Source organism: Polypterus senegalus, chromosome 9 (assembly GCF_016835505.1).
Source record: "Polypterus senegalus isolate Bchr_013 chromosome 9, ASM1683550v1, whole genome shotgun sequence".
NCBI lineage: Eukaryota > Metazoa > Chordata > Cladistia > Polypteriformes > Polypteridae > Polypterus > Polypterus senegalus.
Genome location: NC_053162.1, coordinates 45,104,588 through 45,176,676, shown reverse-complemented (window position 1 = coordinate 45,176,676; position 72,089 = coordinate 45,104,588). Strand labels below are relative to the sequence as shown.

General features: G+C 39.9%; 2 protein-coding genes and 1 long non-coding RNA gene across 3 annotated transcripts; all 3 read right to left on the bottom strand.

Annotated features, from left to right (window-relative positions):
* Positions 1-12,348: 12,348 nt before the first annotated feature.
* Positions 12,349-33,862, bottom strand: LOC120535299. Its single transcript, XM_039763048.1, has 2 exons — positions 33,775-33,862; positions 12,349-19,054 (listed from the first exon to the last, which is right to left on the bottom strand). The coding sequence occupies exon 2, from the start codon at positions 18,990-18,992 to the stop codon at positions 12,840-12,842; it is 6,153 nt and encodes a 2,050-aa protein (XP_039618982.1). The 5' UTR covers positions 18,993-19,054; positions 33,775-33,862; the 3' UTR covers positions 12,349-12,839.
* Positions 33,863-51,984: 18,122 nt separating this feature from the next.
* On the bottom strand, positions 51,985-58,189 carry LOC120534854. The gene is made up of 2 exons (XM_039762368.1): positions 58,152-58,189; positions 51,985-58,098 (listed from the first exon to the last, which is right to left on the bottom strand). The coding sequence occupies exons 1-2, from the start codon at positions 58,187-58,189 to the stop codon at positions 52,755-52,757; spliced, it is 5,382 nt and encodes a 1,793-aa protein (XP_039618302.1). The 3' UTR covers positions 51,985-52,754.
* Positions 58,190-58,209: 20 nt separating this feature from the next.
* Positions 58,210-69,499, bottom strand: LOC120535300. The gene is made up of 3 exons (XR_005634882.1): positions 69,395-69,499; positions 67,528-67,608; positions 58,210-58,360 (listed from the first exon to the last, which is right to left on the bottom strand). It is a non-coding gene; the product is annotated as an uncharacterized LOC120535300 (long non-coding RNA).
* Positions 69,500-72,089: the final 2,590 nt, after the last annotated feature.

Sequence of the window (72,089 nt, the reverse complement as noted above, 5' to 3'; positions counted from 1 at the left end):
AAGAGCGAAGGCGACGTGAAGAGGAAGAGAAGAAGAGAAGGGAGATAGATGAAAGTTGGAGAAGGGAGGAAGAAGAGAGGCAGAGAAGGGAGGAAGATGAAAGGCAAAGGAGATCAGCAGAGGATCAAATGAGAAGACTGGAAGAGGAAGAGAGGCAGAGAAAAGATGCAGCAGAAAGGGAAAAAAGAGAGGAGGAGGAATGGCAAAGAAGAAACACAAAAACTGGCTGAAGAAGAGAGAAAAAGAAGAGAACAGGAAGACCAGAGAAGGAGAGAGGAGGAGGAAAGACAAAAGAAGGAAGCTGAAGAAAATGGAAAATTGGGAGCTGCAAGAGAGGCTGGATCAAACCTTTAAGGATGCAAAGGCTAAATCTGAAAAAGAGGATACACTACTATTCCAAGAGTGGCCTTCAAAACCCCCAAGCAGACTTACTCTTGTCCATACTCAAGTACTGATAACCGAATTTATACTTGCATATCTCAAGATGGAAGACCGTCTATAGGAGAGCATTACCAACCAAGCTCAGTACCTTGTGGAGATGATTAGCAATGCTGCTGAAAAAGTAACTGACATCTTTTGTTTCACACAAGCTTTGCTTAGAGCATATAAAAGTATGATGGAAAAAGTTGACTGCCATGTTGTAAAGATTACTAAGCTGATGACCAAGATGGAGAATCTTCCAGCAGAGGAAGTCTTTCTCTTGAAATTTCTAGAACTTCTCCAAAAGTGCCTGAGAGAAATCAATGAGCCAAAATATGGACAAGATATCACAAGTGTGAAAAAGAAGTGATATGAGGTCTTGCTAACCACAGCATTCCATTCCTATAATGAAGAAGTTTACTCTGAATTGAACTGTAGGCTTCTGAGGATTGTCCAGTCTGGTCTTTGGAAGCCAAATGAAGCTATGGATTTTATGTATGAATTGGTAAGCTGTTGCAGTGATCCTGTCCTCCTCGCAAAGGTGCTCCATCTGATTGAAATCTACCATGTCCCTCCAACCTGGCAGGATGAAGATGGAAAGAAGATCAGTGACCACCTTGGTACAGAGATTCTGTATGAAGAATTTGAAAAGGACTTCAGAAAAGAATCAGAAAAGTCACCTGATACTGTTCTGGAGGAAATTAAAAAGTCGGGAAGCATTGACATTCAGACTCTTGATAAGGTGCGCTGCATTGTTTCAGGTGTCCAAAAAAAAATTGCTGCCCTCCAAGTGAGTGAACGTGACATACTTGAAAATATACCAAAAGGCTCCCTGAGTGCAAGTAAAAATGTGGAAGATCTTGAAAAGATTTTATTCACTCTCTGCAAGGGAGTTTATAAAATGAACTAGCAAAATACCCGTGCTTCGCTACGGTGAATTACTGCCTTAAAATTTTTATTAAGAAGAAAAGTAAACCTTTTTAAACTGAGGGAAAATATACCAATAATTATTTGTTAAGGATCTCTTTGTATACCACATTGTCAGTTTGGCCCTCCGGTTGTAATATAACCAAGCTGTGCGCTGAGCTTACTCTTGAGCATGCAACGTACAGTTGGCCATGTGAAAAGCAATCTTGCCTCAAATCTCACAGCTTTGATTGCTGCTGTCATAATCGGTTTGAGTTTCATGGTTTGTTTCAATTACGACAGTATTTGCAGGACTTGTGTTGAAGTGACATTTGGCATCTGTCAAGCGTTGTAAGCATACAACCGTTTTCATCGATAACTTCGCAGCCAGCTTTTGAGAGTTTAAACATTCATAAACATCAAAGTGTCCACTACTGAAATCAGTAGTTACCTGTGAATCTAAGATGTTTAAGAGGCGTTGGCGGTTGTCCAAAGGTGTAAAATATTTGGCCATTTTGGTACACTTGAAAGCAACAACCGAACAATTCAGCGGCAGCCATCAACTCACATGCAGAACCATAGGTGAAGGGCTTAAGCATTTCACTCTTATAGTGCTCCTGTGTAGTATAATTATCTCCTGTACTGTCATCAGTCCACACCTTGAACCTGTCCCAGTCATTCAATACATAAGACACAATGTTCCTCCGGATATCAAGAGTGAGCTTGATATGGCCATGTGATACGTAACACAGAGAATGGAAAAGGCAGGAGGAATCTCCGGGCATGGAAACCACTCGGTAGATTACAGTTCTTTGATTGATGGTGATCACCTCGATAGACATGTTAATGGGGGTACGGTTGGAATGATAAAGGAAATAGGTACCTGAAAATGTAAAGTAAGTCTAAAATTCCTACACAATAACTATAATCGTAATAAACGAACAATAAAACAGCGGAGAAGCCGTGGTTTAAATAAAAAGGCTGCAGTTATCAGCAGGGAGATGTGAACCCTGTGGCGAAGCAAGGAAGGGAATGAAGAGACCGGAACGACAGACGGCCTTACATAGGCAGGCAGCCAACAACGTGGGAGGCGTTGGATTCAATTAGTGTTGGGAACCCGTGTACCAAATTTCTTGAAGATGGGCCCATAAGTAACAAAGACCATTGGAAAGTTCAATATGGCGGGCGACAGTGGCATCAAACCACTGAAATAAGTATGTACATCAATTTCGGTTAGTGCAGGGAAGATACCTACCAAATTTCGTGAAGATGGGGCCATAAATAAGAAAGTTTAACATGGCGGAAGTTGTTGACCGTTATGACCGTTACTCTTAGAATTTCGAAATGAAACCTGCTTAACTTTTGAAAGTAAGCTATAAGGAATGAGCCTGCCAAATTTCAGCCTTCTACCTACACGGGAAGTTGGAAAATTACTGATGTTGGAAAGTTCAATATGGCAGCCGACAGTGGCGTCATACCGCTAAAATAAGTACGTACATCGGTTTCGGTTAGCACAAGGAAGCCGCCTACCAAATTTCGTGAAGATGGGGCCATCAATAAGAAAGTTCAACATGGCAGACGTTGTCGACCATTATGACCGTTATGCTTAGAATTTCGAAGTGAAACCTGCTTAATTTTTGTAAGTAAGCTGTAAGGAATGAGCCTGCCAAATTTCAGCCTTCTACTTACACGGGAAGTTACCTACACTGGAAGCTGGAAAATTAGTTATGTTGGAAGTTCAATATGGCGGCCAACAGTGGCGTCATACCAGTGAAATAAGTACGTACATCGGTTTCGGTTAACGCAGGGAAGCTGCCTACCAAATTTCATGAAGATGGGGCCATAAATAAGAAAGTTCAACATGGCGGATGTTGTTGACCATTATGACCGTTTGCGTAGAATTTCGAAATGAAACCTGCTTACCTTTTGTAAGTAAGCTGTAAGGAATGAGCCTGCCAAATTTCAGCCTTCTACCTACATGGGAAGTTGGAGAATTAGTGATGAGTCAGTGAGTTAGTGAGTAAGTCAGTTAGTCAGCCAGTGAGGGCTTTGCCTTTTATTAGTATAGACTAGCAAAATACCTGCACTTCGCAGCAGAGAAGTAGTGTGTTAAAGAAGTTATGAAAAAGAAAAGGAAACATTTTAAAAATAACGTAACATGATTGTCAATGTAATTGTTTTGTCACTGTTGTGAGTGTTGCTGTCATATATATACACATACACACACACACCGATACAACAATCTTCCCTGAAATCAATGGCAACCTTTTGTATGGTCTGTCCCTGAGACTTATTACTTGTCATCGCGAAGCAGAGCCTTACTGGAAACTGGAGGCATTTGAATTGAAATGGTAGATCAGAGGGTATAACGAGGATGTGAAGAATACATTGAGTGTGGAGAAACTCTAGAGACAGCATGTGTATTAAATTAACTTGTGGATTTTTCTGTGAGTATTTGGTGGCAGCGTGACAAAGTTGCTTCCTCAAGACCGTGTCAGCTGTGGAGCTCAGCTCGATGTTACTGGAGGTTGGCACCTAAGACGATAAATCTTGCATTATAGCCATGTTTGCAGCCATGCGAGTGTTGATGGGACAGCAAGTGGATGTTGTTTCTGGTTCTTCTGTGCTCTGTGAACGAGATACAGAAGATTGGATTCCCTTTTATATATTCTTCAACATTACAGTATATACCTGTACAAACACTAACAGAAATAAGGATGAAGAACGAGCAATTTGTTATAAAGCTGATATTGTCTATGGGACTGTGGAGACCTTTGCAGCTGACTATCTATGCCAGATCTTTGAATTGAAACAGGTCAGAGGTAATCATCAGTTCCAATGTATCATTGTGAATGAAGTGGATTCTTTGCTGCTGGATCGAGGAGTACAGCTCACTTACTTGTCAAGTGACATGATAAGCCTTCAGCACCTCAACACAATTTTTGCAATGATCTGGAGTGTGGTGAACCAACACGGTTTGGTTGCTACGGAGTACAAAGTATTTATTCGAGGCCCACCTGTGCCCTTTTACAAAGGCATATTTGATTGTCTAAGTGGAGATGACTTGGGCCTAGAAGAACCAATTGACATTTTGGAAATTGCCGAAGAGAATGGCCTTGTTCCATCTGGCTTTTCAGAGGAGGTTGGAGCCAGTGACAAAGACAAATTGATGGAGTTGCACAGCATGGTGGAGGCACTCAAAAATAAAATTCAAAATGTCGCACAGTGCCCAAAATAAAGAAGTGGCCAGATATCAAAGTTGATGTGAATAGTTGAATTGAAGCCCACCGACTGAGTGTCAATATCACTAGAGGAGGTAATAGATTTCTGGGCTCACACCGTTTCAGCAGCGAACTGCTGCAATTCTTGGTAAGACACTTATAACTAGCATTTTACCTGCGGGTGAAGGAGAGTTTTACACACACCACTGCCTCGGAAACAGCCAGGTGACCATCTGGCTGTGTCTTCTGTTCTGGAGTCACAAAGTACGATAGTGAATACTGCAAGAGATGTAATTTAATATTAACAATGTACTATGATATTGACCACAAATTCAGTAAATTCGTTAAAACGGAAATGCTGCATCTGATTACCTGTTATTAAATTCTGCTAATTCCAAAGTTGCTACGCTGCCTGATTTGGCGGGTCAGGGTCATCATACCGCATCTCTTCAGGTTCGGGCGATTATGTGCCTCATTATGCAGCATTCTGTGGTTAGAGCTGCACTCTAACAGTCATCCAGGTAGCACCAACAGTCCTTAAGCTGCCCTGTAGTACATTCTACCACTGCCTAAGCCCGAGAGTGACGGTCATTATAATGGCGCTTTTGGTCAGTCAGTGGGTTGGTAAGTGGGGTGAGAAGCCACATCTTCAGCAAGTAACCGTTGTCACCTGTGTGTTATATGGTTACATCATACAGATAACTTACAATTTTGATTAAAGAAGTAATATTAAATGTCTTATCTATGGAAGTGTATTAGGGCCACTGAGAAGAAAAAAAAACCTTTTTTTCTCCTTCTCCATGGCCCTAATACGCCTCCGTAGGCCATGTCGTAAACTTCATTTTAAAATCAATGTTTAATTTACTAGATTTTCTCAAACCCCATAATAACTAATGTAGCACATTAAATGCTTTGTATTAAGTGTTCCTCAAACCGTGTTAATCACTACGTGCTTGTTAAACTGACTTCTTCTAGCACTAAGAGCAGGTGATCGCCACACAGAATACATTCCCTTTATGATATTTCTGCTCTCTGAACATTTAGAATGCTAAGATAAATACCTAATATCATTTTCATGATGAAATGTATTAAATCGTGTATTAAACATGGGGTGCACGGTGGCGTGGCAATAGTGCTGATCCATCGCAGTAAGGGGTCCCCAGGTGAAAGTTCAGTGTACAGAACCTTTATGGCAGGTTTGATGAGGCTACAAAAAGCTGGATGATGAATGGGTATCGCACTGGTTTAATTTAAATATTGTGTAAATGTTGGGTTCGTGAGCTGGTGGTCGGAGACATAAACACAGAATTCAATGGATGTTTCTCTGAGGGGGCTTTCTTTATTGCATGCGTGCTGTCTCTGTCTGACATACCAAAAACCCCCGTTCCTATCCTTCCTTTTTCTTTCTCCACACAACCAATCACCGCACGGTAAACGTCTTTGTGAAAGTAAAACAAGCTATAAACTTAGGACAAAGAGTGTTCGGAACTTTGAAAAATCTTCGTTATACATGTTTAACAGTGCCATCCATTCAAGGTTCTGACAATCCCAGCAAGCGTTGTGTGTGAGGAAGGAACAATTTCTGAACGCCAGAACGCTCATCGCAGGGTGAATACGAGTCACACATAGGGTCAATTCACAAAACCCCACATCCTTCATGACTTTGAAAGGAACCTGAAAATCGCCGAGTAAACCCACCAGGAAAAACAAGCAAACTCAAGGCAAGCAAACATCCACGACCTGCTTCCTGTGACGCAGCAGAGCAACCTCCATGCCACAGTGCCCCTGCACATGGTTTAATGCATTTCATCATGAAAATTATATCAAGTATTTTTCTTAGCCTTCTAAATGTCCACAGAGCAGGAATATCATGAAATTAATGTTTTCTGTGTGGCAATTGCTGCCTGAGCCAACTCTCAGTTTAAGAAGCATGTAGTGATTAACATGGTTTGAGGAACACTTAATACAAAGCATTTAATGTGCTACATAATTTATGATGGGGTATGAGAAAATCTAGTAAATTAAACATTGATTTTAAGATGAAGTTTACAACATTCTACTTTAATAACAAAATAAACAACGAGAATAAAGTCAACATGTCGACTTTAATCTCAATATAAACGTCGAGATTAAAGTGGAAATGTTGAGAATAAAGTCAACATATTTTCTTCACTGTGTCCGTATATTTTTTCTTTTCCGTGGCCGAAATACGCTGCCATACTTATTTTACCAAGAAGCCAGCCATCACACACACGAACACCCCAAGTTTGTTTAGAATGAATGAATCATCTCGCCACAACATTAATGAAATTTGTATCACAGATAATTTGCACATTAGAGTGGAAATGCTTTGCATTTACATAAGCAAATTCATTCTTTGTAGCTGTCTTTATAGAAATGTGCGTGCAGTCGACCACTCTGATTACATTTGGAAAAACGTACGTTGCTGCGAATTGTGCCTTGATGTTTGCCTGTTCAATCACAGTGTAAGTAAATCTTATATGTCCGAATGACAATCGGATAATACCATTCTATACAGCTGGCATAGTGTGACTCAGTGATGATGGAGTTTCACACTTCTTACCTTAATTGTTAGTTATGACAGATTCCCCATGGAGAGCAAGCTACCTTTGTGCCTATGCCCATCAGTAATATTCCTTTCTGTGGAATGGGGATATAATAGGGTCACTCAGACTTTCCACTAAGTACCTTTAAGTGTCAGTTGATTATGACACCCAGTATCCAGAAAATCTATTTTCATGCAACAGGCTAATTCAAAATATATTTATCAGCTCAGATCCTTAAAGAAGGTCCTCACAGACCTAAAGACTCTATAAATGTATAAATACACACATATACTATGGTCTGAACACACACCAGAAAAACTACAAAGAACGAAAATTAATAGAAACTTCTGACTTGGCAGTTACAGTCCTAGTGAGACATTATGCAGATGTATTGCTGTTGGTATAAAGGAGCCCCTGTAGCATTTCTTGACATGCTGCTACTAAATGATTTGTTGGCTGTGTTACACTGTGAAACTACTGTAACTTCTCATCAATTCCAAGCCAATATAACCAGTTTTTAATTTGTTTCAATATTTTATCTGAGCCCAAATATATCCCTAAAATGTGGGCATACACCAAGTCAAAGACCTCTTGCTGGTAAATTTAACAGAAGTGTCTGCAGGCAGGAGGAGAGGAGGAAGGTAAAGAGAGTAGAACTGAGGGTAGGAACTTTGAATGTTGGCAGTATGACTGGTAAGGGGAGAGACTTAGGAGATATGATAGAGAAAAGGAAGGCTGATATATTGTGTGTACAAGAGACTAAATGGAAGGGGAGTTAGGCCAGGTGGATTGGAGGTGGATTCTGATTGTTCTATCATGGTGTGGATGGGAGGAGAAATGGGGTAGGGGTTATCCTGAAAGAACAGTATGTCAAGGGTGTTTTGGAGTTGAAAAGAGTGTCAGACAGAATAATGATTATCAAGCTGGAAATTGGAGGTGTGATGATGAATGTTGTTAGTTCCTATGCCCCGCAAGCTGGGTGTGCGATGGAGGAGAAAGAAGACTTTTGGAGTGAGTTGGATGAAGTGGTGAACAGTGTACCCAAGGGATAGAAAGAGGGGATTAGAGCAGATTTCAATGGACATGTTGGTGAAGGGAACAGAGGAGACGAGGAGGTGATGGGTAGATATGATGTCAAGGAGAGGAATGAAGAATGTCAGATGATAGTGGATTTTGCCAAAAGGATGCACATGGCTGTGGTGAATACATATTTTAAGATGTGGGATTGTCCCTAGTGCGTGGTTGGTGTGTGTGTGTGTGTGTGTGTGTGTGCTTCCTGCTCGGGGTTTGTTTTCTGCCTTGCACCCTGTGCTGGCTGGGATTGGCTCCAGCAGACCCCCGTGACCCTCTAGTTAGGATATAGCGGGTTGAATAATGGATGATGGATGGGAGGAACATAGGGTGATGTACAAGAGTGGAAGAAGATGCAAACAAGTGGATTTCATCCTATGCAGAAGAGTCAATCTGAGCTGAGGGAGACTGAAGACTGCTAAGTGGTGGCAGGGGAAAGTGCAGTTAAGCAGCATAGGATGATGGTCTGTAGGATGACTTTGGAGATCAAGAAGAGGAAGAGAGTGAAGTCAGAGCCATGGGTGAAATGGTAGAAATTGAAAAAGGAAGACTGCAAGGTTGAGTTTAGGGAGAAGGTGTGACAGGCACTGGGTGATAGTGAAGAGTTACCAGACAGTTGAGAAACTACAGCAGATGTAGTAAGGGTGACAGCAAGAAGGGTGCTTGGTGTATCATCTAGACAGAGAAAGGAGAAAAAGGAAACCTGGTGGTGGAATGGGGAAGTACAGGAGAGTATACAGAGGAAGAGGATGGCAAAGAAGTAGGATAGTCAGAGAGATACAGAAAGTAGACAAGAGTACAAGGAGATAAGGCGCAAGTTGATGAAAGAGGTGGTGAAGGCTAAAGAAAAGGCATATGATGAGTTGTTTGAGAGGTTGGACACTAAGAAGGGAGAAAAGGGCCTGCGCCAATTGGCTAGACAGAGCTAGACCAAGCTGGGAAAGATGTGCAGCAGGTTAGGGTGATAAAGGATAAAGATGGAAACATACTCACAAGTGAGGAGAATGTGTTGAGCAGATGGAAAGAGTACTTTGAGAGGGTGATGAATGAAGAGAATGAGAGAGAAAAGAGGATGGATGATGTGGAGATAGTGAATCATGAAGTGCAATGGATTAGCAAGGAGGAAGTAAGGACAGCTATGAAGAGGATGAAAAATGGAAAGAGCATTGGTCCAGATGGAAGCATGGAGGTGTTTAGAAGAGATGGCAGTGGAGTTTTTAACCAGATTGTTTAATAGAATCTTGAAAAGTGAGAGGATGCCTGAGGAGTGGAGAAGAAGTGTACTGATGCTGATATTTAAGAAAAAGGGGGATGTTTGTTCTGAGGATGTTGATGGAGAAGTATAGAGAAGGCCATAAGGAGTTGAATTGTGTCTTTTTGGACCTGGAGAAAGCATATGACAGGGTGCCTCAAGAATAGCTGTGGTATTGTATGAAGAAGTCGGGAGTGGCAGAGAAGTATGTAAGAGCTGTACAGGATATGTATGAGGGAAGTGTGATAGTGGTGAGGTCTTCGGTAGGAGTAACGGATGCATTCAATATGGAGGTGGGATTACATCATGGATCAGCGCTGAGCCATTTCTTATTTGTAGTGGTGATGGACAGGTTGACAGACAAGATTAGACAGAAGTCCCCGTGGACTATGATGTTTGCTGATGACATTGTGATCTGTAGCGATAGTAGGGGAAGTTGAGGAGACCCTGGAGTGGTGGAGATATGCTCTAGAAAGGAGAGGAATGAAGGCCTGTAAATGAGAAGGAGATCAGTGGAATGGTGAGGATGTAGTGAGCAGAGCTGGTGAAGGTGGATGAGTTTAAATGCTTGGGATCAACAGTACAGAGTAATGGGGATTATAGAAGACAGGTGAAAAGGAGAGTGCATGCAGGGTGGAATGGGTGGAGAAGAATGTAATTTGTGGCAGATGGGTATCAGCAAGAGTGAAAGGGAAGGTCTACAGGACGGTAGTGTGACCAACTATGTTAAATGGGTTGGAGATGGTGGCACTGACCAGAAAGCAGGAGACAGAGCTGGAGGTAGCAGAGTTAAAAATGCTAAGATTTGCACTGGGTGTGACGAGGATGGATAAGATTAGAGATGAGTACATTAAAGGGTCAGCTCAAGTTGAACGGTTGGGAGACAAAGTCAGAGAGGCAAGATTATGTTGGTTTGGACATGTGCAGAGGATAGATGCTTTGTATTTTGGGAGAAAGATGCTAAGGATAGAGCTGCCAGGGAAGAGGAAAAGAGGAAGGCCTAAGCGAAAGTTTATGGATGTGGTGAGAAAACAGAACAAGATGCAGAGGACAGAAAGATATGGAAGAAGAAGATCCGCTATGGCAACCCCTAACAGGAGCAGCCGAAAGAAGAAGAAGAAGTTGCTACATTTGTTGGAAGTTGACGCCTCCAATTTCAACACTTGGGCTATACTTTCTGAGAAATTTTTGGATATGGTTTAGTTCATCCTAGTGCTTAATGTTTAAAGAAAATCTCTTTTGTAGAAGAGAATTATGAAGTAGGGAGCCAAGAGCTACTTGTAAATAAATTATTTTTAGAAGAATGGACTCAATGAAGTCATTGGTTTAACTGAACAAAATTTCCTTTTCAAATTCTAAGAAACCATGAAAATGTAACCGATATACAGTATAACCTGGTAAGTGGCTAAATGCTTGACTGGCTAGGTGGATTTTATTCCTCCTTCAATTTAATTTCACCACAACCTGCAGTTGGAAGTGAAAACAGCAAACATGATGCTTTGTCAAGAGTTTATGATCTAGGTGAGACTACTTCAGAACCAGAGCATATTCTCCTTGCAGAAAGATTTCTATGTGTCATGGTAACTAACTGAGGTAAAAAGTTAGAAAATTAGCTTAGGGCTCAGTCCCCATGCATTTCCAACTGCTCATTTCAAAATAAATTCCTCCTTTCATGTAACCAATCTAAATCCTATACAATCTATTCCATACTTTCTTTGTCATGCTCTTCCGCCATCTGTTTCTGTGGTCTGTGCTGATGAATTTGCATTATTTTTTCATTTTCAACCATTTCCACTGTTGTTGGGAACATTTTTTATAAATTTGGGAGTTTTAAACCCAGAGGAATGTGACTTTCACATTGTTTATGTAAAATCTGCAACAGTTAATCAGTTGAAGTATGATAAAGTTTTATCAGAATGCTATTTTGTTTGTTTATTGAACATCTGCTTTTTGATGTGTTAAAGACAACTGTTGCCACAGTCATCCATCCCAACAGCCATGTTTTGGTTTTATGTCCTGGACTTTGTTAATTAAATTCTTTTCTCTCTGGATTCAGCTTCTTTTTTCCACCTTCCTCTTCACTATGATCATTCAATTTCAATAATAATAATAAAGTACCACACCTGGTGCAGCCACAGCTACAGTGCCCACGTGACCTTCAAAACACCATGACACTTGACTGGAAAAATATTACCTAGACTGAAAAATCTTATTTTTGCTGTGGCATTTGGATGATTAGGCCAGAATTTGTTATGTAAAGCATGATGCCATCCTGCCTTGGGTTAAAGTTAAAAGCTGGTGGTGTGTGTATAATGTGTTCTTATCCTGTTAATTCCAGATGAGTGTTACTAGAATGTGCCAACATACCTAAGCATTTTTCATTACCGTGTGCGTCCTTTCATGGCATAATTTTTAATAAAAATTCCCAGCAAAATTATGTGCAATGTCACAAAGCATACATTATCTCAAACTGGTTCCATGTACATGACAATGGCATGACAATGCTCAAATTGTCTGTACAGCTCCCAGATGTCAAATCAATACAGCACCTTCGGGATGAGAAGAAATGGGAGGGTTTTCAACATTAATGTGTGGCAGAATAGTCTACACAAATAGCATGTTATCAAGTATGCATTGACCAAAAATCTATAAGGATGTTGTTCAGGTAAAAGGTAACAATCCAACTAGCATCTGATATGGGTACCTAATCATGTGGCTACTACACAGTTTTTTTGTATCTTTTTTCCTTAAATGAGAAGGATTTGAAAGGTGCTTTGACAGAATAATCAATATGAAACTCAGAGTAATTTACCAGTTCATAATATTAATATAAAAATGAGGAGAATAGCTGAATAACAATATCTACATGAACATTGCAGATATTCTTAAAGAAGATACATAAAGCAAATCATTGTGTTTTAAGTTTTATTTGTTAGCTTCATACCATCAAATACCAATAAGAATATAAACCAAATAGCTTTTGCAAAGTAGACAACAAGATTACTGACAAATCAAAATGCATGAATTAACTATAGATGTAAATAAAAACCTTGATTTCAAATAGACTTGCTCAACGCTAACCATATTTATTACATGTATTAGTAGTATAAAATAAAATGTTAAAATCTTTTTATTAAGTAGATTGTAAAAGAAAAACACAACCAATATAGTGCCATGAAACCAGCAAGCAAATTTGCAAGAAACCAAAGATCATAATTGGCCACAAAAATCAAAACTGGTGCATGACTAGTTAAACTATAGTATCATTTCTTTATTGAATTTCATAGCACTCTTGATTCTGGACTATAGGTGATTATAAGTTTAAGCTGCTTAAGTATCAATTAAAAAATTATGACTAAATGCTTCTCAAGTGCATTCAAGTCACACAAATATATTTCAGCTTTAAGGTTTAATGCTTACCCCTCGGAATTCATCTATCCATGTCTTACGCTGAATGACTAAAGCCCACTCAGAAGTGTTTTCCTGTAGAGTTTTGGAGCTCAGTGCTCTTAACTCTCTGGCCTTTTTAGTTACTTTGGCATATGAAGCCTTAGATTCAAGCCCCCGGGCCACTGCTGTATAAATCTTTCCTTTACCATGTACTGGCAAAATCTTGCCTTTAATGTAAACATCATAGCGACCATTGGGATACTGCATATTTTTAGGTTGGTAGACTACTCTTATGGTGCCAGTGATGATTTTCAAATTGGGGTTCAAATCATGAATCTTCCTCATGCTACCCTTATTATCTGCAGCCAAAATAACAATCCTCTTTCCTGTCACTTCAGCTAATACACGGAAGTCAATTATAGTTTCCACTTTCTTGATATTTTGGATATCAGCAGCATAGGCTTTTACTGCCTTCTGCATATTTACTGCAATGGGAGTGAGATCTTTCTTGTAATCTACAGGATTACCAGTGGCCACCTCTTTAGGCTTTATGAAAGTATCAGCATCCACTTTCAACTTACTTTCAATTAATAAATTAATTTTACCATTGACTTTATTTTGAGCAAATTTCACAAGGTGGTTAGAGAGCTTTTGCTGGAAAACCACAGTAAGCACTTCCACTAATGACCCTGCAACTACAACTGCCAACTCTTGTTTAAAAGCATCTAAACGTTCACACTCACTAGTGGTCAGCACCACATTGTCCGCTTTTGCTGTCATATCTTTTTGTTTAACCATCTTCTCAAGATCATCACAATATTTACTATTAAAGCTTTGGCACATAATGGTAACTGAAGCTGCAGCATCTGCAGCCAGGGCACTCATATAGGTTGCTTGGATGATACCCAGGGCAATTTTAAGCTTTCCTTTGGCCTCCTCAGAGGCATTATCTAGGACCTTCAACAGTGAAGAATGCATTTTTTCCTGCCAATCCAGACCCTCTTTATTCGTTTTCAGCAGAGAGTCTGCTGCATCCTTAAAAATCTTTTTCATTTTCTCCTTAATAATGGTATCTGATAAAAGCACATTCACTTGCATACCATCTTTCAGATGAGACAGCACCACAGTGTCTACTAGAGGCTTTAATGGCTCTTGTTTCATATTCTGCTGCACCTTTTCAGTTCCTTTTTTCTTGGCTGCCTTTTTGATCTCTTCTACAATGGCTTCCAGTGCTTTATCTTCTGCTTTACCTAGGAGCTCAACTGCAATCTCTTTGCCAGCATATTTAAGAACATTCTTTAGGTTATCTTTTAGAGCCTGCTGAAGTCCAGTTTTCATCTGTTTGCTGAGTACTTTGGGCAAAAGTTTCAAATTCTTACCAATGGCTTTGAATGCTGTCATTGTTGATTTTGCACCAATGGCAATAACCTTGCCAATTCCAAAGCTGACCAACGAGAGGCTGACAGAAATTGCTTTCTCAATGGCCCATGATGCCCAGCTGAATTCTCCAGTTATCATGGCTTCAGCGCCACTGATGCAGTCTGATATTCCTTCAACAATCAATGCCATACCAATATTGACTAGTGTGCCACAAGAGACAGCCGTAAGAATGATTCCTCCAACAAGCTGTAGGACTCCCAGAAGGAAGATAACCAGACCTTCCCAACAGAAATGGGGTCTCTCTTTTATAGTATAGATGTTGACCAGGCCCAGTTTGTAAAACTCATACAGTTCTTGGTGAACTTCAGACTGTGCATCTGGGACTAGTGCAAAAACAGACGTTTCTTGAACATCAGCATCTCTTCCCCTATCTTTGATCTCTTTCATTTTCTGCATAGCTTCTTCAATATTTTTATTAAAGAAATCTAGCACTTGGCATCTTGTCATAATGTGATTCTGGAATCTGGTGGTTTCTTTACTCTCTTTGGACTTGTAAGCTAGCTTAACCAACTGCAAGGTTACCACACATTGTTCTTTGAAATAGGCCAGAGACTCTTTTGCTTTTTCCAAATCTTTCAGTGCTTGGTTTAAGTAGTTGTCTTTAGACAGCTTTATTGTACAGTAGGCATGGCTGTAGAAGGCAATGGCTGCCCAAGACGGATCAAGAGCCATGCTTTTTTCAAACAACCTGGCACTAACTTCAAATTTCTCATCATAGAGTTCTTTGTTTCCAAATCGGATATATTGATAGATGCTAGAACATGGAGACTCATCAGATTTGGACTGCTGCTTGGCTTTGGTGATATCGGTAGCTAAAGCAGCCAACAGCTCATCTCTCTTCAGTTCCAGTATTGGCTTGGACTTTAGCTGCAGCCATATTCCCCAGTATTCATTTAGAACAGCTACAGTTGCTTTCTCATCATCCACATCCTCAATCTCATTGTAGACAGACAATAGGATTTCACAGTAGCGAGAAAATAACTCCTCCCGTAAGATAATTTCAGGAATATCGTCATTCAAGTAATGTAAAACCCGTGCCCTTGCTACCTGATCTCTGATCCTTTTAACTGCACCAACAGTGTTGGCTTTACGGAGGTGTTCTGGCAAATGCTTAGTGCACAGAATCAGTTGTGCTGAGCCAGGCTTTCCCTTTCGAGCTGTGCGACCAAAAGCCTGAAGTTCCACTCTTGCATTCTGGGAAAGGAAAGTAACAATCACAAAAAGTCCTCCACTGTTATTGACATCCCCTGACACTTTGATGTCTGTTCCTCTGCCGGCCAAGTTAGTGGCAACAATTACATCCCCCGATGCCAACTCTGCATCTAAAATTTTTGCATTGTCATTGTCACTGCGTATATAGAGCTTCAGTTGCCCATGCACATAGGGTTTAAGTGCCTTTTCAATTTCGATGGCTCGGCTGATGCTCTCACAGATCACTAGTGCAGCTCTTCCTTTTCCATTTGAACTGGGAGAGATCTGGTTCTGAACTGTAGAACAGATTTTCTCTTTCCAGTCCTCAGAAGTATTTGTCATTTGTCCTTGAACTTCAAATAACTTTCTTCTGTTAAATGTAGGGATGTGGCAAGCAGTAAGATTTGGGTAGAGTTTGGAAAGAAACTCAATATCTGCTTCGGTACCCAGAGTCCCTGTTGTGCCATAGATCTGATATTGATATTTCTTGAAAAAGGAGACATTGGAGATAAAATTAGTGATTGTGGACATAGTACTGATCTTTGTCTGATGCTTCATTTCTAGAAACTGCTGAAGGCCATCTCCCCATTTCTTGTTGAGTTCAATAATCCCAGTAGATTTGAAGTCCACTGGCAGGATGCAGTCACCTTTGACAACATATTCCCTGTCTGGCTGCAGCTTAATTGCTAAAAATGCATTTTCCACCCAAGTCTGCATTTTTGTTTCTACAAGGTCACGAAGAAAGCCTGGAATGCTATGTTTCTCAGGGTTGTTTGTACAGGGTGTGAACTGAAGATGTTCAGATACATAACTGTGAACTGGTTCCCAGAGCTGCTTGTCAGAATCTGAAAGCAAACAGCAGAGTCCATTTTCCAGAACCAGGAAAGGAAGTCCAGGAGTACTGTCATCAGTAGTCAATTGAAGTACACCATCTGCATCTTGAATGTATGTTGAAAAGTGATATGGAACATAATCTTCAAGGACATGAAAAAATTCCAACATAGTGTTCTGGCTTATGGTTTTGAGGTTTTTGTTCAATTTGTCTTTGTCATTGGTACTAACCTCCTCTGAAAATCCAGATGGAACAAGGCCATTCTCTTCGGCAATTTCCAAAATATCAATTGGTTCTTCTAAGCCCAGGTCATCTCCACTTAGACAATCAAAAATGCCTTTGTAAAAGGGTACAGGGGGGCCTCGAATAAATACTTTGCTCTCTGTAGCAACCAAACCATGCTGATTTACCACACTCCAGATCATTGCTAGGATTGTGTTGAGGTGCTGAAGGCTTATCATATCACTTGATAGGTAAGTGAGCTGCACTCCTCGATCCAGCAGCAACGAATCCACTTCATCCACAATGATACATTGAAACTGGCGATTACCTCGAACCTGTTTTAATTCAAAAGTCTGGCGTAGAAAGTCAGCTGCGAAGGTCTCTACTGTCCCATAGACAATGTCAGCTTTGTAACAGATGGCTCTCTCTTCGTCTTTGGTTTTGTTAGTATTTGTATCTACTGTAATGTTGAAGAATGCATAGAAGTTGCTCCAGTTCTCTGCATCTCGCTCACAGAGAACAGAGGAACTGGAAACAACATCTACTTGCTGTCCCATCAACACTCGCATGGCCGCAAACATGGCTATGATGCATGATTTCCCTTCTCCAGTTCCAACCTCAAGTAACTTACTGTATTCTGACAGGGCCAACAGACACCAAGTGACCATCTGAGTCACCCTTGGAAAGTATTTATTCATTTTATAAACTCCTTTGCAGAGAATGAATAAAATCCTTTGAAGTTCATCCACATTTTTACTTGCACTCAGGGAGCTTCTTGGTATATCAATTTCAAGCAATTCACGTTCACTGATTGGAAGGGCAGCAATCTTTTTTTGAACACCTGCAACAATGCAGTGTACCTTGTCAAGAGTTTGAATGTCGATGCTTCCTGTCTGTTTAATTTCCTCCAGAACAATATCAAGTGGTTTTTGTGGTTCTCTTTTCAAGTCCTTCTCAAGTTTTTGATACAGAATATCTGTTCCAAGGTGGTCACTGATCTTTTTACCATCTTCATCCTGCCAGGTTAGAGGGACACGGTAGATTTCAATCAGATGGAGCACCTTTGTTAGAAGGGCAGGATCATTACAGCTCTTTGCTAATTTATACACAAAATCCATAGCTTCATTTGGCTTCCATAGGCCAGACTGGACAACCCTCAGAAGTCTACAGATCAGGTCCGAATATGCTTCTTCATTATAATTTGGTGTTGCGACTGTTAGTAAGACCTCATAGCACTTTTTCTCTATATTTGTGATCTCTTGTCCATATTCTGGCTCAATGACTTCTCTCAGGCAATTTTGGAGAACTTCTAGAAATTTCAAGAGAAAGACTTCCTCTGCCTGAAGATTCTCCATCTTGGTCATCAGCGTAGTAATCTTTACAACATGGCAATCAACTCTTTCCAGCATTCTTTTATATGCTCTAAGCAAAGCTTGTGTGAAACAAAAGATGTCAGTTAGATTTTCACCAGCATTGTTAATGGTCTCCACAAGATACTGAGCTTGGTTGGCTATGCACTCCTGTAAACTGCTGTCTTCCATCTTGAGATATGTGAGTATAAATTCTGTTATCAGCACCTGAGTTTGGACAAGAGTAAGCCTGCTTGGGAGTTTTAAAGGCCATTCATGGAAAAGCAATGTATCCAGGGATTTATAAAGGCTCTCAAACTGTTGTGGAGTACACATGGCCAGTGTCATGTTAGAAAGCTGTACTCCACTCTTGATACATAAGATATCAATAAAATTCTGATCTTCACTGTCTCCGTCTTCAAGGTCAATCTTTATTTTTTCAAATTCATCAAACTGGCTCACTATAACATCTGTAGTGGTTTTGTGCTCCATTTTCTCATGCATTATGTTTTCTTCTATGTCAGATCTGGCCTTAATATCCTTAATGGTTTGATTCAGCCTCTCTTTCAACTCCTGCTTTTCCCTTTCTTCAGTTTCTGTCTTTTGTCTTTTTTCCTCCTCTCTTCTCTTCTGGTCTTCCTCTTCTCTTCTGTTTCTCTCTTCTTTAGTCAGTTGTATTCTTTCCTCTTCTTCCATTCTTTGCCTCTCCTCTTCCTCTCTTGTTTGTCTTTCTGCTGCCTCTCTTCTCTTCCTCTCTTCCTCTTCCTGTCTTTTCCTTTGTTCTTCCTCAACTCTCCTTTGTCTTTTCTCTTCCTCTCTTCTTCTTCTTTCTTCTTCTTCCCTTCTCTGTCTCTTCTCTTCCTCCATTCTCCGCCTCTCTTCATCCTCACTTTGCCTTTTTTCTGCTTCCTCCAATGCCCTTCTTTCTCTTATTGGTCGGTAGAAGCATTCAGGACACTTGTATTGATTGTGTGCCGCAACTTCTCTGTAATATTGTCCTCCATTGTAAACATAGACATAATATCCATCTCTCCATTCCTGTTTTAGATTGTCAAATGAAGTGCAAGGAGGAAGTGAAGTACCACAGATGCAGCACTTACATCCATTATATTCAGATGGACTGTTTCCCATTATTGATTTACTAACTATTGATAGCAACTCTGAGAATTCAAAATGGACCAAGCAATTGATCTCTGCAAAATAAGGGAGACAACGTGCTATTTATTTAAACTGATTAGACAGAGAATTTGAGAATAACATTTTCTTAATTTAAAACAAGAAGTAAACAAACCTAAAACTCATTGGTAAGAAATTATTTCAGGCCTTCAGGGAAACTTACCTTTCTACCATGTATAAAATGTTTGTTGGAGACATTAAGAAGTGTAAACTTTGACAGTATTTGCATGCTTTGAAGAGCTGTTCATAACCCTTCTGCAATGTTTTTGTAAAAGCATTTTTTTCTTTAAAATAAAGACACACAGACACACACACACATGCACACACACATACCTCTGAATTAGATACTTAGATGATGAATGGAAATCAGCCCTTAGTAAAATACAGGCTTACTAAATTTGTGCAAAACATGGTCTAACAACATAAATCAGATTTAATGTGCTTGTGTTTGCTCTTGTTCGGTGAATTATTTAGTATTCGGCTGGTTTAGGAGAACTTTTTTTTCAGTGTCCCATAATGCTTTGTGAGGCCAGTGCAATATCCCCCACAGCTGTAACAGCTAACATTGGATGGGTCCTCTCCTGGGTAAATAATGGCGATCATTTGCATTACAGACTGGTTACGAAGCTTGTGCATCTCTCATTATGTTCTTACTTTTTTGATCTCACAAAAGCACGGTGGCACAGTGGTTAGCACTTTGAAGAGCATATGATTGAGCTACCAGTTAGTATCGCTAGTGAGAAACTCAGGGTTAGTTGTGACAGCTTATGCAGATATGAACAGAACATGTAGACTTCATGATAACCAAGTGCTGTGGCATCTCGTGAAGTACTGTAGCATCAGTATTCATACCAGTTTGTTAAATTTTCCATAAAAAGAAATGCTAGAAAATGTATGTCATGAAGGTCAATTAATACTGTGTACAGTAGGTGAACTATAGGTTCAGTAGTAGAAGCATAACAGATAAGTAAAAAATGCAGGTTGTCAAATTTTATTTTTATGAAAAATATACAGCATAAATAATGAGTTATCTCTGCTTGTTGCCAAATGTGTGGGTTGATCATCGAGTTCCAGATGAATATAAGAGAAGGAGGCATGTGCCCTATGCATGCGTAATTAACCTCGTTTAGAATGAAAACAAAACTTGAAAGAGCCTGACACCCACAACGAACACAGGAGACTCTATGAAATAACAACTCTATTAAAGGTTTATTACTATTTACAAGACTTTTTTTATTTTGAATAGAAGAAAAAATGCAAATCATCAGCACAGGCAGTTTGGAGGGCCTTCGGCGTGACTTCAAAAAATAGAATGATCCAGGGCCTTCAATCATGACACGCCACTTTGAATGTTCTACATTTAAACCTTTTTGGGCTGATTTTTTCCTTTTCTCCCAGGGCTGAATATTTTTCCAAAAAACGCATCTCTGACTGTGTTCTTTCTTCTTTGAGCTCACATAGGCACAGTAGTGCAGTGGTTGGCAATGCTGCTACACACCGAAATGTTGCCTTTTTGGCCACAATAATCAGTCCATTGTAGCTGGCATATATTTTCCTAACGCTCAGGGACACTTTAAAGATGATAGCACCTTTATAATACAGTCAAATCTAATTCAGTTCAATGCATTTCATCGAGTTTGGCAACATTTGCGAAACACTTCTGTGATTTCTCTGAACTTGAGGTGAAATGAACAGTGTGGAGTTTGCTCATCACTAGACATCACACACATTTTTGTTGACTCAGACTATGCAAAATGTATCTAGGGTAAGACTGTAATTGTGAGGAACACACCATATGTTTATTCTAAAATTACTTGGAAGTATTACATTTTTTGCACACTGCATTACTATATATATCTCTGTGCTACTTTTGTATTAGAGGTTTACCCTACTTTGAATTGCTCATATCAGTGTTGTGGAGCACTAGAAAACAAAAAGTTGAGAGGCTGTTGGATGAAAATAGAAGGGTTTAGGAAGATAGAGGATTGAAGATAAATACAAATATTTAAGGCTTAATGAAGGTCAGGATCAAGATATTAGTCTGCAGGAAGAACCATTGAAAAGAGTGAATACATTTGAAAAACTAGGATCATTGGTTGCCCAAGGTGGACAATTAGATACAAAGATAACCTATAGCGTGTACTGTGGAAGGAACAATTGGAAGGTAACAGGATTATTGTGTGATCAAAGATTTAAGGCAAAAGGTTAAAGGTAAGGTTTTGAAGACACTGGTAAGACCAGCAATGATGTCTGAAGTAGAGATATGGGCACTAAAGGGAGAAGAAATGGCATGTCGCAGAAATGAGAGTGTTGAGGTGGATGTGTGGAGTTCCAAAAAAGGACAGACTAAGAAATGAGACAATCAGAAGTATAATAAAGTGGGAGATATATCTATAAAAGTACACAAAACGTATATTACAGTGGTGTGGACATGTGGTTAGGAGACACAATGAGTATGTGTGCAAAAGAGTGATGAGAATAGAAGTATGGCGGAAGAGAATATGAGGGAAGCCAAAGGTGGATGGAAAAAGTTAAAGAAGATATGAAGGAAAAGGGTCTAAATGAAGAAGAAAAATAAGACTGACTTAAAATTTCTACTTTATGATTGATTATTTTAACATTATAAACACACCTTTCTTTTGCCTCCTTTTGACAATAAACAGCAGTGTGAACAAAGGGGGTTATAATTTAAACACAATATATTATTAATCCACAGACAGTGTAGATTTTAACATTTTACCTTTTTATAATAAACATAAAATTTAAACTAAAATTCTACAACATTGGATATGCTAAACAAACAAACTAAAATCCTTGGGTTCTTTGTCATAAGTTTTATCTCTTTTTTCTCAATCCACAGCACTCCACTAAATTTGATCTTTACCCTGGTGTGGAGCAGACTACTAGATTAAGTAATTATTGCTTGTATTTATGTTGTTAACAAAATACTTTACAGTTAGCATTTAGCATCTAACAAAAAAACTGGGAAGGGCATTCTTGCTGGAAGCCTTAGAGGAAAATAAAGTGAACAACTGCTGCATTCGGATAAAAAAATACATATACATAGGAATGTGTTTATTGACATAAAAGTTTGTAATTTCTTTTTGACTTTATGCTTTTGTAATTTTATTAATTCTAGTGCACAAGGTATAGTGTCTGAAAATGTTAATGTTTTTAAAAAAGAGCTACACACACAAAGTATTTATACAACCAATCAGCCACAACATTAAAATCACCTACATAATATTGTGTGGGTCTCACTTGTGTTAGACCAAACAGCTATGACCCAAAGTGTCCTGGACTCCACAAGACCTCTGAAGATGTCCTGTGCTATCTGGCACCAAGATGTCAGCAGCAGATTCTTTAAGTCCTGCAAGTTGTATGGTGGGGCCTCTATGGATCGGACTTGAGACCTGGGGACTTTGGAGACCTTCAACTGTTTGTCGTGTTCCTGAAACCATTCCTGAAAATTTTTTGCACTGTTAAAGGGTTCATTATCCTGCTGAAAAAGGCAATTGCCATTAGGGAATACCATTGCTATGAAGGACTGAATTGTCTGCTACAATTTTTAGGGAGGTGGTACAATTCAGAGTGACATCCACATGAATGCCAGTTTCCCAGAAAAACATTTCCCAGACCATCACATTGCCTCTGCCAGTTTGCCTTCTTCACGGTCCAATTCTGGCATATGCCCATTGTCGGCACTTCTGGCGATGGACTGGGGGTCAGCATGCGCACTTTGACCAGTTTGCAGCTATGCAGCTCCACATGCAACATCCTGTGATGCATTCTGACATTTTTTCTGTCATGGCCAGCATTAGGTTTAACAGCAATTTCTGCTATAGTAACTCTTCTAAGAAACTGGACCAGACAGTCTAGCCTTTGCTCACCATGTGCATCAATGAGCCTTGGGGATCCATGACCCTGTTGCCAGTTGACCAGTTTTCCTTCCTTGGACAAATTTTGACAGGGAATAACCAAACTTTCCACAAGACCTGCTGTTTTGGAGATGCTCTGACCCAGCCATCTAGCTACCATAATTTGGCTCTTGTCAAAATGGCTCAAATCATAACACTTGCCCTTTTTTTACTGCTTCTAACTAATCACCTTCAAGAACTGAAAGTTCACTTGCTGCCTTGCTACACTTGATACAGGTGCCATTGTAACGAGATAATCAATTGTATTCACTTCACCTGTCAGTGGTTTTAATGTTGTGGCTGATTGGTGAGTATATAAGTATAAACCTCTGTTCTTTATGTTATTGCTGAAGACCTATTCAGGTCTGGATTTAAAACACAACCATTTATAATTTTATGAGTATTCACATTAGGAATGGTTGCAAATACATATTGGATAAAGTCTCTATCGTCCACATTGGGTGCATAGATATTTATCAGTGTGAACGCTGGCCCTGGCACAGACAGACGGACATCATATTGTCACCACACACCATTTATTATATACACTATGTACAAAGTTTTCTCACGTGCACCCCCAGTGCCTTCTTGCACCGATCTCCCCAAGTCCAGGCCACACAGTCCTTTTGCCTTCCTGGCCGCCTCCCATCCTCTCTCTCCAGTTCAGTCTACTTCCTCCCGACTTCCACCCCCGACTGGAGGGAGGCGGCCCCTTAAATAACGCTCCTGGATGAGCCCCAGGTGTTCCCGGCATTCCCTTCTTAGCCACGCCCCAGTGTGGCGGAAGTGTCGGCTGTCTTCCTGGCAGCTCTCCGGGCGCCACATAAAGTCTCCCCCCCGGCACTTCCTGGTGTGGCGGAAGTGCCGGACTCCCGGAATAATTAGGCACTGGAGCGCCGCCTGGCGGTGGCCACGGGTCCCTACAGGGCTGGGCTTCCAAGCCCTGTACCCGAGGCCCCCTGCATAACCAGGATGGACGCCCCCACTCGGTCTGGAGGAGGCACTCGCCCTCCTCTGGTCCTCCAAAGTGTCCCGGCCGGGCTCCAGCCCCAGCCGAGGACCGTACGGGATAAACCGGCATCAGGGCTCCGCCTGGCGGAGACCACGGGCCCCTACAGGGTAGGGCTTCCATGCCCTCGACCCGTGGCTCCCAACAGAACCAGGACGGACGCCCCCTCGCGGTCTGGAGGAGAATCACTTTACAATTAAATAAATTCCTCATAATGATTACATATCACCCTTCAGCTGATACTGCAAATGAAACTGTTCTATATAATAAGATTCCCACACCTTTCATTTTATTGGGATAGCTGGAGTGGAATATTTGGCCAGTCCAATCTCTTTGCAACCAAAACTGATCCTTGCTTTACAAATGAGTCTCTTGTAAAAATACTATGTTGGTGTTTAGACCTGTTACGTGAGAGAATACTTTCTTTCTCTTTAATTTGTGATTGACATTCTAGCTCATAAAGTTCACTGTCTGGTCCTAGAGACATTGCTTCTGACCTTTTGTTGATATTTTGTAGTCTTAAATTAAGGTAGTACATTATTACATAAGATAGCTTTATCCTAAATTTCCAGTTTTGCCAGGAGTTATTGCAATGTAGCCAATTGTAGAGTTGGCACTTTCCATTGCAGGGGTAAAAAGGATAGATTAGAAATAGCTTGCACTCTTTCTGAACTCCTCAGCAATCCGCGATTTTGCCTCACCATCCCCATCATTTTGCCTCCCTATGTGAGGCTAGGCCACACTTTATGAAATCCCAGTCCTCTGACATACCTAGAGACAGAGTATGTCCAAATCAAAACAAGTGGTGTAACTTATAAACCTAGAATATAATCTTAAACAGTCCTGAAAAAATAAACCCAGGGAATGATGTTAAACAGTACCCATGGAGAAACAGATAACGTATGATAGTACAGTCCTAATACAATAAACCAAGGGTTATTCTAGCCACTTTCTTCATTAGTAATGATTTACTGCTGCTGGAAAATCCTTCCTTTGTCTCAGTTTTAACTGACTTGTTTTTTCGTTTTTAGAAAACTTTGTTGTTCTTTTCCATAACCAACAACTAAATAATGAGCCCACATATGACCAGCTAGCTCAGGGTTTTCCTGGAAGGCCATCGTTTTTGCTCTGAACAAGTATGGAGCTTTGCTGATAAAATTAGTGTTAGAGAAATAATACATTATGATCTGTAGATAAGGCAGCCATGAGATTGCTTTTAGTAATGGAAATATTGAGTTCATATTTGTTCACCCTTTTCTTATTTTCATGCATATACACCTAACCCAAATCCCAAATTTAACAATAAATGTACCTCAAAGCACAAGAGAAAGGAGCTGGTGTACAAAAGGCTTGTGCACGTGCACACCTGTCATAGCTTTTCACTAATTTATACTTGAGATCTGTTTTGCAGTCTGTAACAGTACTGGATGATTGTGACTTCAATTACTTAGTTTTCTCACTTTGTATATTATTGTTTGGGTGCTGGTTATTGAAAAACAAACAATGAAAGTTTCTGAATCTATTCTGAAGTGAATATACACAAAACTCTACCAATGAATAGGACCTAACAAAATAAAGCATGTTCCACCAAGAAATGAAAAAATGATTTAATCTCTGCAATAACTAAAGATTCACAGCACCAGGTTAAGGTAAATTAAGGGTCCAGTAAGCTAACAATTAAATAAATATATTGAAATTCTGATGTAAAAATTCAAACTGGGATCTGTGTCCTTACTTTTAAGTACCACCAACCTCTAATATTTTCCATCTGATAGAATTGATTTGGGTTGTTGTTTGAGTTCAGGTCAGATTTGTGCTTACCTGTGCTATGTTCATCATAGTGCTAATGTTTTTGACCCTCAGTTACTCACAACTTTATCCTTAAATGCAGCTGACTACATTTCATCATCAAAATACCTGAAATTCTTTCCATGAGTATGTTTTCCAATATAGGTTCTGACAGAACTACTACTATAATGTCATCGAAGGTCGCGCACAATCACGCACCGTATTCCCCTGTTTAATAACATGCTTTAATTCCTATCATCATGAAAAAGATATCACGTATACATCTCCGTATTTTAATTATTCAGAGAGCTGTAATATCATGAATGTAATGAATTATGTATCCTATCGGAGAAAGAGAAAGCGGAATCATGTAGTGATTCACACACACAGAGCACATGAAAGATCAAATACAAAACAAAGCACTTAACATGCTACTTTAGTTACGATGTGATTTGAGAAACTGGTTAATTAAACGATTTTATGAGGAAGTTTATGATGTTCTGCTTTAATGACAAAATAAACTACATAATTAAAATATTTCGAGATTGAAGTTGACATTTCGTGCTTTTTCCTACTGTGTGCCTTTTTTTTCTCTGTACCCTAATAAGCTTTCATATGACACTCAGACGGTGGGCTACAACTCGCCTTTTCACGGCGACTTTGATATTTGACACCTTCTCTTTTATTTTGGGCGTTGTGCGACTATGTCAGGCGATCAGCTTCCTTTTGTTGTTTATATCACTGTTTAAACCAACAAATAGTACGTTTTTCCTTGCCTCCACTTGGTATTCGCTGCAATTCTTCCATTTTCCTTTTTGCTTTTTCCATTGTCTTTTCACAGAAGGCTGAGCTTAAGGGCGATTTATATTGATTTGCATATACATAGAGGCGTAATTCTGGGAGGAGTTGGGGGCGGGTCAGAAGGCGCGTGCACGAGCGTTACTTTTCACGCTGACCGGGATTTATGGAGCGTAAGAACGTGGAAGTTGGAGTATGCACAGATTCCTGCATCTAGATTTTTCTGTGCGTAAGCACATTTCGGTTTTCCTCCCAGAATTACGCCTCTTTGAATATGCAAATCAATATAAATCGCCCTTAAGCTCAGCGTTCTGTGAAAAGACAATGGGAAAAGCACTGGGCTGGGAATATAAGAGTTTCTGCGAATATCAAGTGGAGGCAAAGGAAAAACATACTATTTGTTTAATTAAACCGTGGTATAATCAACAAAAGGAAGTTGATTGAGTGACATAGCGTGTTGGAGAAACTTGAAAGCTCAGATATCAAAGTCGCCGTGAAAAGGCGAGTCGTAGCCCACCGAGCACGTTAAAAGCTGGAATAATAAGTAAACATTACACTTCTGTTTTGTAGAATTTTGTCAATATACAGTATTAGGGCAGTCAGCATTGTTAGCTGCCTATAGCAGACGGGCAAGTTAAATATAGAGGTACTAGTGACTTGTTTTGGTTTTAGTGCCACTCAAAGATGACTTATTTAGCACTTATGTGATATAACGGTCCGTGTACTTTTTGGTATTTGAAATTTCATTTTAGAAGCAAAAACGAAAAAACGAAAATAAAAGGAATTTTCAGATTTTGATTTTTGATTAGAGAATAAAATGAGCGAAAATAAGGTATTTTTTAATTCTGTGGTAACAAATAGCAGTCATAAATTTTAAATTACACATACTTTTCTGGATTTACTTGTGATTCAAATAATGAAAGTGTAATAGCTCAAAAACAACAAAACAGACGCATTTTCGTTGTCTGAAACCGGAGGCATTTCTTCTTCTGTGCGATTTTTGACGAGACGTGCGAACCTCCCAACGTCCTCCTCACAAGACATCGACCGACGGCCTTGAAGTTACACTGCATGGCATTAGCAGAGGATGGACCATCGCGTTGTTTTTCGGAACAGTAAAAGAGTGACACTCCGGGACGAAGACATGACTGCAGAAAAACTGAGTCGCATCTTTCCGGTAAAAAAATGCAAGCTTTGCAAACTTTGCTTAATTGATGTAGCAGTTCTGTAATGAACGTTATTGTTGTTATTTACTGTGAAACAGCGAACATTTGGTGATTTCATTTACTAACACTAAGTCTGGCCATTTTTATAGTGCTATCGCTAAACGTTTCGAGTATTAACAATGCGCACAAGTGTAACACGATAGGAAAGCAACGTGATTTACAGAAAGTTTTCTTAACATGTGTTACATTTGTCAATGAGCAGCCATTCAAAATGTTAGCACTCTAAAAATTGCCAGACTTAGTTGTTAGTAAATGAAATCACCAAATGTTCGCTGTTTCATAGTAAGTAACAACAATAACGTTAATAAAAGAACTGCAACGTCAATGAAGCAAACTTTGCAAAGCTTGCATTTTTTTACCGGAAAGATGCGACTCAGTTTTTCTGTAGTCATGTCTTCGTCCCGGAGTGTCACTCTTTTACTGTTCCGAAAAACAACGCGATGGTCCATCCTCTGCTGATGCCATGCAGTGTAACTTCAAGGCCGTAGGTCGATGTGTTGTGAGGAGGCTTCGTCGTACGTCTCGTCAAAAATCGCACAGAAGAAGAAATGCCTCCGGTTTCAGACAACGAAAATGCGTCTGTTTTGTTGTTTTTGAGCTATTACACTTTTATTATTTGAATCACAAATAAATCCAGAAAAGTATGTGTAATTTAAAATTTATGACTGCTATTTGTTACCACAGAATTAAAAAATACCTTATTTTCCCTCATTTTATTCTCTAATCAAAAATCAAAATCTGAAAATTCCTTTTATTTTCGTTTTTTCGTTTTTGCTTCTAAAATGAAATTTCAAATACCAAAAAGTACACGGACCTATAACATTGAACCGATCTTCTTACAGAAACATGACATACAAAAGTGTCATTTTTATCATCGCAACTTTTCGCATTGCGGCAGTACTGATGTAAACCCCACTCCCCTGCACCCATCTCATTATGTATAAATCAAGAAAATGAACACCAGTGCTGCATATTGACATGTGGCGTATATTTCATACAAATTTCCCGGAAACTACGTCTTAGTCTGCTTATCAAGTATATTCAGCCCAGAGACAGTTTGAGTGTGTGCCCCATGGTTTTAGTTCCCTGTGCTATAGAAACCGGAGAGTTAGACACCTCCCAGTCTAACCTGTTACTAAGAAAAAGGGATTTGCAAAATTAATTGATGCACATTCCGTATATTACGACTCTCGGAAAAAGCTATAGTAATACATTGTTTATTAAAACTGGAGAATATAATTTGTTAAAGCACGATTCCAGTTTAGTATTGATAATAATAATAATGTTAGCTTATGGCACAAAGTACCCAATGGTTATCAAAATAAATGATTAGGTATTATGCCAACATGTAAATATCTTAATTTGCGATTAACTTTAAAATGCATCAAAATGTTAATTTCAGTTTCGAAATGCTGGTGGCTGGGTCGGACCTTGTTTAGCATATGCCTCCAGAATTCCAGATTTGCATTCTTATTCCGCCAAAGACACATTCTGTACCTCCGGTTTGAATGGTCTGCTCACTTTTCCTAATTTTCCTTTATTCATTTTCTAACCCTTTTCCACAGTTCCCTCTACTAAGGAGCTGTGGTCTGTCCCAGTATGGAAGTGGAAGTGGCACATGCAAAGTGGACATTTTGGGTGTGTGATTGTGACTTATCCAAGACTGCTCCGCCATTAACAACTGCCCGGTTGCTCCCCACCCTATCTCTCTGGGTGATGCTGGATAAATCGCCAGCTGCCTGAATAGGTTTCATAAATCTAACCTGCATACATTGGTGTTTGGGGAGGAAACCTGGGTTGTTGAACTCAAGCAGAAGTGGAAATCGAGTAAACAAGGGGATATGCAAAACTCAGAGAGACTGCTTAAGGGGTATATGATTTGAAGTCAGGACTCTGGAGCTCCAAGTGCTGTACAAGTTCTTTAGTAATGGTTGTTTAAGGAGAAACTGATTCTTCAAATACAAGAACAATCTAGTATATGTAGTGCTGCCGTAAGCCAAATTGGGACCGTAAACGGAATTTTCTTCTTGGGCACCCCAAACTTCCTAATCCACTCCTTCCTGAATCCGCGACATTAGTGGATAATCTAACATAACAACTATAACATTTTACATGTCTACATTTTTTGTAGGCGGTCATTTATTAGGTCATCACATGACAGCTTCTTTGCAAGGTCTGAGTTGATGCTGATGATAGCCAAGTTGCTTATATATTATTGTGCCATGGATCACCTCAGGTATGTCTTGATGAGCTTAAGTTTTGAAAAACTTACTCAGCAGAAGCAACTGTAACTGGGTGGGTTGATGATTATTATTAATAATAATAATCCAGGATATCAATGTGCTGTTACTCTTTGTTATTTCATATAGTGAACAGTATCACTTGTGACATGTGATACATCAAAAACAAAAAATGTAACACTAGTTTTTTTTAACAGTATTTATTGAGAATTTCAAAAACAAATTACATCACTTTTCAAAATAGTCACCTTCTTTTGCGATGCAATGTTACCAGCGTCGTATCTTTTCAATGCCCAATTACTACTCCTCCCGCTTTCACCGTTTCCAACGAAAATATAAAGTGCAGAATCTTTTTGAACGTCCCTTGTACTACAACAAAATACTACTACTACTTCAAATGACAACAGTAATAATCGTATTAAAGGCTACTGCCACTAAAATAAAAATACTGTTACTGAATGTGTTTAATAAACTTATTTAATATTGTAAAATGGTAAAAAATGAAGCTGAATACTTTAAATAATTAACATGTGAATGTTTTACTTAAACTTATGAATTTATCTAAATTTCATTTTGTCTATTCAATGTCAACAGATAGCATCGAGGCATTACTTAAATAAGTAATTTTAGTTACCAATAAAATTAACGAGAAATTTAAATTAATCTGAGTTTATTGCTCTTTTCGTATGATACCACAATCCAGTGACTGAAGCAAGAAATTCTGGAGTCGGTGAAATTTGCAAAAATATGCTTATTGCAGCAATACTCAGAGCACTTAATATGTCGACTAACATTAGCAACCTTTAGCAACGTGTAAATGTCCTGAGGTCTATATAGTGAGAATAAATAATCTACAACTGGGTCAGCTAGGTATAGTGACATGAGATAATATCTTTTTAACTTTTAAACCGCCGGAACCAGCTATATTTGGTCCCCAGTGCAATTTGCTAGCACGACGGACCTGGTCAGTCAGTGCCGTACATTCGTTACGCATCCAGCTCATGACTACTGCCGCCCCCTGCAGCACTGCAGCATCAACTTTGGCTGACTTACTGGAAGTTTGACAAATTTAAAGCTCCAAACGCGCCCGCATGTGCAGCGCGAGCTGCTTTTTCATGCCTTTGTTTTTTCTTTCTTTTTATTTTCTGCACTCCTAACTGGTGTTGACTTGATGTTATCCCTCTGTTCGTTAATGCAAAATTATCACAACAGGTGAATATTAACGATGTTTACAATTCCTAAAAGAGTTATAACCCCGATAGAGTCCAGCTCAGCTCTCAGTTCCGTGGAAGTCGTCGATTTACATTATACTTCTGAAATGTTAAACGGTAAGCTCGGATACGTTATGGTCATAAGCTTTACAGTTATCTGACTGAAGTCAAGTTAATCAAGTGACAAAAACTTGCAATCTAATTGGCTGTCCAGCAGAGCTGCGGGGTACTGGGACTCCACCCTCCCCTCCTTAGGTCACGGGCCTAACTTGCAGTGCTGAAGTGGCAGAGCGTGTAAATATTCTAGTAGCAAGGCACCCACATATATTTTGTTTTCCCATTGTATACTCTGTATTGTATATGGCAAACGATTGGCGTCGAATCTAATAGCCACACCCAGTCATATACTTAATTAATGGAGTGGATGTGTATGTACTTGTGAGCTCTTACATTTTATGAAGGACTAAACAACATCTTCATTTTTCTTTTGCTCGGTAAAGACAGTCACCTAGTGACATTAAATGTGTGTAAGACATTATTACTAGCCTTTGGCTTTCATGCAAGTGTATTTTTTTTATAATAACATATAAATATTGTTAACACTTACCGTCAGCAGATTTTAAACGTTCCTGTTTTCAGGCGGATCAAAACAAAATCGGTTAATTATAAGTCTAAATTGAATACATTTATTAAGGTCTGTTTAAGAATCAAAGTGGCAGAATGAACACAATTCGTTGTTTTTTCCTCTATTTTTCGTGTTTTAAGCAGTCCTTGGACATAATCTTCTCTATCAAAAAGAGAATAAGTTTGATATACATTTTGGGCGTGACGAATTAACACATCACAGATAGTAAAGAGGTACAGTACTGACCTGCCGTCATGATTTCCCACGCCAGGAATTGCATTTGCAGTTTTAAGTTAGTGCTGCTACATGGGACCTTACAGAATATAAAACCTAATTAAAGTGACAGTAAAATACTAAACGGTCTGCGTTTATCAAAACTTTGCTGAGAACTAAGGAAGTGCAGATGCAAATTAAGTAAAACCATAACACAGGTCTGAAAAAAAAAATCTCCCCTAAAATTGTGTTACTTGTGAATAGTCATTTTCATTTGCATTCGTGTACACAATATGACTATAATTGGAATATTTCATCACGTCATATTTTAGGACACAATTGCAAAGAAATATAATTAAAGTGAAACAATTTGCACAATTTACTCATGTATGCCATATTCTTCTAAAACAATTTAATATGAAACAATTGTAAAGAAAACAACAGTCAACAATAATTACATTACATTTAACTTCTACAGATCTTGATGCTTTAGTTTTTTTGGTCTAAAACATTCTTAAGCAGCCGGCACCTTTGAATCATCCAGCAGTAGTCCGCCATCAAACCGACACCTCAGCGTCCCTACATGCGTACCTTGTTTCCATGCCCTTGATATCCTGGTGAAATCTTCTACCCTGCTCTTCACTCACCGCCCCCAAAAATTTTCACAGAAAAATTCCAAATGTGAATCAGAAGAGTGGACTTTGAGAATCATGTCGCAACCCAATTATTTGATCAACATTAATAAATTCACACTTTCATTTTAATTTGGACTTTTATTATCACCTACAAACTCAGAATGCGACTCTTCAATTCCACCCGGGGGAGTAAATGCGAACATTAATTTTATTTTAATTCTTTTCATTTTTATTATTATTTAATTTAATATTGTTTCTTTGTATCAGTATACTGCTGCTGGATTATGTGAATTTCCCCTTGGGATTAATAAAGTATCTATCTATCTATCTATCTATCTATCTATCTATCTATCTATCTATCTATCTATCTATCTATCTTTGCCACTTGTTCCAGGTCGTTATCATCGCCCCGTTAGATTCTGCATCAGAAATAATTTTTTTAATGTCAGGTCCTTTTACCTCTTTCAATTCAACCTCAGAGATTAATCTCATAAACACAGCCTCCATCTTTTGATAGGGCTTTCGCTTATTGATTCATCAAACGAAGCATATGATGGGATGTTAGCAGCAATTTATCAAGATCCATCGTGCTTGGTCTGATGATGTATTGGCACCAAGTTGTAGCTTCTGCCTAACTGGCCATTATCTAAACCCAACGGAAATTCTTGGCTGTGCTCTCCCACTCACTGAGAAAACGCGGGAACTGTTAAGCTCGTCGCCGTGTTCAATTCCAGCTATACCCTGATTATTATCGAATACTTTTGCTTTAAAAATAGATTTTAATCTTAGTAAAATATAAAAATAAAAATGTTAAATCAAAATATTGAAATTTTATTAATTATATTATTGAAACAATTAAAAATAACTGACATAAAAATTAGTTTGTGAAATAATGTTGCAGGATGCAGAAAATATTTTTTACTTCTGACACCGAATATTAACAAAATAACGAAAGCAAAATTTCAATGTACAGTATACCTTTGTAATGTATAGGCAGAATGTATTCACTTATAAGGCTAAAGGAAACAAACCTGATCAGCTTTGGAAAGCCTACATTTAATGATGTATAACTTACCAAAGTTGGGGCGCTTCTCTCCAGACTGATGAAGGCGAAGTTCGTCTTTTCACGGCTGCAGAAGCTTGCACACCTTTCTAGCGGTGGCTCGCGTATATTTATAGTGATTAAGCGCCATGCCTCCTCCACCTGACTCGTGTTTATTTTCGTTAACCAAGACCGTCTCGTTTCAACTTGTCCGTGACCAACTCTTTTGCCTCTGGCTATCGCTTTTGTTACCCTGGGCATCTTTCACGTGTATGTGTACTTGTTAAGCCTGGAAGAATTAAAAAAATATTTCAAAACAATATCAACACCACGATACTGAATGCCTTATTTTAACTACTCTTTTTATTCTGCGACTTTGTGAAAGTACAATTTTCTTTTTTTCTGAGAAAATCTTCCTCCGTGTAACCTTTTCAACACTTTTTACAACAAAATTGAAATTTTATTGATTCATATTCTGGTTGAAATGTATTTCTTCTTCAGGCATGATACTCATTTCATAGCAGTTATTTTTATTGTCAAACCAGGTATTCTATTTTAAAATAGTATTTATCATATCCTGCGGTGGGCTGGAGCCCTTCCCGGGGTTTTGTTTCCTGCCTTGCGCCCTGTGTTGGCTGGGATTGGCTCCAGCAGACCCCCGTGACCCTGCAGTTAGGATATAGCGGGTTGGATAATGGAATAATGGATGGATTTACCATATCAATTGGTACTGTCACAAAGTCCATCCATCCACCCACTTTCCAAACAAACTATTCTGAGCAGGGCCGCGGGGAAGCTGAAGCCAATCCGAGTAAGCATTGTGTAGAAGACTGGAACCATAACAGGACAGAACGCCGGTCCATGGCAGTTTCTCTCACAGTCTTATACAAAGCAAGAAATCACGTTTACAGATGACAATGTGTTGAAACTACGGATTGATAGTAAAGTGTGTAAAAACAATTAACAAGGGGAATAAGAAGACACTTAGCCGTATTAAAAAAGATACCTTTATGTGGCAGTAAGATATGATGCATTAAAATACTCAATCTGATAAAACATAACAAAGAAAAATGACTACACCAAAGCCAAATAAACATTTATGTTGGACACAAATATACGGTAGAAGATTATTAAGAATGTATTTAGTATATGTTTATGCAATAGTGGCAAACAATTACAAGTGTCAATGATGCCACCATAATGGTATGATACGGGACAAACAGGGCCACCTTGAGCTCCTTCACCAGCAGACGGAGACATCAAACAGTTATAAGTCAGATACATATTGATGGTGTCTGTATAGGAAATTCTCAGAAGGCACCAGAAGGCACCAGTAATGAGCCGTAGAAAACTGATGGTGGCAGTACAACTCCTCCATGCAGGTCGTTACTAGCAATGCTGTCTCATAGGAGGCAATAGTTCCGAGCTGAGAACAGGGAGCGCAAAAGCTGCTTTGGATACCAGACTGTTTAAGATAGCCTTGAAGTTTATAATACACTGCTGATGTTGGAAGTAACTTCAAAATGACGTCTGAAGGCTACTGCCTGCTCTATGAGTCTTCACAGTCAAATAATAACCTCTTTCCATTTTATAGATATTTTTGTATTAGACAGGTATTTCCTTAGGTTGGCTCTTAATTAAGTCAGTTTTAAAACATTGCTTGTTTACTCAAGAAAGTTGCAGAGTCATAAAATAAATCATTTTTACCTTACAAATAAAGAAGTGTTTTAAATTTTATTTTTAAAAAACAGAACATTACTTTGGCATGCTACTCAAACAAATAATAATAACTTTACATATACAACTATTTAAATACAAAGGAAAAAACAACAACAACAAAGAAAGCACAACAAAACAAAATTCAGGCTCCACCCATGAGATAGAGAAAAAGAAGAGAGACAGAAACAGAAAAAAAGAGAAAGAAAAAAAAACATTCTTATTTTTCTTAATGAATAAATAAACAATTAATAACATGAGAGAGACAATCGCAGGCTAAATGTGTTTCTTCTAAAATAATATTAACAAATTCTTTCCATGTTTTAAAAATGTTTTGGACATATCCACCAAGAAAGAATTTGATTTTTTTCTAATTTGAGATAATATGGAACATTACATACCTATTGACTTATAGAAGGTTTGATGGGATTCTTCCAGTTGAGGAAGGTAAGTCTGCATGCTAGTAGTTTGGTGTAGGCTACAATCCATTTATTCCAATGTGCTTTAATGTCATCCAGTAGTACACAAAATATCACTGTTAATGGATTAGGAGTGATTTTAACACTCTGAGAAGTATATAAAACTTTTCTCAAAAAATTATGTTAATTTCATACATTCTCAGTGTTTTATAAAGGTCAGCAATTGGAGTAACCTGTGTGGTCAGTTACTATTGGCTAAGGTCCAAAGCCTCAAGTACACATCAAAAGTTCATGTCAGTTAATTACAGACAATAGCAGACTCTATCAATAATAAAAATCAAATTTCTCATTTGAAGCATTTGGCCATTATTGGCATCAGCATTTGTTATTTTAGACATTAGACTGAACACGTGGTGTGTCTGTGACTTGGCTGTGAAGAAATACCTTTAGCTACACAGGCATAATATTTGTCAGCCCTAAATAATATTTTCATGTCATGTTTGGTGGCTCTGGAGAATGTGACATATGGCAGTAGTAGACTAGGAAGTACATGCAGAAACTGTTTTACAGCAGCAGAGAACAGCTGAAAACTTACCTGGAGCAGAAAAGAAATCAAAACCATCAGTAATGAAAAATCACAGCTTGAACAAAACCCAGAATAATCTGATAGGAGAAGAAATAAACTACATGGAGTTGATTGCCAAGTGTGTATTTAAAGCTTGAACAGGAGGGTCTCCCAGTGAACCAGCTGGACTCAGCAGGCACCTAAGTCACTGACTGCAGACACAGCAATAAAGATGAATTCAGAGCAAAATGTAAAGTTCAATTTGTTCTCTGCCAAGGGTACGTTGTGTTCTTTAGTATGTACAGTTTAGGTGTTTATTTATGTCACTGTGTTATGTTCTTTGTGTTTCCCAAGAAGTGGGGAAGAGGGTATCCTACAGTACCTTATGGTTCATTCGAATTCACTAAGGAGTGGTAAGTCTCTCTTAAGATTTTTTGTGCCTTGGACTTATTGCGATTTTTTCCATTTTGCTGTGCTTTTGGACAATGCCTTGGATTTTGTATTGGGACTTTGTACACATTGGATTGCCTTTATTGTTATATGCAATAACTTTTTTCCTTTTGTGCCCCATGGAGCTTACTTTTGTGAAAATAAATTGTCTGTTTGTCCTTATATCTAGCTGTAGTTTGAGGATAAATATCCCCACCAGTTGGCTTTTGGAGAATTGCAGGACCCACTTTGCGCTTTGTAACTCCAAGTTTAAAACAGCAAAATGTTAGAATCCAAAACCATGCTAAACCAGCGGTTAAAACTAAATGCTTGCCAGGGCAAACAAATTTGACATTCATGATAAATTGCTTGATGATGAAATATCTAAAATATTGTTGCATGTTGGAACTAACGATGTGACTTTGCAGCAATCTGAGATATTAAAGATGAGCTTCATAGGCCTCATGTATTCACACTAAAACATGGTGTACGGACAAAAACAAAAATGTGTGTATGAACAAAAAAAATCCAGATGCATAAAACTGTGTGTAAACAAAGTTCCATGCATTTCCCCTTTATAAATCCCAACGTGAACTTTTACACACATGCAAGTGCCTACAAACCTCACTCTGACTCCTCCCAGAATTTTGCATATTTGAATATGCAAATAAACGTAAAGAGCCCCTTTGAATCAGTGTTTTGTTAAAACAGAATGGTAAAATAATGTTTAAAACTGAAGAACTTCAACAAATACAAAGTGGATGTCCTACTCACTGAAGTGGAGGCAGGTAAACACATACACTTTGTTGGCTTAGGCAGTGAGTGGTATGAGCAATAAAAGTAAATTGATGGATTTCTACTCAAAAGTTCAAGTTCAGAAAGTGGTATAGTGCTCAAAATTAGAAAGAAATAAGAAATAGTATCTGAGTGTCATATGGAAGCGTATTAGGGCCACAGAGAAGAAAAAAAACATAGCGACACAGTGAAGAAAAAAGGTCTATATCGAGATTAAAGTTGAAATGTCAACTTTAATCCTGAAATCTCCACTTTAACACCGTACTTTATTTTGTCATTAAAGTAGAAAGTTGTAAACTTCATTTTAAAATTTACTAGAGTTTCTCAAATCCCATTGTAACTAAAGAAGCATGTTAAATTCTTTGTATTCCATGTGTTTCCCAATCTAGTCTTTAATTGCTATGTGCTTCTTAAATGGGTTTCCTCTTATGCTGACAGGTGCGTGAAGGCAGTAATCACCACGAGGAATACATTACATTCATGATGTTACAGCTCTCTGAACATTTTAGAATACTAAGATGTATACTTGATATCATTTTCATGATAAAATGCATTAAAGCATGTATTAAACATGTGGGGGCATGGTGGCGCAGTGGTAGCGATGAGCTGGCGTCCCATTCACAGATTGTGCTTGCCACCCATAAGATGCTTGCTGTGACGCATGTGACCCTGGATGGAATTATTTATTGCAGCAGTATTGTGTCTGTCAAACGTACCAACCCCCAATTCCTGTCCTTCCATTTTCTTTCTCCATGTAACCAATCTCCACACAATAAGCATCTGTAATAAATGTAAAACCAGATGTAAATTCAGAACACAAATTCTTCCATACTTTTAAGGAACATTGAAAAATCTTGGTATATATGTTTAATTATTCCATCCATCGATCCTGGTTTGTGCCAGTCACAGCAAGCATAGAGCACAAGGCAGGAACAATTCCTGGATGGGGCGCAAGCTCACCGCTACCGCTGTGCCACCGTGCTCCCACATGTTAAATTATTAACAGTATACATTATTTTAAATAACAATTTATCTGTAGGGCGGCACGGTGGTGCAGTGGTAGCGCTGCTGCCTCACAGTTAGGAGACCCAGGTTCGCTTCCCGGGTCCTCCCTGCGTGGAGTTTTCATGTTCTCCCTGTGTCTGTGTGGGTTTCCTCTGGGCGCTCTGGTTTCCTCCTGCAGTCCAAAGACATGCAGGTTAGGTGGATTGGCGATTCTAAATTGGCCCTGGGGGTTGTGCGTGTGTCCTGTGGTGGGTAGGCACCCTGCCTGGGATTGCCTTGTGCCCAGTGTTGGCTGGGATTGGCTCCAGCAGACCCCCGTGACCCTGTGTTCGGATTCAGTGGGTTGGAAAATGGATGGATGGAAGTCAAATTAAAACAAAAAATACAACACCAGTTCAGAAATGTCTTTACAGTTTAAATGCTGCTTGCTAAACATTTACTCTCTTGGAAGTAAAGCTGCTTTGATAAGTAATATTTTATGAAGTGCAGAATTTGATTTGTGTCTTCTTAGTAAAACATGACTTAGTAAATTCAACACTATTCCCTTAGTTGAGGCATCACCAAATGATTATACATTCCTTCATAGATAATTCTGTGCGAGGAACTGCAAAATGCTTCTAAAAATGTAATTGAATTGGCATCCTTTGAGATTAAAGCTGATTCACAGTTGGAGTGCTTGTCTACAGAACCTCAAAGCTATGTACATTGTTTATGACACTATTTGGCAGTTTTTTATCTAATTTTGGGATTATTTATGATCATGTGGTGTTAATATTTCTTTTAAATATACCCATTAATATGGAAGCTGACATTTTTAGCAATTACTTAGCCACTTCTTCCGGTTGATTGTATGCTGCAGTGAATGGCTGCTTCTGCTGCTCTCAGTTTTTATTACTCTTATTTTATGTTTTACTGGATTAGTAGTACAACGAAACTGGATTAGAATACTGGGCTAAACTCCTGGAATTTTGCCCTTCCCTTCATTGGTTATAATTGATAAAAATTCTTATAAGCCTAAAATTCTTTTCAATCAATACACTGTTTAGTCCATCTACTACAGGCCTTAGTGCGGTTATTACCACTGAAACATCTGCATTTTTCAAAATTCTTCACTGACAAAATTAATAAAATCTTGACCTGTATTCCCACTGCCATTCAGTTTTTCTGTTACCTCTGTTATCATTTTCCCTTTCTTCAGTTTGAGTCTGTGTCTCTTTTTCAGCTGTAAGATAGTTTCTCAAATGAAGTCATCACCATGCTCCCTTTATATTGTGCCTACTCACATTTTTAAAAAAAGTCCCAACAACCATTGGCTTCATTATATTGGGTATAATAAATTCCTCATTAGTAAATAGTATTTTTAATTCTTGTTTAAAACGTACAGTGTTTCCGCCATTGCTAAATGAGACATTTCCAGGTAACTACAAACCATTTTGTAATATTTCATTTCTTTCAAAGGTCCTGAAAAAGTCATTTTTTCTTAGCTTAGTTATCTCCAGTGTAACAGTATCATGCATAAGTTCCAGGTTTAAGGCCTCAGCACAGTGCTGAATCAGGACTCCTGGATTTTTGCCCACAATCAACAATGGATACAATGTGGTTTTACTCTTACTTTTCTACTCAGCAGTTGTACAAGGGCACTTGGAGAGGGAAAACATCAATGGAGGCAGGATCAGGTCCTGAAGACCATCGCTAAAGCAATCAGCACAGGATTTGAAAAGCAGTGTCAACCACCCCAAGAAGACCATCACCTTTGTAAGAGCTGGAAAGCAGCCAAATCCCACCAAAAGATCATCTTTGGCAGGCATCCTGGCATCAACAAGAGACGGGCAGTTACTGGTGGACCTTGGACGGCCACATTGCAACCACCACACTGTAAGCAGACATTGTCCTGGTCACTGAATCCACCAAGCAAGTTATTCTTCTGGAACTAACAGTTCCATAGGATGATAGTATGGATGAAGCCTTCGAAAGGAAGCTCTCCAAGTATGCGGAATTGGTCAGCATCTATAAGCAGTCAGGATTGAGAGCTAAGTGTCTCCCAGTGGAGGTTGGGTGCAGGCCATTTGCGGCCCGTTCTTTGGTCAAAGCCTTTAGCAGTTCGGGCATCATAGGAGAGAGTAAGAGGAGAGCCATCTGAAGTACCATTGAAGAGACAGAGAGAGCCTCAAGATGGATATGGCTCCAGAGAGGAGAGGCATGGGGTCAGAGTAGCTAGCTGTCTGGACAAAGGCTGGGGCCTGATCAAACATGGTCGGGGCACCTGGAGGAGAGTGTATGATGATGAAAGTCTCGAAATGCTTGATGACCACAGAAAGATCACTGATGAAATGACCAGACTGACAGTTCATTGAAATTTGACAAATATGTACAGTTGAGCTTTTTCCAAATCATGTCCCTTACTTAGGGACCTCGAAACAGTCAAGGATGCATTTATCACATCTGGACTGGACTTTTGTAGTTTTCTGTACCTGGGAGTGCCATGAACTTCCATACAGTGTCACTGTCTTGTTTTAAATGCTCTGGTTAGGCTTTTAACATGGACAAATAAAAAGAAACATATTTTCCAATTGCTAGCCACACAACACTATCAGTAAAATTTAGAATCCAGCTGAAAGTTTTGGTATTTGGTTTTTAAAACCCTACGTGGTCTGGCTCCACAGTACATCTCAGATCGTCTACAGTCTTACACTCTCCCTAGGTATCTTCTTAGTCATCAAAGCAACAATTGCCTTTTATTCCACGGTCACATCTAAAGTCCAGAAATGATCATTCTTTTGATGTTGCCACACTCAGGCTGTGGGATGCAATTCCCCAACAAGTAAGATTATCCCAATCTATATGAACACTTTAAAATCCTGATGAGGACTTATTTTTATTCATTGGCTTTTGATTCTGATGGATCTTAGATCTTGGCTTGGCTTGTGTTTACTGGTTATTTATATTTATTCTTTACTATTTATTTAGATTGGTATTTTGTTCATTTTTTTTTCTCAATGTGCTGCATATTGGTTTTATCCTCTTTTCCATTAGTATATTTCATGCATCTGTAGACTTTTATATTTTGGTCTGCTGTATAGCACTTTATCACAATTTCTGTATTTATTAAATGTACTATATAAATAAAATCACTTGACTTGAAATGTTTTACTTGTTTGTTAAAGTCATGGATTTTGCCAAATCGCCAATGGCTAGCTCAATCATAACCACACCTTAAATTTAATTATTTCTTATAGAGTTGAGATTGAAAATGTAATTATTGCTTCACTAAATGAAGATATCTGCGGTGGGCTTGCACCCTGCCCGGGATTTGTTTCCTGCCTAGTGCCCTGTGTTGGCTGGGATTGGCTCCAACAGACCCCTATGACCCTGTAGTTAGGATATAGCGGGTTGGATAATAGATGGATGGATAAATGAAGATATTCATGTACTTAATTAGGTTTGATTTGTCCTTAACAATACACTTAAAACAAAGACAGTGCCACATCTACGTTGTAGCTCTGCATCGCAATTCATAGATATGTTGTATAACTGAAGCATAATTGTTAATAACAATTTAAAATCCACTAACATCAAATTTTAATGCAACTTTGAAGGAGGTTTTGGAAATCCCAGCTCAAGGGATCCCAGGTCAGCAAGAATGAATTGCCCCTGTAAGCAAACTATGATCTTAAGTGCAATGATAGAAGTCACAAATTCAACTGGAATGTTCAAGCAAATTAGAGGGAAAAAAAATTACCTAAATCCATTAAGTAGTTCTCTCGTGAAAAGAGGGCAGACATACAGATGCTGGATTTTACAATATACAGTCATATGAAAAAGTTTGGGAGCCCCTCTTAATTCTTTGCATTTTTGTTTATCATTGACTGAGCTTTCAAAGTAGCAGCTTCCTTTTAATATATGACATGCCTTATGGAAACAGTAGTATTTCAGCAGTAACATTAAATTTATTGGATTAACAGAAATTATGCAACATGTTTCATAACAAAATTAGACAGGTGCATACATTTGGGCACCCGAACAGAGATATTACATCAATACTTAGTTGAGCCTCCTTTTGCAAATATAACAGCCTCTAGACGGCTCCTATAGCCTTTGATGAGTGTCTGGATGGAGTTATTTTTGACCATTCTTCCATACAAAATCTCTCCAGTTCAGTTAAATTTGATGGTTGCCGAGAATGGACAGCCTGCTTCAAATCATCCCATAGATTTTCGATGATATTCAAGTCAGGGGACTGTGACGGCCATTCCAGAACATTGTACTTCTTCCTCTGCATGAATACCTTTGTAGATTTTGGGTCATTGTCTTGTTGGAATATCCAACCTCTGCGTAACTTCAACTTTGTGAGTGGTACTTGAACATTATCCTGAAGAATGTGTTGATATTGGGTTGAATTCATCTGACCCTCGACTTTAACAAGGGCCCCAGTCCCTGAACTAGCCACACAGCCCCACAGCATGATGGAACCTCCACCAAATTTGATAGTAGGTAGGTGGCGTTTTTCTTGGAATGCAATGTTCTTCTTCTGCCATGCAAAGCGCTTTTTGTTATGACCAAATAACTCAATTTTTGTCTCATCAGTCCAAAGCACTTTGTTCCAAAATGAATCTGGCTTGTCTAAATGAGCATTTGTATACAACAAGCGACTCGGTTTGTGGTGTGAGTGCAGAAAGGGCTTCTTTCTCATCACCCTGCTATACAGATGTTCTTTGTGCAAATTGTGCCGAATTGTAGAACGACGTACAGATACACCATTTGCAGCAAGAATCTTCTTGCAGGTCTTTGGAGGTGATCTGTGGGTTGTCTGTAACCATCTCACAATCCTGCGCATATGCTGCTCCTGTATTTTTCTTGGCCTACCAGACCTGCTGGGTTTAACAGCAACTGTGCCTGTGGCCTTCCATTTCCTGATTTCATTCCTTACAGTTGAAACTGACAGTTTAAACCTCTGAGATAGCTTTTTTGGAGCCTTCCCCTAAACCAGGATACTGAACAATCTTTGTTTTCAGATCTTTTGAGAGTTGTTTTTAGGATCCCTACTTGTCTCTAAATACAGAAAAAAACATTTACTGGGAGAGTGGTGGAGATTCCAATGACATTGTCACTTTTTAACTCAATTGATATAAACTTTAATGTTACTGAGCTAGCTTACAATGTAGGCGTTATCTTTGACACTAATATGTTTTAAAACACACATTTAAAAAAAATCTAAAACTTGTTTTTAAAGCTTGTTGAAAAACTATGCAAATTAAGGTTTATAGATAGGCAAGATACTGAAAAAAATAACACCCCATATATTTTAGAATGATTGGTTACTGCAATGTGTTATTCACAGGCTGTTTAAATCTTTCTATATGCAGCTTCCAGTTTATTCAAAATGCTGCTGCAGGAATTATTTCAAGAACTTGAAAATATGATCACATAACTCCAGTTCTTAAGTCTTTACACTGACTTCCAGTTACGCTTAAAGTAAATTTCAAAATCCTGTTTGTTACTTATAAGGTCTTAAAAGGTGATTAGAATTAGAACAATCTAGACGAGAACAGGCCATTCAGCCCAACAAAGCTCGCCAGTCCTATCCCTTGTTTCCTCCAAGAAAACATCAAGTCGAGTTTTGAAAGTCCCTAACGTCTTACTGTCTACCACACTACTTGGTAGCTTATTCCAAGTGTCTATCATTCTTTGTGTAAAGAAAAACTTCCTAATGTTTGTGCGAAATTTACCCTTAACAAGTTTCCAACTGTGTTCCCGTGTTCTTGATGAGCTCATTTTAAAATACAAGTCTCGATCCACTGTACTAATTCCCTTCATAATTTTAAACACTTCAATCATGTCACCTCTTAATCTTCTTTTGCTTAAACTGTAAAGGTTCAGCTCTTTTAATCTTTCCTCATAATTCAACCCCTGTAGACCTGGAATCAGCCTAGTCACTCTTCTCTGGACCTTTTCTAGTGCTGCTATGTCCTTTTTGTAGCCTGGAGACCAAAACTGCACACAGTACTCAAGATGACACCTCACCAGTGCATTATAAAGGTTGAGCATAACCTCCTTGGACTTGTACTCCACACATCAAGGCGCTATATAACCGAACATTCTGTTAGCCTTCTTAATGGCTTCTGAACACTGTTTGGAAGTTGATAGCTTGGAGTCCACTATGACTCCTAAATCCTTCTCATAAGGTGTACTCTCGATTTTCCGACCGCCCATTGTGTATTCAAACCTAATATTTTTACTTCCTATGTGTAATACTTTACATTTACTGACATTAAATTTCATCTGCCACAAATCTGCCCAAGCCTGTATGCTATCCAAGTCCTTCTGTAATGATATAACGGATTCCAAATTATCTGCTAATCCACCTATCATCTGCAAACTTAACCAGCTTGTTACTTATATTCCTATCTAAATCATTTATATATATTAAAAATAGCAGCGGCCTTAGCACTGACCCCTGTGGAACACCACTCTTAACATCGGCCAGTTCTGATGAGGTTCCTCGCACCATCACCCTCTGCTTCCTGTGTCTGAGCCAATTCTGCACCCATCTAAAAACATCACCCTGAACTCCCACTTCTTTTAACTTGATGCCCAACCTCTCATGTGGCACCTTATCAAATGCTTTCTGAAAGTCCAGATAAATAATATCATAAGCTCCACTTTGATCGTATCCTTTTGTTGCCTCCTCATAGAATTCCAACATGTTAGTAAAACACGACCTCCCTCTTCTGAACCCATGCTGACTGTTCAGAATAACTCCTGTCCTTGTCATGTGTTGCTCAATCTTATCCTTAATAATTCCTTCCATTAATTTTCCTGTGATGCTTGTTAAGCTTACTGGCCTATAGTTGCTTGGATCTGCCCTGTCACCCTTTTTATATAATGGGATGATATTTGCCATTTTCCAGTCCTTTGGAATCTCTCCAGTGCACAGTGACTTTTAGGGGTTTATATATGTACTCACTAGCCTCCTTAAGAACATGAGGATAAATATTATCTGGGCCTGGTGATTTGTTTGATTTCATCTTATTTAATCTGAGCAGAACTTCTCACTCTACAATTTCCAAATCCCTCAGTACCTCCTTAGTAGTTGCGTTTACCTCTGGCAGGTTATCCACTTGCTCACTTGTAAACACCTCAGAAAAATGTAAGTTTAGGGCATCTGCTATTTCATTGTCTGTATCTTTTAATTCCCCTTTACTATTCCTGATGGCCAAGTTCAGCTTTCTGAACTTTCCATTACTAAGAAACTGGACTACACAATAATATTTCAAGATGCTGGTCTGCTAAAGATTCCAAGGATTAACAATACAGGGAGGTCAAGCATTTATGCCCAGTGTCCCAAGAGCTGGTCTGCAGATATAAGGGATGCCCCTTTGGTCTCACTTTTTGAATTCAGGATATAGTAGACTCACTACTTTGAGCATTGCATACTACAATTTGAGCTGCTGATTAGCTGTGTGTAATGCATCTTTAGTTAAACATTTGCATATTGAAATCTACAAAAATTAAGAACGGTTACTATTCCTCTTCTGTTTTGTTTCTCTTCTTAACGTCTTGCTGTGGGCGTTGGTGCCATTGCTCTACCTTCAACTTTTTTCCCTGCTCATGGCGAGATAGATAGAGATATATATATATATTATATATATATATATATATATATATATATATATATATAGATATAGATATATATATATAGATATTGTGGAAGACTGCCGGCTTCCGAGGCCGGTCCGCACCCCCAGGCCGACAGGAGGAGCTCTCCCGACAGCGGGATCGTGCCCGAGGTCCAGCAGGGCCTTATGGACTCTGTGGTGTTTATGCACAGCCCTGCTGGATACCTTGGGCGCCACCAGGAGTCGCTGTGGGGGACTTATGGGCTCTGTTGTGCCTTATGACCGGGAGTACGTCACGGTCACGTGACAGGAAGGTATGGCGTGCTACCGGGTTGAAGTAATAGACTGATTGCCCTGACCCGGAAGGAATAATAGACTGCTGGGACAGGAACACCTCCGGGTCGGGGCCTATAAAAGGACGGTGCCTCAGTCCAGACACTGAGCTGTGCTGGGTGGGAGAGGAGCAAAGTGTCTGGGCGAGGAGGAGAGGTTATTGTGCGTGTTATAAAGAGATTTGTGAGGAGTGTGGTAGGTGCTTGGTGCACTGGAAGAAAATAAAAGATTCTTGGACTATTACCTGGTCTCCGGAGTTGTACCTGAGGGTTCGAGGGTGCACTACTGCCCCCTACTGCCACACTGGCGTAGTCGGCAGGATTCTCTGGCCGTCTGTTGGCAGAGGACCTGCATAAAAAATAAATTTTGTGTGGGCAGACAACCCTCGGTCGATTCCCCATTTCTTCACGGAGGTGCTGTCTGCACACCCGCTACCTTCCGCTTACTGGGAGTCGGCGTCATTTGCACCGTCCCGCACCGATGAACAGCACTATTCAGCTGCACCGCACGGCGGCGCATCCCCGGCACTCCTACCACCGGCGCTACCCCGCACTTAAGACCGGTCGGGTCCTGGTGAGCCGTACTGCCCCGGAAAGCCACGCCACGCGCATGCCCCGGGCTGTTTGCTCCAGTCCCCGACCATTCGGTCATCGTACCCCAGTCTCTTGTCGGGCACACAGTGCTTTGGCACGCGCTACTCATTCTCCGCGGTGCCCGATCGCCCGATCGTAAGTGTCCCCTTACTCTCTACGACACGGGAGGGACTCACCTGTACTCCCGCATCGATCATCTCCGGAGCTTCCGGCGCGCTGCACGAAATCCTTCAGCGCCTTTACAGGTGCTGCTGCCGTCGCTCCTAGTTCCTCCACTCGTTCCTTTAGGTCTTCGACACCCTGCAAGAAACGGTGCAGGGGCTCGAGGTATTTCTCGAGACCCGTAAGTCCAAACAGTTAGTTATTACGGCCGGCTGCATTTTCGCTTCCGCGTTGTGCTTACCTTCCGGCCGGGAACCAATGAGCACGTCGCCTCCAGGCACGCGTTCCGCTGGGTCGCGCAAAGGCTCCTGGGAGTTGGAGTCCTCAGAGGGACGGCTGGCTACTACAAGCCGGCTGCGATCTGCCTTCTCCTTTACGCGGCAGACTCGTCAGCCACAACCCGTCCCTCTTTGTCGGTGGCTTTTTGTTTGGGCGCCGCCGCCTTCCCTCCCTTCGAGGAGGCTCGGACCCGTTAGGGGCGACCGCCTCGTCGGCGGACTCCGGGTTTCCTCCACCGTCCCGACATCCCCCGCGGGTGACCAGTCTGTTGTCGCCAACCGCGGCTGTCTCTAGCCGCCTTTCACCGCGACTTGCCTTCTGGGAGCCGCGGCCCTTTTGCCGAGGCATGAGGCCGTCATCAAGACGCCGCTGCAATCCTCCCGGCGGACGTCTGCAAAACAGGATAAAAACAAAGACGGGACGTCGGGCGGTTTACCTGCAGCCGCCTCCGTAACGGAATGCGGCACCCCCGGACCGTCTAAGGAGTACGATGCACTCGGCATTTGTCCGTGTCCCGGTCCCGCGGCCGGGCTTGTTTGGCCCGTATCAGCGCTTTGTCTTCCTCGCTCCCGGTCAGGAGGGTCCAGGACATCGCGGCGTCCGTCATGCCCTGCAGGCGGCTGGGACTGACCTTCTTTTTTCCCGTTTTCTTTCCCATGGCCCTGTAGAGCGGGATAGCACGCACTGTTGCCGCTTCCTTGGCAGCGGGTGGTGTTGTGCACCGGTGCGGGACGGTGCAAAAGACGCCGACTCCCAGTAAGCGGAAGGTAACGGGTGTGCAGACAGCACAGAGGCTCTCCTCTTCCCATGGAGGGCCTCAGGCTGAGCGCAAGCCCACATTAAGCGGAGATCCCCAAAAGGAATGGTGGGTCTCCCAACAGGATGGAAGGAAGGCTTGAGGGCCGCCAGGCGGCCATGATGACTTCCCTGGCAGGTGAAGGGGCGGAGACGACGCTGACGGAGTTCCCGAGATGTTTTTGGTCCCGCAGAGGGGAACAGCCTGGAGGAGGACTCCGTCGGTGCTATAATTGCCGGCGACCGGGCCACGAGAGGCGCTATTGTCCCCGGGGAGACAGGAAGTACACCGTCCCTCCAAGGTTCGCTCGAGGACAGGGACAACGCATTCAAGGCCCGGATGACGCGTCCTCCTGGAGGAGGACGTCCCTCTCGGGGCCGGACGCTCCGCCCCAGAAGTCGTCACTAAGGGGGAACTGTGGAAGACTGCCGGCTTCGAGGCGGTCCGCACCCCAGGCCGACAGGAGGAGCTCTCCCGACAGCGGGATCGTGCCCGAGGTCCAGCAGGGCCTTATGGACTCTGTGGTGTTTATACACAGCCCTGCTGGATACCTTGGGCGCCACCAGGAGTCGCTGTGGGGGGACTTATGGGCTCTGTTGTGCCTTATGACCCTGGAGTACGTCACGGTCACGTGACAGGAAGGTATGGCGTGCTCCCGGGTTGAAGTAATAGACTGATTGCCCTGACCGGAAGGAATAATAGACTGCTGGGACAGGAACACCTCCGGGTCGGGGCCTATAAAAGGACGGTGCCTCAGTCCAGACACTGAGCTGTGCTGGGTGGGAGAGGAGCAAAGTGTCTGGGCGAGGAGGAGAGGTTATTGTGCGTGTTATAAAGAGATTTGTGAGGAGTGTGGTAGGTGCTTGGTGCACTGGAAGAAAATAAAAGATTCTTGGACTATTACCTGGTCTCGGAGTTGTACCTGAGGGTTCGAGGGTGCACTACTGCCCCTACTGCCACAATATATATATATATATATATATATATAGATATAGATATATATATATAGATATATAGATATATAGATATATAGATATATATAGATATATATAGATATATATATATATATACAGATATATATATAGATATATAGATATATATATAGATATATATATATATAGATATATATCTATATATATATATATATATATATATAGATATTTATATATATATATATATATATCTATATATATATCTATATCTATATATATCTATCTATATATATATCTATATCTATCTATCTATCTATATATATCTATATATCTATATATATATATATATATATATATATATATATATATATCTAAAAATAAAAAAAGCACTGAGATACTGGGAGCCTCCGTTACTGTATTAGATCCCAGAGTACAAACTTTACTGTACAATACCCAAGGACAACCAGGTCCTACAGATCTGGTAGTGGAGAGGAAAGAAAAAAAAAATAAAATAAAATAAATAATACACTCACTAATGAGAGAGATTAGAGGAGAATGGCCAGACTTGTTCAAGAGAACAGGAAAGTCAGAAATGCTCAGATAGCAACTCTTTACAATAGTACTATCCAGAAGCATCTCTGAATGAAAGAGGTTTAGCTTGAAGCAGACAGACTACAACAGCAGAAGACCATCCTGGTCACCACACATCAGGTTCGAATTGGAAGAAGAGGCCACTGCCATGATCAGGTTTTTAATTAACTATTCATAGGTCTTTATAAAGAACCTGAAACATTTAGGTTTTATTAACCAAGAAATTTAGTGGTAATATTTTAAAAGTGAACCAAGTCATCTCACAATGGCATTCTGTTACAATCCTTGTTGACAATGATTTGTAGGACTCCCCAATTTCTGGAGAGCGTGATCAGGAGTGTTCAATGCATATTATTGCATGCCTTATGCACGTCCTGCATATCCAAATTTGGTAATCCAGGGTTTTTTCCCCTTGCTTTATTTTTTCGGTGGTGGTTAACCTTTGCATGAAGTTATACTCTGAAACTATGGTTTGGGGGGAAAAAAAAAAAAAAACCCACACGCCACCCACTACATTCTGGTTTCACATCCTGAGCTTTAATTGGATGTTGGATTACAACTCTTTACAATTCCCCAATCCATTTCAATAAAATGCAAGTACCACAGCCTACAGCTTCACTCATGTGAAATTTCAAACTTAATGCCTCAAGATTGTCGATATCACCTGGTTTCACAAATCTTGTTTGGGTTGTGATATTTAAAGAAAGGTGTTTGGATATGATAGATAGATAACTTTATTAATCCCAAGGGGAAATTCACATAATCCAGCAGCAGTATACTGATACAAAGAAACAATATTAAATTAAATAGTAATAAAAATGAAAAGAATTAAAATAAAATTAATGTTCGCATTTACTCCCCCGGGTGGAATTGAAGAGTCGCATAGTGTGGGGGAGGAACGATCTCCTCAGTCTGTCAGTGGAACAGGACAGTGACAAAAGTCTGTCACTGAAGCTACTCCTCTGCCTGGAGATGACACTGTTCAGTGGATGCAGTGGATTCTTCATGATTGACAGGAGTTTGCTTAGTGCCCGTTGCTCTGCCACAGATGTTAAACTGTCCAACTTTAATCCTACAATAGAGCCTGTTAGAAAACTTAACCATCCTGTCCTGTATTAAAGTTACAGGCTGGCAGGGTTGTGTAAATTTGGCAAAAAATTGGCTTTGATACCAAAAGAAAGTCAGAAGAACATCCCAGGACACTTGAGCATCCCTTTATAGCATCATTTAATCTTATTTACATTTTTAAAAATCCCACCTCAAATAAATGGCTAGCTTGACATTTTCATAGCTATTTCTAGTATGGCTGTGCCAAGCAACAGAAGAGGAAAGAAGCTAACAATAAATCGAGACCATTACTTCTCACAGCTATAGCTCTCCTCCATTTTTGCCATGCTGCTGGTACTTAAGGAGAGAAGTTCAGAGCCCATGTGTATAAAGGGGGGTGACCACACACAAAAAACCTCAAACCCACACAAATTGATCAGAGAATTTCTCATTCATGTTACATGGCCATGAACATCCAACCTAGGACTACAAATGAAAGGAACTCTGATTTGGAATGATCAGATTTCTGCATCCACACAACCCTGAAAAACCTAAGTGGGAAACTCCCTCCCCCCGGTTGAGATGAAACTAAATAGTTTACCTGACTCAGCAATTGCTAAACATCAGATGCTCTTAAAGAAGATTCAAAACAATCATTTGCTTCATATATTTTGTTTATTATCAATTTTACATCAAAAACCAAGAGTCATGATAAAGCAGATAGCATTTGTAACAAGTACAGCAACTGGCAAATCAAAAGGCACAATGTCATTTGCAAAATCTGGATTTCAAACCTACTATATTTGGCATATGTAACAGTTGAGAAAGTCCAAGATGTTGACAGCTGGTTCTTACTTTGCTCTGACTAGAAAAGACAAGTGTAAAAATTGTGCCCAGAAACAAGCAAAAATCAATCCAAAACTATTGGAACAGGCCATTTTAAAAAAAAAAAAAAACACACACACAAAAAAACAACACCCACCCACACACAACTCAATTGCTGCATGTCCAGTCAAAACTATAGTAACATCTTGTTGAATGCGATTCCAGACTTGGATAAATTGTGGTTGAAGCTGCTTTGCTGGAATTTAAGCCATGACAAGCTCTGCTCAGGTCACACCGATGGTACTAATTTTAAGGTTTAATGCTTACCCCTCGGAATTCATCTATCCATTTCTTACGCTGAATGACTAAAGCCCACTCGGAAGTATTTTCCAGGAGAGTTTTGGAGCTCAGTGCTTTCAATTCCGTGGCCTTTTCAGTTACCTTGGTTTCTGAAGCCTCAGGTTCAAGCCCTCTGGCTACTGCTGTAAAGGCTTTTCCTTCACCATGTACAGTTACAACTTGCCCTTTAATGTATACATCATAGCGACCATTGGGATACTGCTCATTTTTGGGTTGGTACACTATTTTTACGGTGCCAGTGATGGTTTTCAGGTTGGGATTCAAAGCTTGAATCTTCCTCATGTCACCTTTATTATCTGCAGCCAAGACAACAATCCTCTTTCCTGTGACCTCAGCTAACACACGGAAGTCGATTATGGTTTCGACTTTCTTGATATTTTGGATGTCTGCAGCATATGCTTTTACTGCCTTCTGCATATTTACTGCAGTGGGCGATAGCTCTTTCTTGTAATCTATAGGATTGCCAGTGGACACTTCTTTAGACTTTATGAAAGTATCAGCATCCACTTTCAACTTACTTTCAAGATATTTGTTAATTTTACCATTTACTTTATTTTGGGCAAATTTCACAAGATGGTTGGAGAACTTCTGCTGGAAAAACCACAGTAAGCACCTCCACTAATGATCCTGCAACTTCAGCTGCCAACTCCTGTTTAAAAGCATCTAAACTTTCACGCTCACTAGTGGTCACTGCCACTTTTTCTGCTTTTGCTGCCATGGATTTCTCTTTAATCATCTTGTCAAGATCATCACAATATTTGCTGTTAAAGTCTTGGCACATAATGGTGACTGAAGCTATGGCATCTGCAGCCAAAGCACTCATATAGGTTGCTTGGATGATACCCAGGGCAATTTTAAGCTTTCCTTTGGCCTCCTCAGAGGCATTACCTAGAACCTTGAACAGTGAAGAATGCAGTTTTTCCTGCCATTCCAGACCCTCTTTATTGGTTTGCAGCACAGAGTCTGCCATTTCCTTAAAAATCTTCTTCATCTTCTCCTTACTAATGGTATCTGACAGCAACACATTCACTTGCATGCCATCCTTCAAGTGGGACAGAACGACCGTGTCAGCTAGAGGCTTTAATGGCTCTTGTTTCATATTTTGCTGCACTGTTTGAGTTGCATTTTCCTTGGCTGCTTTTTTAATCTCTTCGACAATGGCTTCCAGTGCTTTATCCTCTGCTTTACCTAGAAGCTCAACAGCAATCTCTTTGCCAGCATATTTAAGAACATTCTTTATGTTATCCTTTAGAGCTTGCTTAAGCCCAGTCTTGATCTGTTTGCCGAGTACTTTGGGCAAAGCTTTCAAATTCTTACCAATGTGTTTGATTGCCGTCATTGTTGCTTTAGCACCCTTGGCAATAACCTTGCCGATTCCAAAGCTGATCAAGGAGAGGCCAACAGAAATTGCTTTCTCAATGGCCCACGATGCCCAGCTGAATTCTCCAGTTATCATGGCTTCAGCACCACTGATGCAGTCCGATATTCCTTCACCAATCAATGCCATACCAATATTGGCTAGTGTGCCACAAGAGACAGCCGTAAGAATGATCCCTCCAACAAGCTGTAGGACTCCCAAAAGGAAGATGAGCAGACCTTCCCAACAGAAACGGGGTCTCTCCTTTACAGTATAGATGTTGACCAGGCCCAGTTTGTAAAACTCATACAGTTCTTGGTGAACTTCAGATTGTGCATCTGGGACGAGTGCAAAAACAGAAGTTTCTTGAACATCAGCATCCCTTCCCCGGTCTTGGATTTCTTTCAGCTTCTGCACAGCTTCTTCAATGTTTTTATTAAAGAAATCTAGCACTTGGCATCTTGTCATAATGTGATTCTGGAATCTGGTGGTTTCTTCACTCTCTTTTGACTTGTTAGCTAGCTTGACCAATTGCAAGGTCACCACACATTGTTCTTTGAAATATGCCAGAGAGTCCTTTGCTTTTTCCAAATCTTCCAGTGCTCGATTTAAGTAGTTGTCTTTTGACAGCTTTATTGTGCAGTAGGCATGGCTATAGAAGGCAATGGCAGCCCAAGATGGATCAAGAGCCATGCTTCTTTCAAACAAGCGGGCACTAACTTCAAATTTCTCATCATAGAGTTCTTTGTTTCCAAATCGGATATATTGATAGATGCTAGAACATGGAGACTCGTTAGATTTGGACTGCTGCTTGGCCTTGGCGATATCAGCAGCCAAAGCAGCAAACAGCTCATCTCTCTTCAATTCCAGTATTGGCTTGGATTTCAGCTGCAGCCATACTCCCCAGTATTCATTTAGAACTGCTACAGTTGCTTTCTCATCATCCACATCCTCAATCTCATTGTAGACAGACAATAGGATTTCACAGTAGCGGGAAAATAACTCCTCCCGTAAGAAAATTTCTGGAATATCGTCATCCAAGTAGTGCAACACCCGGGCCTTTGCTACCTGATCTCTGATCCTTTTTACTGCACCAAGAGTGTTAGCTTCCCGGAGGTATTCTGGCATATGCTTAGTGCACACAATCAGCTGCGCCGAGCCAGGCTTTCCCTTTCGAGCGGTGCGGCCAAAAGCCTGAAGTTCCACTCTTGCATTCTGAGAAAGGAAGGTAAGAACCACAAAGAGTCCTCCACTGTTATTGACATCTCCAGACACTTTGATGTCTGTTCCTCTGCCAGCCAAATTAGTGGCAACAATCACATCACCAGGAGCCAACTCTGCATCTAAAATTTTTGCATTGTCATTGTCACTGCGTATATAGAGCTTTAGCTGGCCACGCACATAAGGTTTCAGTGCCTTTTCAATTTCGATGGCTCGGCTAATGCTTTCACAGATCACTAGTGCAGCTCTTCCTTTTCCTGTGGAACTGGGAGAGATCTGTTCCTGGACTGTATCACATATTTTTCTCCTCCAGTCCTCTAAAGATTTTGTCATCTCTCCTTGGACCTCAAATAACTTTCTTCTGTTAAATGTTGGTATACGGCAAGAGGTGAGATTTGGGTAGAGTTTGGACAGAAACTCAATATCTGCATCGGTGCCCAGAGTCCCTGTTGTGCCATAGATCTCGTTTTGATATTTCTTGAAGAACGAGACATTGGAGATGAAATTGGTGATTGTGGACATGGTACTGATCTTTGTCTGATGCTTCATTTCTAGAAACTGCTGAAGGCCATCTCCCCATTTCTTGTTGAGTTCAATAATCCCAGTAGATTTGAAGTCCACTGGCAGGATGCAGTCACCTTTGACAACATATTCCCTCTCTGGCTGCAGCTTAATTGCTAAAAATGCATTTTCTACCCATGTCTGCATTTTTGTTTCTACTAGGTCACGCAGAAAGCCTGGAATGCTATGTTTCTCAGGGTTGTTTGTACAGGGTGTGAATTGAAGATGTTCCAATACGTAACTGCGAACTGGTTCCCAGAGTTGCTGGTCAGAATCTGAAAGCAAACAACAGAGTCCATTGTCCAGAACCAGGAAAGGAAGTCCTGGAGTGCTGTCATCAGTAGTCAGTTGAAGTATGCCATCTGCATCTTGAGTATATGTTGAAAAGTGATAGGGAACGTAATCTTCCAAGACACGGAAAAATTCCAATATGGTGCTCTGAGTTATGGTTTTGAGCTTTTCTGTTAACTTGTCTTTGTCACTGGCTCCTACCTCCTCTGAAAAGCCAGATGGAACAAGGCCATTCTCTTCGGCAATTTCCAAAATGTCAATTGGTTCTTCTAGGCCCAAATCATCTCCACTTAGACAATCAAATATGCCTTTGTAAAAGGGCACAGGTGGGCCTCGAATAAATACATTGTTCTCTGTAGCAACCAAACCGTGTTGGTTCACCACACTCCAGATCATTGCCAAAATTGTGTTGAGGTGCTGAAGGCTTATCATGTCACTTGATAGGTAAGTGAGCTGCACTCCTCGATCCAGCAGCAAAGAATCCACTTCATCCACAATGATACATTGAAACTGACGATTACCTCTGACCTGTTTCAATTCAAAGATCTGGCGTAGATAGTCGGCTGCAAAGGTCTCCACAGTCCCATAGATAATATCGGCTTTGTAACAAATGGCTCGCTCTTCATCCTTATTTTTGTTAGTGTTTGTATCTACTGTAATGTTGAAGAATGTATAAAAGGGACTCCAATCTTCTGCATCTCGTTCACAGAGCACAGAAGAACTAGAAACAACATCCACTTGCTGTCCCATCAACACTCGCATGGCTGCAAACATGGCTATAATGCAAGATTTCCCTTCTCCAGTGCCAACCTCCAGTAACTTGCTGTATTCGGACAGGGCCAGCAGACACCAGGTGACCATTTGCGTCACCCTTGGAAAATATTTATTCATTTTATAAACTCCCTTGCAGAGAGTGAATAAAATCTTTTCAAGGTCTTCCACATTTTTACTTGCACTCAGGGAGCCTTTTGGTATATTTTCAAGTATGTCACGTTCACTCACTTGGAGGGCAGCAATTCTTTTTTGGACACCTGACACAATGCAGCGCACCTTATCAAGAGTCTGAATGTCAATGCTTCCAGACTTTTTAATTTCCTCCAGAACAGTATCAGGCGACTTTTCTGGTTCTTTTCTCAAGTCCTTTTCAAACTCTTCATACAGAATCTCTGTACCAAGGTGGTCACTGATCTTCTTTCCATCTTCATCCTGCCAGGTTGGAGGGACACGGTAGATTTCAATCAGATGGAGCACCTTTGCGAGGAGAACAGGATCACTGCAACGGCTTACCAATTCATACATAAAATCCATAGCCTCATTTGGCTTCCAAAGACCAGACTGGACAATCCTCAGAAGTCTACAGTTCAATTCAGAGTAAACATCCTCATTATAGGAATGGGTTGCTGTGGTTAGCAAGACCTCATAGCACTTCTTCTCCACACTTGTGATATCTTGTCCATATTTTGGCTCATTGACTTCTCTCAGGCTCTTTTGGAGAAGTTCTAGAAATTTCAAGAGAAAGACTTCCTCTGCTGGAAGAGTCTCCATCTTGGTCATCAGCTTAGTAATCTTTACAACATGGCACTCAACTTTTTCCATCATACTTGTATATGCTCTAAGCAAAGCTTGTGTGAAACAAAAGATGTCAGTTACATTTTCAGCAGCATTGTTAATCGTCTCCACAAGGTACTGAGCTTGGTTGGTAATGCTCTCCTGTAGACGGTCTTCCATCTTGAGATCTGCAAGTATAAATTCTGTTAGCAGTACTTGAGTATGGAGAAGAGTAAGTCTGCTTGGTGGTTTTGAAGGCCACTCTTGGAATAATAGAGTATCTAGGGATTTGGAAAGGCTGTCCACCTGTTGTGGAGTAAGTGTAGCCAGTGTTATATTAGAAAGGTGTACTCCACTCTTGGTAGACAAGAGATCAAGAAGATTTTGATCTTCAGCATCAGGTTTTTCAAGGTCAACCTTGATCTTTTCAAATTCATCAAACTGGCTCACTATAACATCTGTTGTGGTTTTCTCTTCCATTTTCTCACGAAATAGGTTTTCCTCTTTTTCAGATTTAGCCTTTGCATCCTTAAAGGTTTGATCCAGCCTCTCTTGCAGCTCCCGCTTTTCCTTTTCTTCAGCTTCCCTCTTTTGTCTTTCCTCCTCCTCTCTCCTTCTCTGGTCTTCCTCTTCTCTTCTTTTTCTCTCTTCTTCAGCCAGTCTTTGTCTCTCTTCCTCTTCTCTTCTTTGCCTCTCCTCCTCCTCTCTTCTTTGCCTTTCTGCTGCCTCTCTTCTCTGCCTTTCTTCCTCTTCCTGTCTTCTCCTTTGTTCCTCTGCTGCTCTCCTTTGCCTCTCCTCTTCCTCCCTTCTCTGCCTCTCCTCCTCCTCCCTTCTACGTCTTTCCTCTTCCTCCCTTCTCCGCCTCTCCTCCTCTTCCCGTCTCCTTCGCTCTTCTTCTTCCCTTGCTAATCGCTCTCTTATTGGTCGATAGAAGCATTCAGGGCACTTGTATTGATTGTCTGCCCCAACTTCTCTGTAATATTGGCCTCCGTTATAAATGTAGACATAATATCCTTCCCTCCAGTCCTTGGTAAAGTTGTCAAATGAGGTGCAAGGAGGAAGCCCCGCACCACAAATGCAACAGTTACATCCATTATATTCAGATGGTCTGTTTCCCATTGTCAATTTTCAGACAAATTAGCCCCAACCAGGAGACTTAAAAAATGAATCAATTTTTCCTGTTTATGGAAAAAAAAAAAAAATTAGTTAGTGATTAGATGCAGAAGTTGATAAATATTTAAGAGGAACCCCCCCAAAACAAACACATTCCCCAATTACTAGACAAGTATAGTTTTTCCTTTAGTTGTAAAAAGGATACTGGACCTGAATACTACACTTTCTTGTAGTGTTCAAGATACTTTGTGACAGAGTTGGAATGATTGAAAATAGAAAAAAAAAAAGCATCAATACAAGTTTTTTTTTGGACATTATCCGACTGAATCAGAGATGATCTGCAGGTCTCAGTAGACAAATAGAAAATCCAGGTTAAGAACCTAAAATTGAGAGTTCGGTCAGAAACCTCAAGAAGTCTGGTTTCTGAAATATTCCATTAAAGTCTGAACAGAGGATAAGGCAGGGATAAGGCATGCCGAAATTCATAATCAATTAAATAGCTCTATTTAGGATAACGCAATTGAACTATTAGTTTAATGAAGAATTTAGAGAAAATGCAGTACAGTACAAGCTTAATTTTCAGTTGAAGGGTTTAGAAACTGGCAGACATGATGCAGATGAGATGAAGATACAGGAGAGAGAGACACCAAATTTACACAGGATTCAATTTGCTGAATCAAAAAGTCTCCCAAGGACAAACATCCACCTTTGATATTGTTGGTTTTCAGTAATTTCTCTAGGACTATATACAGTAAAATGGAGCCTCACTCATCCCACAATACAAAAAGTGAATGAGGCTTTAGGAACCAGCATTCCTAGTTTTGCACTCACAAAAAGCTGGAGGAGAGCAAAAAACACTTTTAGATAGAAGTACATTCTGAAAATTGAAAGTATTTACTTTTCTAAAGTAAATATTCTGTACATGTGGTGGGGTATGTGTGGGTTTCTTCCGCATTCTCAAAATATCAATGCTGCGATTGACGCTTATCATCAAGTACAATGCACAGGTTAAGAGTGTAATTCACTTTCAGAGTCCATAAATTAGAAAAGGAAAACCAAAAACAAAGCAGTCTTATTGGATTTCAGCTTGTAGTTCTTACTGTACACTTCTAGCAAAAGGCTCCTCAAACAAAAAGCCCCTAAAAACCCTTTAATCTATATATCTATAATTCACTAAGGGCACACAAGACAGAGCGCATGCCAACTCAGAGCCTCGCCCACCAACTCAAACCCTCCTCACGCGTCATGGGGAACAAACGGAGCCCCGACTGCCATCTCTAATCCTACTTTCGCGTCCACTGTCGCTCTCGATCAAACAGCAATAATTAGTAAACAAAGATAACTGGCAGTAACAGTGTAAAATTCACAATGGGTATGCCAGTTTGAAAAGGATAAGTTGAGGGTAATTTTATAATGTGTTATTGAAGCAAGGTGATGTATGAGAGAGGGGAGAATTCTCGAGTGGAGGAGCACTATGAGAGACGCTCGAGCTCCCATAGCACAGAGTTTGATGTGTGGTACAGAAAGTACCGCTGCAGAGGAGAATCGGAGTGAGTGAGCGAGACGAGTGTCCATGTGTAGGAGATCAGTGAGGTTGTGGAGAACTTTAAACGTTAAGAGCGGTATTTAGTATTGTATTCTGTAGTTAACAGGGAACCAGTGAAGGAGAGAGAGAGAGAGAGAGAGAGAGAATAGGTGTAGTATGTTTAGTGGATTTAGAACAGCAGGTTATTATCTTGGGAGCAGAATTTTGAATAAATTGTAAGCGATGGATAGGTTTGTGGGATGACAGAATATAATTACAGTAATCTATATGTGCGGCAACTCTGGCATTAACCGATACTTTAGTACTGTGTTGCGCAAGAACAGGACGAAGTCTAGAAATGTTTCAGAGATGGAAGAAAGCAGTCCGAGAATTGTTACTTATACAGGAGGAATTTTTAATAATAATAATGTTATTAAAAATTGCCATTTAGTGTATAAATGGATATAAATAATTGCATGTAAATAATTCACCAAAATCTGTTGTATGTAAACGATACAGTTTAAAACGTTATTGTTTCCCCCGACCCCATCAGAAAACCTGGTTTCCATATATACCTGTATTAGTTTAAATGGCACTTTTACCACTCGCAATAGGGCAGATGCACTGACTTGTGTTGACTGGGTAACAGTGAATGCGGCGTCTAGGATTTCCATAGTCTGCTACAAGGTGGTACTCGCTCAATCATTGGCATTGGTTTCGCTCCTTGCCATTTTATACTGCGACGGTGGTTTCCTAAGCCATCGTTATACTGAATTCCTTTCTCACCGTTCTCTTTTCCTATTCTTACACCGCCGAATGCTACAGCGGGCTTCGGCTAGTGTTAACTAATGCTCTCAAACAGTGAGCAATGGACTTGCATGCCATATAGAGGTGCTTCCTGCCTTACGCCTAATACTGTGTGATAAACTCCAGCCTCCTGCAACCCTCAACTGGATTAAGTGGGTTTGAGAATGTCATGTTACAATAATTGCTATCATCTGTTACTGAACCACTTTAATAATGGTGACAGACAAAGCATCAGACCATTGTATATTTAAATGGCCAGTATGGACACCAACATGTGTTGTGTGTTATAGTAACATGCATAGACTTTGCTTATTTCAAGAGACTACGTATCCCCGAAAGTCAGTATTATCCAGAAATATTTGAGCTTTTGATTTCTCTTATGTTGCCAACTATTCAGATCTTGATACCATAATTAATTTTCTAGTCTAAACTAGAGCATTACTGTTAAAGTGGATTTAAACATGCTAGATTGTTAACTGTGAAATCTCCCCATGTCTGCATGGGTTCTCCTCAAACCATTTATGTACAAAAGTTGTATACTTAAATGTTAATATTTATCATCTTTAGCAAAAACCAGTATATAGGGAAATAAATTGGACTTAAGTTTTGCATGAAAAAATTAAATATCAGATCAAGGATTAAGACACCTGCTACGTATATATTTCAATGCACTGGGGCAATTGTACTTGTGTACCAATACAGAACTAATCTACCCTGTACTGTACAAGCATAGTTGAACAGATGTCCTCAAAGCCAAAGGGAACCAAGCAGTGAGCTACATTTCTATTTATTGATGTTAGAGTACTGTCAAAAAGACAATTTAAACAAAAAAAAAAAAACCTCCCCACACACCACCACACCCTATAAGATGGTGAAATATGTATGGTTACACAAGACAAACAGCAAAACCATACTAAATATACTATTCCCAAATGGCTAAACATCATCCACAATGTGCCAAAGCCAAGATTAACAAGAGTTAATTAATGCCGATAGACTCATCAAGATTTAAAGCGTCAAAATTACCACAATTTCAGTCTTCCTCTAGTTGGTTATATTTGAAAGACCCCACTTTACCAAGCGTACCATAGGATTTTGCAAAATTTACAGAAGAGCTCCAATTTACAGGCAAGTCCAGTTTGTTATTACATAATGAAGCAGTCCGTCTTGTCCTAGAGGTAAGAATGGAAAAGTTCTTTAATAGGCAGGTATTTTCTGCACTGTGGTAACATCACTCCATTAAATTTTCACCAAATTAACAAGCCTATTTAAAAAGGCAAGTTCAGTTAGACATTTTCACCCCACTTGAGGTAGTAGTGAAAAAGAGTCAAAACCCAGGTGCTATTATGAACAATGCTGCACATTCTCTGTATAGTAAGGTCTGTAGAAAATTGGTCCCTGTGAGTACTCTCTTTTGGCAAGTCAGAAGCTTCCTTTCTTTTAATGATTCTGGTGTGCAATTGTCAGTCCTATTTATTGAACCACTGTAAAAAGCCAAGTTTCTTCTTGAGGAGAAAAAGTGCCATCATATACAGGTAATAGTGTCACTGCTACGTCTGCACCAACAACTTCACAATGCATAGGTATCTCTAAATGCAGCAGAAACAGTCACTGCAGACTAGATTTAAGGCACAAACTTCTACAGTGCCTACTCAGTTCTTGGCTGAAATTTGAATACCTCACTTAACTAAGCCAGAGAAAACTGCATGGCCATCATATCATTTACTAAAATACTTTCCAGATCATGGTCTATGACCACGTATAAGTTTGCATATCGTTTTTAATTCTCATTGGTCACTGAACTTCAGATTGAGCACAGCCAACCAATTGTACTTTTTAAACTATAACCACTATATATTAGTCATTAAACTTTTGCATTTAAACCAAGTACAATTCACTTCAGTCTACCTTTAGTAAGGAAAGCAAAATCTAATATCTTTTCACCACTGTGTATTTTGATACTTTAGTTCTACCTGCTGCTTTAGAAATCCATCAACCATTACCCATTTTGATCCATCTGCTTACAGTCAATAAATCTATGTACTGCAGGTTTATTTTTCCTTGATATTTGTCTATTAAGCATCACTGAATTTAAAACCTAATATTTAAGCCAACTATGTCACATGTACTGTATCTGCCCTATAGCACTTTCCAAACCTAGTACACCAAGGCTAGTTACCAATGCCCCCCGACCCAGTTTCTCCACAGCATATGGATTTATTTTTATAAAACCCCCAAAACCACCTCAACCATAGGATGCCATAAACCTTTTCAAATTGTGAAAGGTGACCAAAACCAAGCCAGGAGTAACCACACACATCCAAAATTAAACATTCTGGCTGGTCATTAAACAAAATTCACATTCTACAGACTAATCCTTCAATAGGAGCCATATTTCACCTACTACTGTACATCTTTTGCTTGCCTGTAGCTCATAAAACAGAGTCACTTTCCAAACCAGAATCTTTGCTGTTCAAACATTACTCACTGTATAATTGATCTCCCAACAAATTTGTCTTCACAAAACAGATTACACAAACCTCTTATCAGTCCAAAAATCTTAGTTACTGCATTTCTTACCAAAAAGTTATCCATAGGAATATGAATTATACATAGTACAGTGTCTTACAGATACAAAGCGGTAGAATAGCTAATGCCAACAACTTAAATACTGACTTCAAGCCGCACGTGTGTCAGGAAACAAGCAGTGGAGATTACATGTTCATTTTTCTCCTTAAGTATTATTAGTCCAGGCACTGGGAGTGGGAGATAGCAGTGGTGGAGTCAACAACCAAACTACAGTTCACGGAGATGTGGCATACTCGAAAAAGGCCACAAGTTTGTTAGTGTAATAAATCACATGATGTTAGTTGGGAAACAATTTGTTCCTTTTGTAGGGTGGACTGGAGCTGTAATTCGGTAGAAACATTTCACACTGAAGTGGTTCTGTTGAGATTGTATTAAGGGGACAAACTTCTAGCCGCCCCTCAGACACTACTTGGGCAACAGACTTAAAGCCATGTGACCTCAATGCTGCTCCACTTTACTTTTGCCACAGACAGTAGACTTCAGGGCCAAATATTCAGATTACATCACCATTGAAGGTCCGCAGAGTTCAAAGCTTGCATACCACTTCAGGATTTGACTGCTTTGGCCCAGTCGTGTGGCCCGTAACAGATTAACAGACAACTTAAGTGGGGCTTTGGAAAACCCAGGAAAAAAGTAGCTTTTACATTGCATACATCCCTCATGATCAGCCACTTCAGGAGAGAGAGAATACATGAATTAAAATTCTAAGAGGTGCAATTTTAAATGCAGTTTTTTTCTACATAGACTTCAAAGTACTGTACTACATTAAAAGAAACTCTGAAATTGTGGTGTTTTTTTTTTTTTTCCCCATACACACCCCACACACACATCTGCAAACAGGGGACTGAAAGTTGTGTAACCATAGTTCCTGGGGACATGTGTGATTTGTTTCCCTTTACCACCAATATGCTTGAGATTATAGCAAACAGCTTTATCCTCCACAATTTAAACATTGCAGGATTGCACCATAAGAGGCTACTGGAGGTTGTTGCAAACACACGCAAGGTGGTGTCACTAAAGGTATTCACCAATGACTGAAGGGAGGGATTTACATCTATATTTACAGTGGGTTGGGGCGGGGGGTAGACCCACACACCCCAGTCACTGCCTTCAAAATTTTAGGTGCTTTTATACAGATTTGAGGATGCCAAATCTGGCAACAGAATGTACATCACATCCAGTTTGAGATATGGATGTTTAAAACTGAAGAAAATATTTTAAAACTTAAAATTTGTTTTAAGTATTAGTTACTCATTTCTATCCTCTGGAAGTGTTTCACCAGTGTAAATGACCAAAACAGGTCTGTTTACAGACCACAGAAGTGGAGAAAGTATACCTTAGAAAGTAAAAATGTTGCTGCCTCAATAAAGCAATCCATCTCCCACTTGGACAGAGGCAGTGGTCCTGCAAGAATTGGAACTAGTGCCTTCAACACGATCCAACCTCTGCTCCTTTGGGACAAGCTGACAGTGATGGGAGTAGATTCATACCTGGTGGCATGGATTGTGGACTCTTACAGACAGACCTCATTATGTGCGTCTCGTGAGCTGCAGGTCCAACATTATGGTCGGCAACACAGGAGCGCCACAGAGGACTGGACCTTCTCTGGACCTGTTCAGCATATATACTGTACAATCAGACTTCCAATACAACTCCGAGTCCTGCCACGTGCAAAAGTTCACTGATGACACTGCTATCGTGGGCTGCATCAGGAGTAGGAGTGTAGGAACCTAATTAAGGACTTTGTTAAATGGTGCGACTCAAACCACCTACAACTGAACACCAGCAAAACCAAGGAGCTGGTGGTGGATTTTAGGAGGACCAGGCCCCTCATGAACCCCGTGATCAGAGGTGACTGTGTGCAGAGGGTACAGACCTATAAATACTTGGGAGTGCAGCTGGATGATAATTGGACTGGACTGCCAATACTGATGCTCTGTGCAATAAGACGCTGCAGATGTTCTATCAGATGTATGTGGCAAGCGGCTTCTATGCAGTGGTGTGCAAGGGAGGCAGCTTAAAGAGGGACACCTCACGCAAAGACAAACTGGTGAAGAAGGCAGGCTGTATTGTAGGCATGGAGCTGGACAGTTTGACATCCATGGTAGAGCGCCAGGTACTGAGCAGGCTCCTGCCAATCATGGCGAATCCACTGAACAGTGTCATCTCCAGACAGAGGAGCAGCTTCAGTGACAGACTGCTGTCATTATCCTGCTCCACTGACAGACTGAGGAGATCATTCCTCCCCCACACTATGCGAAACATTATACAAAGTTATTGTCCGTTTTACCTGCATTTTTATCACTCTTTAATATTTTTGTTTATCAGTATGCTGCTGCTGGAGTATGAGTATCTAGCTATAGGGAAATGTCAACACAATGGAACAGACCTTGCATAACTTATTTAAAAAACCCCAATCCATCAAATGAAAGGATGAGAAGGGAGGCAAATACTATTTTTGTGGTGGAAACAATCCAATTTTAAGTGTGGAGGATGGAAAGTCATTTTTCAGCTTAAAATAAGCTTCACAAATTTTATTCAGAGCACACCTAAATCTTTAATACAAATGGTGTGTGGGGAAAGGTTATTGCAGACCAGGGATCAGTCATGAACTTCATTTACATAATCTTAGCAAGTTGGGAGCAGTGGGACCTTCAGCTGTGTAGTGTGACATAAGTGATTTAGTCCAACTTTCTCCAGTATTGCCTCAAGTCATCAGAGCAATCTTGTGTGCAAGAGAGCAAACAACCAGAGCTCATTCACAAGCAATAAATGAATGTGGGCATTTTGGATCACACAAACAGAAGATGCTCATCTACCCAATGACTGTTTATATACAGAAGGTTTGGGGTTTCAGAGACTATCTGAAATTACTGCACAGTGACCAACTCAGGCAGGACAAACAGGCGGTCAGAAAAAAATGTGATCTTGCAATATTTTGAAAATGTGAATCTGCTGGACTGCCATTACACAGTTGTGTAACTGAACATCCTGACTATCAAGATCATCAACTTTTACATCCCCTCCAACTATGTAGTCCTGTTATGCAATATTGGCTTAATACAAGGGTATACACATATTGTACTTCAATGTCTCTTGGTTGAAAATTAAAAACTGAATACAGATGCTCTTTAACTGAGGCGAGAAAAGTCAGCCCTTGGAACAAAAAGGTTTCATGTGCAGAAGTAATTAATACCAATTAAAATGGCTGGAGAAAAATCTGTAGCATCCAGAATCTGAGTTTGACACTCCCAGCTCTAAAACAGCATCACCTTTCTGAAGAAGGTTGTGGATTCCCCTCCACATAATTTAAGGGAGCACAAAATAACGGGATAAGTTTCTCAGTTCTTAGCCAAGAACTATCAGGGTACAGTTGCAAAGGAAGTCAACCCATAATGTAAAATCAAGGATGGAGGCACTAAAAAAAACCTTCAAAGACCTAAACTTAGTGGTTTAAAAATTATCCAGATTTGTGGTGCTTTGTGCCAGGCTGGTGAAAGTTTGTCTTTTTATGCCCATATAAGTGAACACACCTATCCAGTTGCAGCTCTTATGCATTTACAGTGATAAAGCACAAAGGCCCATCAACTACTGACTCACATCTCTATCATGCAAGACAATCCTCATTCTAGTAGATCTGTCACTAATTACTTATGCCAGTTACTACTTTAGTTACTATGGCAATTCTTCACTCACCCCTTGCTGTTTACCAATGACTTTAAAAATAACAATGTGACTGAAAGCCCACAATGTTTTGACAATTTTTCACCCTGCAACCTTTAACACTTAACATTTGTATTAACAAAATGTAACCCTTATCCAAAATGTTTATCTGCTTAAAACATTTTAAAAATATATTACTATGAATCAGTTATTTTATATTCAGTATACACTATGATACTCAGTCATAACAATTAAAGAACCTTGAAAGTTGATGTTCTAAGACTGTTGCTTAAATTAGAAATTGAAAAAGTTTGAGAAAGCATTAGTATCATAGAAGATGCTGAAGTGTTTACTCCCAGTCATATCACATTCTCAGGTGACAAGATAAGCAACTACACACACAGCCTCTGAATTGAATAAAAATTACAAAAGCAGTTAAAAAAAAAAAAAAAAATTAAAATAAAAAAATAGATGCTCTAAACAGGGGTTTAAAATTAAGATATTAAAAAGGGACAAAAATGTATTCCAGCAATTTCTTTAAGTTAGTAACCAATTAATGCTGTAGATGGAATACATACCTGTAGCCACTATAATTTGTCTGGCACCCACTGCTCTGAAACAGCATCAGTTTGTTAAATTTTCGCTTACCTCAGGTGAATCTGGATTCAAGCAGCTTCTTCAGCAGACTAATGTGCCTTTATTTCCTTAGCAGAACAATACCTCAAAGTACTATAAAAGAAAACAGGAAAAAGGTGGAATTTAGACTTAACCAGATGATGTATGCCCTGCTGAAATGTGAGAAATATTTTTCTCCTGCACAAGAACCAAAATAGATTTATGAAGGTTAGTGAGAAGAAAAATAAAATTCACAGTTGGGACTGAAATTCCTAAGATGGACCAGAGCTCTTGGCTTTTGTTCAGCCAGCCTTATTTTAAGACCTACAGTATATAAAAATTGATTTGGGTGGATGTGCAATTACACATCAGACTGGTGTTTATCTGAATTACGCACATCTATCATATTTGATACTGGAGAGGAACAACTTTTCCAATAGTGTATCCACATTTCAAGAGAATATTTTACATTTTCCATAGGAGCACAACAATTAACCCAATATAATTTGTTTCTGGAAATTCTAATATCTCTCTCTCTCTATATCTAAAACTCTCTATATCTAAAACTCTACAAAGTGAGATTATTGCCCATGGTATTTTTAAAGATTACATAGCTTGCATGACAAACCTTCCCCTTTAGATTTTTGATAGGGAAGCAAATTTGCATCCATTCGGTCTCCACTTAATTTATGGTTGTGGCTTAATGGCATGTACTCTGGACTCATGAATTAGTTGTCTCATTAGTTGTGTCACCTTGCTTACTTAAAGGATTTCTTCCCCCTTTTTTTTTTTTTAAATTAAAAGTATATAGTATACTCTAGATTGTATTACAATTTGCAGAAGGCACCCACCTATATTTTAGATTTGTATTATGCTTAGAGCCAACCTTAGAAAGTTAAACGTTCGTTAAATTCATATAGTGTTTGTGCTCGAATCATCCAATGAAGCTAACAAAGCTGCTGAAGTTTGTTAATGTTGGATAATCTAGATTATGCTTATAGCAGTCCCGAGCTTATTCCCACGACAATGGATTTAAGGCAGGTAACAACTCCGGACTGCAAAAATCCACACGCACTGTTACCAGTGTAATTGACCGTTACCAGCCGTACAACAAACAAGGTATGTTATGGAGGTTTATAGAAAGGCTATAGTTCTTGGACATGGACGTAAATTGATCCATCATGGCACAAAGCTGACCAGTTTCAAATCACCAAACCACAGCCTAAAGGTTATCACAATATAGAACAACCATCTAAAGACACAAACAGTGTTAGTTGACGGTCTCCAATCCCCGTCCGTCTGTCTTTGGAGCGTTTTCCTCTATTTAACATATTAAATTAGTGGTTCAAGTTCAGTCCTGGACCCTTGTTTCACACATTTTCACAGTCAACCATTAAAAAAAAAAAAAAAAATGTAACAGACAGAGTCTGTTAAAGTCAATTTTAAATACATCAATTTTGGGCTAGACGAATTTAATGGTGAAAAATACGGTTACTTGGCCAACCTCTTTAGCCAAGGCGATTCGCAAAAGCTGCGACTGGTTACATTAACACCCCCCCTAGGTGGTTGAAGTAACTTACTGATTGCATTGCATCACGGAAGCGAAAGTTAAACTTACAGCCTTAGGATGTGAAGTCCTAAGCCTTAACCATTACTGCCACACTACGCAAAATCTGCCGCCAAATAATAATAATTCCCCTACCCAGGACTTGCGTTTTACGCTTCCTCAGTAATAGTTAAAGGTGACCACGAAATCGTTTCTCAATTCTTAACCAAGAATCAGGTGCGGATGAAAATTAAATTAAACCATAATGTAAGATTTAGGCAGGATGCCTTAAGTAAAAAGTCTGAGTTGTTTGGCTTATTTTGTCGTTATCTCAAGGGGGTTTTAAAAACTTACCCAAACATGCGGCGCTTCTGTCTTGGCTGGAGAAAGCGGTGTTCATCTTTCCCACGGCCGCAGAAGCGAGCACACCTTTGTGCCCGCAGCCCACGTGTATTTATAGTGATAAATCGCCAGACACCCAACCCTTCCCCCCCACTCCACCTCCACTTGACTCGTACTTCTGTTTGTCAATCAAGACAATCTCGTTCAGGCAGATCTGTCAGCAGTTACTTGCACCTGGCTATTATCTTTGTTACCGAAGGCAATTTTACCAGTGTTTTTTTTTTTTTAAATTAATTTTGTAAATAATTTTAAGAGTAAATATCACAATGTATATTATCTAAAATACGATATATATGACATTTTCCTCTCCGCAATCATTTTGACAAAGTCTTAAACAAAATAATCATGAACCTTTAAGTTTGAAGATGTTCAAAAATAGTATTGAAATTATAGATTCCTAATAAAGTTTGTAAGAATGCATTACCAAAAATTCATACGAAAATGGGATATATTTATTGTATTAACTGTATTTTTAAAAAGTGACCATTAAAAAGCAGGAAGGTATAATGCATTAAAACACTTCATCTGATAGAATATAACAAAGAAAAAATTGGGCTACACAAAACTAAATATGCATTTGTGGTTTAAACCGGTATGGTTGCAGATTGCTAAGAATTTGTTTGGTCTATGTTTTTTCAAAAGCCACCATGAATTCCCTAGGCCAAAGGCGCCACCATAATGGGAACAAACAGAGCTCCTTCACTGACAGGCTGACAGATTCATTTCACTGTAGTGTGATGCACTGAGTGGTAAAACAAATACTGCATGCACAAAGGTTGTCTCCATGGGAAGTTCTCAGAAGGAGCCAGAAATGGGCCATGGAAAACAGATGGGGGCAGTAGAACTCCTCCATGCAGGTAGCTGCTAGCAACTCTATGCCATGGGTGCCAATGGGTCATGGCCGACCTGCCCAGTGAGCAGTAAGACTAAAAACTGTATTGGAAGCATAATTGTTTTAGTGGGCACTTAGAATACAGGGAAGGAGTTAGAAGCCCTGAAGATTTACACTCCTGATTCTGGAGGCGACATCAGGATGATGTGTAAAGTTTGCTTCCAGTTCTGCAATGACTATCCATTATCACTTCATAACCTCTTTTCATTTAAACTAAATTGTTTATATCAGACAACTTTTCACTCGGGGTTGCCCAAAATGAGCACATTTTAAAATATTGACTGACTACTCATGAAAGACAAAGTATTGCAGAATACTTAACTTTTTCCTTACAGAAAAAAAAACAGTTTTTACTCTAAAGGCAAATTGAAAGTTTATAACAGTAAGTAAATGAAATAACCTTTGTGGTTAATCACTACAAGTTAAGCCCAAAGTTGCACATCGGATGTTCATGCCTAGCTAATTAGAGACAATAACAGACTCTATCAGTCATAAAAATCATGTTTCTCATGTAAAGCATTTGGTCATAATAACCTAACAGTTGTCGTTTTAGTCACAGGACAGAGCACATGGCGTGTTTGTCATTTGACTGTGAAGAGAAACCTTAATCTGCACAGTGCATAATGTTTGTCTGCTTTGCACAATATTTTCATGTTGTATTGTAAAATGGGTGCCACATGTGCTACCATAAGAGTGTCAGAAACAGCAGGCAATTTGACATTCATCACAATATCAAGTTGTACTCCAAACTGGTATTAACTAAAGAATCCTTTTCATTTTTCTTGAGCAACTTTATGTAGCATACTCAACAACTTGTAAACAGACATATATTTAAATTTTGAAACTTAAAACCCAATTTATTATTAGTCAGCAGCCAACTGGTGTACTGTCCAGTGAGGGGTCATGGTGTGTGTGGCGGATCGGTTCCTGGGGAATTCTTGATGCAGGCGATCCTAGTTTAAGTGCACAGGTGAGGAGTCGTCTGCATCCGTAATTGTTCCCGGGAGCTGCTCATTGCCACTTCTGATCTACGTCCCTGTGATATATAGAAGCTCGAGGCGGCTAGTAGGGGGGAAAAAAGAAAAGAAAAGAAAGAGACGGCGATTGCAGGGAAGAAGCCGGCAGGAAGCAGGAGAGAGAGAGAGACAGAAAGAAAGAGAGAGAAAGAGAGAGAGAGGGGATTTGATGGAGCAATGGCAGGCAGTTGGGAGGTGAGCCCCTGCAGAGGAGTGTTTGGCCGACACTCAGTGGGACTGAAGAACGTGGTCGCTCCAGCTGAGCAATCATGCAGCTGGAGTGAAAGGTATTGAAGATGACTGGCCATTGGTTTAGCCCCAGTGTGAGCGCCCTGGCCACTGGGGAAAGAATCCCAGGGATTGTAGGGCTACCGGGTCAGTGTGGAAGGCAGCTGCACCTACAGGTAGGGCGACTCCCCTGTTGCAAAGCCCGATGGAAGAAGCAGGGGAGCCGACAGGCAGAAAGAAGAAGGCACTGTGCTTTGGTTTTTTTAAAGAGACTGCTTCATGCCATTGTTTTAACCTCGTTTTAAAAGGATTTATTCATTGTGTTTTTTTTAACCTCCACCTTTCACCCATTTTAATCGATTTATTTATTGACATTTTGATGCACTTCACTTTATTTAATTTGGACTTTGTTTTGTTTGCTGTTTTAAATAAAAGCCCTTTGCACTTTTTGCACCATCCCCTTGCTTTGTTGTGCCTCACTGCCAAGCTCATCGGTGACATTACCGACGGT

What these genes read in the sequence shown, in the direction of transcription:
- LOC120535299 (XM_039763048.1), bottom strand. Translation starts at nt 18,992, where the DNA reads ATGGGAAACAGTCCATCTGAATATAATGGATGTAAGTGCTGCATCTGT.
- LOC120534854 (XM_039762368.1), bottom strand. Translation starts at nt 58,189, where the DNA reads ATGTCTACATTTATAACGGAGGCCAATATTACAGAGAA. An exon ending in GAGGCCAATATTACAGAGAA is followed by an intron (nt 58,099 to 58,151) that starts GTTGGGGCAGAC and finishes TCGACCAATAAG; the next exon opens with AGAGCGATTAGCAAGGGAAG.